At 39.6% G+C, this 53,090-nt stretch overlaps 4 protein-coding genes across 4 annotated transcripts; 2 read left to right on the top strand and 2 right to left on the bottom strand.

The window, feature by feature from the left end:
* Positions 1-18,537: 18,537 nt before the first annotated feature.
* On the bottom strand, positions 18,538-21,799 carry LOC145072411 (transmembrane protein, putative (DUF288)). Its single transcript, XM_079018831.1, has 3 exons — positions 19,899-21,799; positions 19,349-19,475; positions 18,538-19,239 (listed from the first exon to the last, which is right to left on the bottom strand). The coding sequence occupies exons 1-3, from the start codon at positions 21,614-21,616 to the stop codon at positions 18,766-18,768; spliced, it is 2,319 nt and encodes a 772-aa protein (XP_078874957.1). The 5' UTR covers positions 21,617-21,799; the 3' UTR covers positions 18,538-18,765.
* A 16,704-nt stretch (positions 21,800-38,503) lies between these two features.
* Positions 38,504-42,455, top strand: LOC145072505 (putative disease resistance protein At5g66900). The gene is made up of 5 exons (XM_079018945.1): positions 38,504-39,608; positions 39,679-40,076; positions 40,168-40,532; positions 40,613-40,809; positions 41,485-42,455. Exons 1-5 carry the CDS (start codon positions 38,987-38,989, stop codon positions 42,309-42,311), a joined length of 2,409 nt encoding a protein of 802 aa, XP_078875071.1. The 5' UTR covers positions 38,504-38,986; the 3' UTR covers positions 42,312-42,455.
* A 65-nt stretch (positions 42,456-42,520) lies between these two features.
* On the top strand, positions 42,521-48,939 carry LOC145072506 (DTW domain-containing protein). The gene is made up of 2 exons (XM_079018946.1): positions 42,521-42,944; positions 43,278-48,939. The coding sequence occupies exons 1-2, from the start codon at positions 42,605-42,607 to the stop codon at positions 43,709-43,711; spliced, it is 774 nt and encodes a 257-aa protein (XP_078875072.1). The 5' UTR covers positions 42,521-42,604; the 3' UTR covers positions 43,712-48,939.
* LOC145072504 (magnesium-chelatase subunit ChlH, chloroplastic) lies at positions 44,320-49,096 on the bottom strand. The gene is made up of 3 exons (XM_079018943.1): positions 47,398-49,096; positions 45,449-47,251; positions 44,320-45,374 (listed from the first exon to the last, which is right to left on the bottom strand). The coding sequence occupies exons 1-3, from the start codon at positions 48,901-48,903 to the stop codon at positions 44,520-44,522; spliced, it is 4,164 nt and encodes a 1,387-aa protein (XP_078875069.1). The 5' UTR covers positions 48,904-49,096; the 3' UTR covers positions 44,320-44,519.
* Positions 49,097-53,090: the final 3,994 nt, after the last annotated feature.

Raw genomic sequence — 53,090 nt, 5'->3', positions numbered from 1 at the left:
CATAACACACTTAATGAAAATAAGATATATATAGGTGGGATTAAAGGTTTGGACTTACTAATGGTGTAACACCCAAAGTTTTGAAGGCCAAGAAAGGAAAGAAAACCCTAACTTTAAGGGGGGACTCGGCGAGTCCAAGCGGGATCCGGGTCGAGGAGTAAGTGACCGACTCGGCGAGTCAGCCAAGGAGACTCGACGAGTCAGGTCTATTCGAGGAAAACCCTCAATCCGGGACTTTGGGCGCTATTTAAGCTCCTTATTCTCTCCATTAGGGTTCCCTAGAGGCTCCCTCATACAGAAAACGAACCCCAAGCCCCCATTGTTGTGCATTCAAGCTTCCAAGTCATTTTTTTGGGTGAATTGAAGGAAGAAGAAAGAGGGAAATCATTGAAGCCTCAAGGATTGGCTGGAGTTTGTGGAACCTCTCTGAGTTATTGAAGGTATTAAGTCGTTTCTTTCCTTTAGATCTTCTATGGTTGTGAGATTTGGGGCTTTTTAAGCCATGGATAGTCATCCATTTGAGTTAGAAACCGGATCTGGAGTTGCTACTTCAGATCCAAGCATATTATGGTCTTGAGAAGCATAAAGTTTCAGCCCTTGAGTTGATTATGGAGCCTCCTTGCCTTAAACCCTAGTTTATGGTGTATTTTGCCTAGGTCTCCTTCTCTACACGTAAAGTTTGCAACTTTACGTGAGGAATAGGCTTGGGAAGGGTGGATCTACAGTTTGGAGTCCATGCATGACTCAAAAGTCCTCTGCATGTATAGAGATCTGAATGGACTCGGCGAGTCCTTTGAGTGGACTCGGCGAGTAGCATGAAGATGAGGAGGAACTCGACGAGTGGGATGAACAGCTCGTCGAGTCAGATAAAGTTGGGTAGGAACTTGACGAGTTGGATGAACAACTCGGTGAGTCTGTTGAAGGTTGTCTTCGACTCGGCGAGTCTGTTCTTGGACTCGGCGAGTCAAGTCGCGAAACCCCCAAACCCTTCGAGTTGAGACTCGAATCAGTGAGTCGAGTGGACACTCGGTGAGTTGGACAGGTCAGGACTCGAAAATCGGTAGACTCGGCGAGTCATGGACTGACTCGGCGAGTCGAGACGCGAATGGAAGAACTCTCAACATATGAACTCGGCGAGTCAATAGGGTGACTCGGCGAGTAGGGTTGACCTAAAAGGTTGACTTTGACCAGGACTTTGACTTTGACCAGAGTTGACTTGGTTGTCTTTCGGGGGTCAGTTAGACTCAGTGTTGCATTGATTTTGGTAGCTCGGAGAGCGAGTGGAGCAGGAGTTCAGAGAGTTGTCGGGCAGCAGCTAGTGGGTTCATCAGCCAGTTCAGCCAGTGCAGGTGAGTTTCCCTTTGTATGAATGGGTCTACGGCCACAACGCCGGTCCATGTAGTTATGAGTAGAAGACCCGGGGGTTAGCCCTAGGCACAGTATGCTAGTATGATATTCAGGACGAGGTCCAATAATAGAGGGCGGTGCCCAAGGAATGGTTTATATGATAGTTTATACTTGTTTTCTGTGTGATAATTGTATATGCCTGGTAGGGAGGTGGGTGTGGGCGAGGTCCCATATCTCACCAATAGCAGAGTGTAGGTGGTGTTCCATATCTCAGTAGCAGCAGATCATGGGCGTGGCCCAAGTTAGGGAAAGAGTGAGGATGGGCTGGGCCCGTACCTCACTATCAGCAGGAGTATGGACGGGGTTTCATGACTCATCAGTAGCAGGACAGGGGCGGGGCCCAAAGATAGGCGAGGCCTTAGGACAAGATTCGTTAGTATGTGTTTAGCTTATGTGATGTGATGTGATATGTTTATGTGCTATTATATGTTAGTGGGCGAGCCCCTGTGACAGGCGAGGCCTAAGTGAAACAGATCTATATCCGAGCGGGGCTCGAAGCCAGGCGGGGCCTAGAGCAGCGTGGCCGTTGTAACGGGCGAGGCCCGAGGTAGGGGGCGAGGCCCAGAATAGCGGGCGTGGCCCAGTATGTGCAGTATGTGGTTATGCATGGTATGTGGTAGGGTGGGGAACTCACTAAGCTTCATGCTTACGGTTTTCAGTTTTTGTTTCAGGTACTTCCGGTAGCGGAGGGAAGAGCTCGGGGTGATCGCATGGCACACACCATAGATTAGACAACCTGGGAATGTTTGCTCTGATAACGAACATGTATTTTGGAAACTAATACTCTGTTTATGTTTTGAAATGATGAATTTGCTTAAAGTAATGTTTTATCAAAAGAAATTTTTAGTCATAAATTTTGGGACGTTCCAAGTTGGTATCAGAGCCTTGGTTTGAGGGATTCGGACATGCTATTGGGTGTGTCTGAACTCAAACTGAGGAATTGGTATAGAAGTTTTCAAAATGAAAAGACAGTTTTGTAAAAGGAGAGTTTTGGGAAATAAAACAGTTTTAGAAAAGCAAAAATAATTCAAAAAGAAAAGAACTTTGAAAAGAGAAAAAGGGTGTGGTGCATGCAATCAACCGAGCTCAAGTAAGTACCCCAAAATACCCATACAAGTTTATGATTTGATTATCAGTTGATAGAACAACATGCTAGATTAGGACTAAGGATCTAGGGATGACGCCTTATGTGCCTATTATATGTGTTTTGAGCTGCATGATAGTGCTGATTAGACAGTAGTAGGATAGCCTGTTTAGGTTATGCCTGAGTTTATGAGTTTGTGTGGGTCTATGAGTTTGTGTTGCATGCTAGTTCAGATTCTTGCTATTTGGATATGATTGCTTGAGTATGTTGTGGTTAGATTTTCCCTAGTCTGAATGTTGTTTGCTTTGTGCAATATGGGATTCCGAGTGATGGGAGTTAGCCATTAGGTGGATACGTCACGTCACATGTGATCAGGGTTGAATAATCTCAGAGTGATGGATTTGGCCCTATTGCGCAGCTCTTGTTTGAGTCCAACCGTTGTAGGGACGAGTCTTTTACTTGAAGGATTATCTGAGCCTCGTCACATGTGATGGTACCCAGGTGATGACTAATTGGCATCACAAGGAGACCTTCAGCAGCTGAGGAATGGTTTGAGTTGAGTCAGAGGTTTCCCTAGGGTAAGCCTAGGATGAGATAGTTCTGGGAGCAGTAGTAATGGATAAGGGACCTGGTGGAGTCAAAGCAATTCCTGAGGAAAGTACGGATAGATGTGGAAGGTAGTATGGGCCCATACTTGTAACACCCAAGATTTTGAAAGCCAAGAAAGTAAAGGAAACCCTAAATTTAAGAGGGACTCGGCGAGTCCAAGGAAGGACTCGGCGAGTCGGAGCGGGATCCGGGCCGAGGAGTAAGTGACCAACTCGACGAGTCGGCCAAGTGGACTCGGCGAGTCTGGTCTATGCGAGGAAAACCCTAAATCCGGGGCTTGGAGCCTATTTAAGCGTCTCAATCTTCTTCCTAGGGCTCCTTTACAGCCTCTCACACCCAGAACGCCGCACCTTAAGCCTCCATTGTGTTCATTCAAGCTTTTAGCCATTTTTGAGTGATTTAGAAGAAGAAGAAGAAGAAGAAGAAGAAGAAGAAGTGGGAATCTTTGAAGCATCAAGGAGTGGTTTTGGATCTGAAGTTTGGGGAGCATTTCAGAGCATTGGAAGGTATCAATTCGTTTCCCTCCTTTAGATCTTCTTTGGATATGAGTTTTGGGGCTTTTAAGCCATGTTTAAGGTCAATCTCGAGTTTGAAGTCCAGATCTGAGGTTGCTACCTCAGATCCATGCTTGTTGTGGTCTAGAATCCCGAAAAGTATCAGCCATTGGGTGGGTTATGGAGCCTCTTGGTCTCAAACCCTAGTTATTGGTGCATTTTGCCTAGATCTACCTCTCTACACGTAAAGTTTGCAACTTTACGTGGGGAATAGGTTTGGGAAGGGTAGATCTACAGTTTGGAGTTCATGCATGACTCGGAAGTCCTCTGCATGTAAGTGGATCTTATTGGACTCGGCGAGTCCTTCGAGTGGACTCGGCGAGTAGCTTGAAGATGAGGAGGAACTCGACGAGTGGGATGAACAGCTCGTCGAGTCGGATGAAGATAGGTGTGAACTCGGCGAGTTGGATGAACAACTCGGCGAGTTGGATGAAGATTGTCGTGTGCTCGGCGAGTCTGTTCTTAGACTTGGCGAGTCAAGTCGCGTGGTCCCAAACCCTTCGAGTTAAGTCTCGAGTCAGCGAGTCGAGACAGGACTCAGTGAGTTGGACAGGACAGGAATCGGGAATCAGTAGACTCGGCGAGTCAGGGGCTGACTCGGCGAGTAGAGTCGCGAGTGGGAGGACTCTGGAATTATGAACTCGGCGAGTCAGTAGGGTGACTCGACGAGTAGGGTTGACCTGGAAGGTTGACTTTGACTAGGACGTTGACTTTGACCAGAGTTGACTTGGTTGACCTTTGAAGGTCAGTTAGACTAAGTGTTATGTTGATATTGGTAGCTCGGGGAGCTAGCGGAGCAGCAGTTCGGAGTCAGTGGTCAGGTAGCGGTCAAAGGGGTTAGCAGCAACAGTTCAACAGTATCAGGTGAGTTTCCCTTTGTATGAATGGGTCTACGGCCACAAAGCCGGCCCATGTAGATATGAGTAGAAGACCCGTGGGTTAGCCCTAGGAACAGTATGCTAGTATGATATTCGGACGAGGTCCAATGATAGAGGGCGGGTGCCCAAGGAGCGGTTTATGTGATAGTTTATACTTGTTGTCTGTGTGATACTTGTATGTGCTTGGTAGGGGGTGAGTGTGGGCGAGGTCCCGTATCTCACCAACAGCAGAGTGTGGATGGTGTTCCACATCTCAGTAGCAGAAGAGCAGGAGCGAGGCCCCAGTTAGGAAGGGAGTGAGGGTGGGCTGGGCCCGTATCTCACTATTAGCAGGAGTATGGACGAGGTCCCATGACTCATCAGTAGCGGGACACGGGCGGGGCCCAGAGATAGGCGAGGCCTTAGAGCAAGAGTTGTTAGTATATGTTTAGGTTATGTAATGTTATGTGATATGTTTATGTGCTATTATATGTTAGTGGGCGAGGCCCTGTGACAGGCGAGGCCTAAGTGAAACAGATCTGTATCCGAGTGGGGCTCGAAGCCAAGCGGGGCCTGGAGCGGCGGGGCCGTTGTAGCGGGTGAGGCCCGAAGTAGGGGGCGAGGCCCCGGATAGCGGGCATGGCCCAGTATGTGTAGCATGTGGTTATGTATGGTATGTGGTAAGGTGGGGAACTCACTAAGCTTCATGCTTACGGTTTCCATTTTTGTTTTCAGGTACTTCCGGTAGCGGAGGGAGGAGCTCGGGGTGATCGCATGGCACACACCATAGATTAGTCAGCCTGGGAACGTTTGCTCTGATAATAAACATGTGTCTTGAAAACTTATACTCAGATTATGTTTTGGAATGATGTCTTTGATTAAAGTACTGTTTTATTAAAAAGAAATTTTTGGTCTTGAATTTTGGGATGTTACAGTACTACTGGAAGCAGAGGATCCTTACTCGATTCAGGAAAGTCCGAGACAAGACCGGGAACCTGGTAGGGTGTGTTTGGTCTCGCATCAGTGATGAGTATTCTGATAGTGGTTGTGGTATATTTTCAGTATGGTGACGTTGCGAGAGAGACCAGCGGGTGGATCAGGCGCCGGAGAGGGATCAGGCTCGGGTTCAGGGGCCGAGCAGCTCGAGGAGCGAATGAGGGAGTTGATATCCGTCGAGGTTACGCACAGTATTTTGGATCAGACTCCTGTGATCTTTGGCACGGTCAAGGAGGGTATATTGGAGATTTTGGATGAAAGGCTGGGAGCCTTTCGTACTGAGATGATGGCTTTGATGGGAGCGCGTACCTTGACATTTCGGGAGTTCAGGGCTTGCGGGGCGCCAGATTATCATGGGGCTAGGGACCCCATCGCTAGCAGCAGATGGTTGGCTGATGTTGCCAACTCATTCCGTACGAGTCGGTGTCCTGAGGGGGACAAGGTCAGACTCGCTTCCTGTCTTCTGAAGGATAGAGCGAGGGATTGGTGGGAGGAGATTTGTCATGCTTTGGGAGATGATGTCGCGTTGGACGCAATGACTTGGAGCGATTTTTCGGCCAGGTTCAGGGCGGAGTTTTCGCTGATTATTGAGGTGCAGCAGTTGACACGGGAGTTTCAGGATTTGACGCAGACCACTGAGACTGTGGCGGAGATCACCGCCAAGTTCAGGGAGAGGGCTCTTCTTATACCGCAGTATGTCACGGATGAGGAGATGAAGAAGGCCCAATACCATGAGATGTTGAGGGATGACATCAGGGAGTTCGTGAGCAGATCCAGCTGTAAGACGTTGGAAGATATGATCTCCCAGGCTAGAGAGAGGGAAATTGATTTGGAGCGGATCCGGAAGAGGAAGCCGGATGAGGTTCAGGTAGCTGTAGGTTCGGGCAAAAGGCCCAAGGGATCGGATTCGAGATCGAGGGATTATCAGGACCGCAGTCGGTGCGGGAAGTGTGGCAGGGCGCACGGGGGCGCGTGCAAGAGTGGTAGCGGTGGTGAGTCTGGCTGTTTCAAGTGCGGTCGGACTGGTCATTTCAGCAGGGATTGTACTGTTACCACCGCACAGGGATCATACTTGTTATGTTTTCATTGCCATCAGCGGGGCCACAAGAAGCCCAAATGCCCCAATTTGTTTTCAGCAGGACGGGTGATGGCACCTGCCCCTGCAACTTTAAGGATCACAGACGGTCGTCAGGGTCGTGCAGAGGCGCCTGCGGTAGGAGGCAGAGCTCTTCAGATGACTACCTTGGAGGCGCGATTAGCACCGGACGTTGCAGGTCTGCGATTTCTGTTTTCAGTTCTTTTATTTGTGCATGATTATATTTTTATGGTTCTGCATCATTATCAGTATGAGTGTTTTATTTTTTTGAACGGCTGATTGTGATCGAGTTATATGCCATCTGCATACCTTGGATATTCGAATGGTAGTGAGGGGATGTGCCCTATTGGAGTGGGTTACATAGGATGCAGTAACTGTAGCATGCTTGGGAGGGACTTGGTATGTCTCGCTAGGTCGGAGTTGTATAGTGTTAGAAATGGATTGGTTAGGTCCCTAGCTATGGTAAGCTTGGGTTCCTCAGCAGATTGATTATGGAATGGTAGCAAGGATTTCTTTTGAGTATTGAGCAACATGGGGTAAGCAGGATCGAAGTGGGGGAGAATCCTACGAGTGTGCAAAGGTGGGAGCACACAGACCCAGAATGAGCGCGCGACCTCCGAGAAGAAAAAGAAGTGGTTCAGCGTTTGATGGATTGAGGATTTCAGGGTTGGGAGTTTGAGAAACTCCCCATCAGCTAGTGCGTGGGATGGTAATTGTTAGTATGTGGTTAGGAATTCAGGTTGTGGATCGCCCGTAGGACTCGAGGGAGTCAGAATGAGGATCTTGAGAGCTAATGGCACATGGGTGCCTTCTTAGTAGAAGTCAGTGGTAGAAAGTGATGTAAGACTACGGGGCAGCCGTAGCATTCACTAGCAGTCAGCAATGGATGGTGATGTAAGACTACGGGTAAGCCATAGCATTCCTTAGTATCTTCGATAGCGGAGTTGGGGTGAGGCCCTTACCTCCTAGTGATCGGTCAGGGATCAGGAATGGGTAGTGGATGAGAATGATAGGGAGTTTGCCCATATAGCCCTAGAGAGGTGAGACCTTGGGAGAGGCCGCTCCAGGATATGGTTGGGTGAGACCCGTGGGCGAGGCCCGAGCGAGAGTGATTAGACTAGTGGGACTAGAAGGATAGAGGCGGGTGGGACCGTGGGCGAGGCCCGTGAGTTTTAGCAGCGCAGGTGGGACCTGGTAGGGACCTTAGTGTCAAGCTAGTGGATCGGGGATCCCAGGTTTGTAGTGCCTGAATGGCAGGATAGATTTAGCAGTTATAGGTGGTCGAAATTTCTTCGGAAGTCGGTGGGAGCGACTAGTGGTGGTGTTGGGTCTAGCTACCGGTGGGAGCCGGTAATCCAGACATTGATAGGTTGGTAGAGATCATGGTGGTCTCAGTTCATCCGGAAGGCAGGCAAGGAATAGCCGAATTTTTCAGTCAGTAGTACCGCGGGTAAGCAGTGTATAGTGGAATTCAATTAGTTGAATCGAGGGGTGCTCGACACCAAGTTTTGGCAGAGAAGAGTGTCAGTGGTTACTGGCGGTGATGACCCGTAATGGAAGTAGCAGGAATGATGGATTGGTGAAGATAGGATCTTCACAGTGACAGGGGAAATAGTTGGATATGGAGCATCGCCTTAGGAAGGCAAGGGAATCGCGTAAGGAAAGAAGGGGTCAACCCCTATGAGTTCAAGTGCAGTACTCGAAGAGTACCAGAAGGATTGTCGGTTGAGTAAGTTGTGTTTCTAAGTTGTTCAGGGTCAGGTTTGACCCGAGGTTTTTGTTGGATTAGTGTCTAAGTCCATAACTATTTTGGTATGTACTTGACCCGATGGTGCATGGTCCTTTTGGGTTGCCTTCACCAAAGCAACTTGATTGGAGAAATAAATAGAGAGAGAGGTTATTATGATTTATTAATATGTTATAAGAATAATATATTAAAGGAGAAATCGTATTTGTTTAATTAATATTGGTCAATAATTAATTAAGAATTAATTTTGTGATCAAATGTAATTAATTAAACTAGAGGGGCTGAATTGTAATTATGTGATAGTTACAAAAAATAAGGTAAGGATTATCTTAAGGATAGGTTGGACGAATTTGAGGTGTCAAGGACCTTAGAATTCGACTATGATAAGGATTCAAGGCTTATCTTATGGGTTGCTTGGTAAGCAAGCAACTAGATAAGGATAAGGACTGAAACCCTATCTCTACACCTATATAAACCCCCTTTGGCTCTTGATTTCATCTAGACCTTCCCAAGGTAGGGACGAAATCTTATACCTCTCCTCTCTCTTTATCTTCTCCATTTGCTCTTGGTGTTTGTAAGCCATTAGAGGAGTGACACTTGTGACTCTAAGCCTTCCAAAGTCAATTCAAGGAAGAATTGGGATTGTTATTGCAACATAACAATCAAGATAACATCTTAAACATAATTATATGTTAATATCGATTCCCATATGCTAGAATTAGGGTTTATAGTCTTGGATAACTTGCATGTACAATAGAGAAACCTAGATCCAAGCATTAGGGTTTGTATGAGCACATAGGATGTTCTTAGGACCAAAACCCTTCAGTGGTATCAGAGCCTAGACTGGTTTCAATTGTATTGATGCATTACATGTTCAAAAAATTCGATTTTTGATGTTCTGGAGGCTGGACTCGCCGAGTCCATAGCTGAACTCGCCGAGTCCATGCTGACTCGACGAGTCCAAGCTTGACTCGACGAGTCAACTCGTCAGATGGAGTATATCTCGGGATTTCTTGCTGTTTTTGCTTTGGGATAGTTACCTTATCATATTAGATCAATATAAATCCGATTTTATGATATATTTGACTATATTCTTGATCTAATTGAAGATATTCATCAATTAATAAGATAATTGTTTCCTTATGTGATAATTGATTAATTATTTTGACTAAATTGATGAATTGTTTTGCAAGAAATCATTAAATAAATCAAATATGGATAATTATGTGTTTAATTGTTAATTTAGATTATTTGTTATTTGATCCTTGTTGGTATGAAAAGTTTCACATATTCCCCTTAGGTTTTATAGTTTAAATTTGAACCCAAAAGTTTTGTTGTTTTGAAATTTAAATAGTTAAAACCCTAAATGTTTTGAAAAAGGTTTCAAAACTTACCCTCAAGTTTTGGAATTAAAATTTTGATTAAATGGTTTAATTTTGATTTATATTTAAATTCAAAACCCTAATGTGTTGAAATGTTTCAAAACTTGCCCTCAAGTTTTGGAATTTAAAAGTTGATTAAAAGTTTAATTAAGAATGTTAAATTCTAAAACTCTAGTATAGTTTTGAAAAAGTTCAAATCACACCCTTATGGATTTATTAATTAATTAAGGTGTATAATTAAAAGAGGTTTAATAAATCCATAAAAGTTTAGGTTTACAATTAAAAGTATAATTGTTAAATTTGACCACCTAATATTTTAAAAGTGTAAAATACACCCTATACTATATATATATATATATATATATATATATATATATATATATATATATATATATAGCATTAAAAGTCTAACATTATATATAAGTATGAGTAAAAGTCAGTCTTACCGTTAGTAGGCCTCATTCACGAAGCTGGTCTATAAGGGATGTTTAAGGAAATTGCCTATAAAATGGCGATTGAATGGGTATCCACTCTTACCCACCGCACTCTTGACTAGTGGAGGGTCGTTAGCCGAACGGGTAGGATAGGACAAAACCTTCCATTATAAGTATAATGAATTACAAAAGTAACTAAATGTTTTACAAATTCCCAATCTTAGTTACTTAGGCAAAAGTGAATTGATGCAATTCCATGAAATTACACTTTGTGCCCTTGCGAAGACGTTAGTGGAGCGTGTGTGGTTTACCGGCACACTAAATGGGTCTAAGCAAAGGTAGCAAAGGGTGACTCAATGTTTGTCATAGTTCGGTGGAGCGTGTGTGGTTTACCGGCACATCGAATAGATGACTGTAACATGTGAGGGCACCATGTAAGTTTGCATGGTTATTCACACCCGCTTTGTGATCCTCGGCATCCCAGTCACAAACAAGATGGGCATATCGAGATTTAAACATGCCATTGAAAGTTCAATGAATCTCAAAGGATCTAGGAGTTTTCATAGATTTAAAACTTAAATTTCTTTTTCGTTTTTCATGGTGGAAAATTAGTGAATCGTCATTCACTTACCTTCAAATGTTCTGCAATTTGGGTTACGGCATCCCTCTCCCGAGTTGTAGTTTGGATGATTTACTAAGGATTCAATCAATCAACTAACTTGAATTCGTTTTTCTCCCGTTTTGTAGATGTCAAAGTTCGACAACTATGGTCTTCCCAAATCCCGTGGAACAAGATTTCCACATGAAGATGATATTCCACGATTCGATCGAGGAACAAGAGATCATACTTCACTTCCTCCTCCTCCTCCAATTATTCTCCCTAACCCACAAGTTTAAAGACTTGAAAAGTTCAAGATCACTCAAGCCCTTTTGGCAAGTAAACATAAAGAAGGAAAGTCGGTGTGTGCACTCGTCCTAGGGATGAAGTCACACATTGATAGGTTAAGAATGTTGGGATCCGTCGTCTGTGAGGAAATGGCTGTTGATTGGGTTCTTCAGTCACTTCCTAACTCATATAGTGAGTTTGTAAGAGAGTCCTATATGATGAACCGCGACGTGACCCTTATAGATCTCACCTATATGCTTATTGCTGCTGAATTAGCAATGGTTTGGCGCAATAGAAAAGCAAAGTTGATTGGTGAATCTGCCTTCAAGACCTTTATGGATATAGACAATGGCAACGAAAGACATGCTATGATCGAAAAGTTTGATCATGAGAGAAAGGAAATATCTGAAGTAGTTCCATGTCATGTTCCAAAGGAGTCAATTTGCTTTTATTGCCAAGAGAAAGGGCATTGGAGACGAAGTTGCCCCATTTACCTAAGAGATCTAAGAGATGGGAGAGTCGAAACGAATGGCTCTAATATAGGTAAAATCCATTAACTAACTCTTTTAAGCTTCTATTCTAGATTCTTAATACATAATGTGATAAGATTGCAATTGATGTTTTGTAGGATCGAAGAAAAGAAAGGAAGCTTAAGGGAAGAAGTGAGCAGAATCTAACCGTGAAGGAATGGATTTCGATCGCATTTCTCGAAGATTAGATTCTTGAGCTACTACTTAGAGTTAGAATTAGATTGCTAAGAAGGATGTATTAGCATAGTTTTTCAATGAATTGCATTGTAAGGACAAAATTTTTCCGCAATAAAATAAATTTTGATTTTATATTATTTATTTATCCTTGCAATGGCGTATATGAAAAATTGATGTTTGAATGTTTCTATTATTAGCAATAATGGATTTGGTTCTTATTATGTTATTTATGGAAAGTCGAGAGTTTACCAAATAGGGAGATTTTCTCATCGCCCAAGTTTCAATTGGACAAAAACTTGGAATCATGCAACTTGGTTGCACGATGAATGAGAAATTTCATATTTGGAAATTAGACTAATTCATTGACAAAGTTTCAAGTGAAGGACTAGGAGATCGAGCACACAAAGTTGCGTGTTGATCAAGTCCATCATAAGAGTAACAAAGATATTCGTCATGTTTTACTAAAAGTTTAGTAAATGTGATTCTACTTACAAGATTAAGTGTAATTATGAATTGATTGAAAAGGTTTAAATCAATAGCAAAACGAATAAGAAGAATCATGTAGGCAAAAAGATAAAAGTTTCTCCATTCTAAGAAGAAGGGAGAGTAGCTTTTATGCTTTATGATAGGACTTAACGATTAAGAACCATATCTCAATTGATCCTCTAAGTGAGTCTTAGTACAATTGTATGTATAAGAAGAGGAATCAAGAATTGAAGAAATGGTTAAATCAAGAAGTCAATCACACTTCGTTCCAAAACAACTCTTAGAGTTAAGATTGTGACATTGAGTGGAAAAGTATTAAGAAGGTTTATAACATTCATCAAATGTGGAAAGTTGTGATGTCTTGGATAAGACAAAGACCAACTAGGACCAATTTATGAAGAGTTTTGATAAAAGCTACACTAATTCTTGAATATTTGTTTGTCAAGAAATGTTTTGACAAGAGAATATTATATGTCAAGGAGCCAGTGGGAGTATTAAGGGTCTTGAAAGGTTTCAAGAACAAATCAAAATAAACCTTATCGATCATCACTAGCACACGAGTTGAGGTTTACAACCTATCGTGTTGACATTATTTTGTTTCTGTGCCGCTCCGATTAAGTTAATTATGCATGTGAGTTATATAAGTTCTCATTTGAATGCATAAAAGGCAAGGACCTTAATCAATGAAAGGTACATTGATAGGAAAGGGTGAGCTGCTTAACTACTTGGAAGACATGGTGGGCAGCTGTGCTACCATAAGGCAAGAAATCAAGATTAAGAAAGTTCGATCCATATGAGTTTGAATTTGTCGTAAACTTTGGTTTTGACAAATTCAAATGGATAGGAACAAATACACTGTTTAAATCTAAGTGTCATAAGATTTCCTCCTTCATGAAAATGATTGTGAGGAAATGCTTTCACTAAGAAAGATTTTAAGAAGATAGTGATTGTAAAATTGCATTCTCGAATTCGATTATGGTTACGGTATCCCTTTCCATAATTTGAAATTGTGAGGTTTGACAATTAGTCTTAATTGTTTAGACATGCATATGAACTATCTAAGGCAAAGGTGTATAAGTTCAAGAAGCCTTGACAAAAGATTATCAAAGCATTAAGTATTAGAAACATGGACTTAAGAAATTCAATAGGTATTGTTTTTCTGAAAGTTAAGATGTTTATGAATACATGTCGAAGCTAGTGGGAGCGTAAGTGTTATGTTTTATAGTAATCATCATGATAGTGGGAGCATAAAAGTTATGATTGTATGATTATTATGGAAAGTATTGCAAGTTGGCAATATTAATTATAGAAAACAAGAGTTATACCTTGCAAAGTCGTAAGGGTTGTAAAGTTGTTTTGCTATAATTAAGGGAGAGAATATTATTCTTCATTTCAAATCTAAAGGATTAGGTTGAGAAATGTTAATAAATTTAGTCAAGGGTACATAGTGTGTTCTTAAAATTTCGATTATGATTACGGCATTCCTCTTCACAATTCGAATTTTGAGAACATAGCAAATAAAACATTATGCGTCGTGTCCCATACGCTTCGAGTATAGGATCGATTGCAAATGCTTTAATATTTGACCATTCTAAAATTTTCCAAATGTCTAGCGCATTTAGAGGGAAAAGGGAATAGAATTGGTTTTGACTAAAATAATTAAACAACTATCAAAGGACAATCCAAAGTTCGACGATGATTGGTTGCTTGTGAGTAGTTGGAAGCATGGTATTGAATGGACCATATCGACATTATTATGAATAGAAAAGATTCTATTAAGAATGAGTTGTCATATGGAAAATATAGAAATGTTTCCATATTGGATGGACCATATCGACATCATTACGAATAGATGAGATTCTATTAAGAATGAGTTGTCATATGGAAAATATGGAAATGTATCCATATTGGGAATTGAATATTGAAAATCTATGACTAGATTAGAAACTTTTATGCAAAAGGATGTTCAAAGGAATGTACTTTGAGTGAGAGACATCATATCTAAGGAATTCTCTTGTAACAATCTCCGATAGAGGACTTTGTAATATCATTGGCTATAGTCTTTGTGACTTTGGTGCAGTGACATTACGAAAGTATCATTGCATAGAATGTTAGAATCTAGCATATTATATAAGTAGCAAGAATTTGATATTCTTTCACTTATGAAAAAGGATTTGGAGTTGTGAAATGAGAATGATTGGAAATGTGTTCAATTTGATATATTTCATAAAGTAAGAACCATAGGTAAACATTGTGTGCATGCTAAGAGCATGGGACAAGTGTAATAATTCAAGTAAGAATTTGATTACCCGAAATGACAAATAATGAGTAATCGATATGGTGATAAATAAAAGGTGTTTTATTTATGCTCAAAGGTTTGAGGCCATATGGGATTAGTATTATTCTTGTGTTTCACTTTGCATGTTTTGACTTCTAGAATAATTGAGTTTATTAAGAATAATCGAATTATTCAAATGGGCCACAGTCATTCATACGTTGGAAGTAGGTATGAATAAAGACTGTCGTGAATTGGTGTGTGGATTGTCTAAAAGAGTATTAGACATAAGCAAATGTTTGCTGCAACGTTCATGAGTGCTTATGAATATGATTTGAGCATTGGATTAAACCCACGCTCACTTGGATCACTCCATGAATTGTATCACGAGTGATTGGTGAGACGATAACATCTTATATTCTTGAAACCGAGATGTGTGAGTTGTATCTTGCGAATCGGTTGCACATTGATAATATGTAAACGCACTAGTAACTTGGTGTTATAAAACATATTGTTGTGTGTGATTCGGTGAGTGAGTGCGAGCAATCATTGTATCAAAGTTTATCCGTTCCTTTTATCCAAAGTAGGATAAAAGCGATATCTTTGGGCCCCTCGATGGTTTAGTGATGACAAACGTAAATGCTCGGCCGAGCTAGGGCTAATTTGATTTGTTCAATTGGTCAGTCGTCATAAATCGGGAATCGAGATATAGTACAAAGAGAATGATTTGAAATCATATCTCATATGATATCTAGAATGGAGGAATATATGATCCCTTATCTTAAGGACACGCGTATCTGATAAGATCAGAGTTGACAACGGCTTTGGAAAGCTACGATTGCAGATCAGGATCTAAAGTCATACGCATAATAGTTATTAGACTTATCCAAGTGGGAGACTGTTGGATTAGTGTCTAAGTCCATAACTATTTTGGTATTTACTTGACCCGATGGTGCATGGTCCTTTTGGGTTGCCTTCACCAAAGCAACTTGATTGGAGAAATAAATAGAGAGAGAGGTTATTATGATTTATTAATATGTTATAAGAATAATATATTAAAGGAGAAATCATATTTGTTTAATTAATATTGGTCAATAATTAATTAAGAATTAATTTTGTGATCAAATGTAATTAATTAAACTAGAGGGGCTGAATTGTAATTATGTGATAGTTACAAAAAATAAGGTAAGGATTATCTTAAGGATAGGTTGGACGAATTTGAGGTGTCAAGGACCTTAGAATTCGACTATGATAAGGATCCAAGGCTTATCTTATGGGTTGCTTGGTAAGCAAGCAACTAGATAAGGATAAGGACTGAAACCCTATCTCTACACCTATATAAACCCCCTTTGGCTCTTGATTTCGTCTAAACCTTCCCAAGGCTTCTTAGGGACGAAATCTTATACCTCTACTCTCTCTTTATACCTTCTCCATTTGCTCTTGGTGTTTGTAAGCCATTAGAGGAGTGACACTTGTAACTCTAAGCCTTCCAAAGTCAATTCAAGGAAGAATTGGGATTGTTATTGCAACATAACAATCAAGGTAACATCTTAAACATAATTATATGTTAATATCGATTCCCATATGCTAGAATTAGGGTTTATAGTCTTGGATAACTTGCATGTACAATAGAGAAACCTAGATCCAAGCATTAGGGTTTGTATGAGCACATAGGATGTTCTTAGGACCAAAACCCTTCAGTTTTATCCGCGAGGATCATGTTAGTCAGAATGACCAGGTGGAAGACCAGCGAAGGTAGGCAGCTGGTGTTGGGAGAATTGGTGGGTTTTGGAAGCAGATCGCAGGCGGTGGACCATGGCAAACTTCGAGGACGAAGTTTAGTTTAAGTGGGGGAGAGTTGTAACACCCAAAGTTTTGAAGGCCAAGAAAGGAAAGAAACCCCTAACTTTAAGGGGGGGACTCGGTGAGTCCAAGGAGGAACTCGGCGAGTCCAAGCGGGATCCGGGTCGAGGAGTAAGTGACCGACTCGGCGAGTCAGCCAAGGAGACTCGGCGAGTCAGGTCTGTTCGAGGAAAACCCTAAATCCGGGACTTTGGGCGCTATTAAAGCTCCTTATTCTCTCCATTAGGGTTCCTTAGAGCCTCCCTCATACAGAAAACAAACCCCAAGCCCCCATTGTTGTGCATTCAAGCTTCCAAGTCATTTTTTTGGGTGAATTGAAGGAAGAAGAAAGAGGGAAATCATTGAAGCCTCAAGGATTGGCTGGAGTTTGTGGAACCTCTCTGAGTTATTGAAGGTATTAAGTCGTTTCTTTCCTTTAGATCTTCTATGGTTGTGAGATTTGGGGCTTTTTAAGCCATGGATAGTCATCCATTTGAGTTAGAAACCGGATCTGGAGTTGCTACTTCAGATCCAAGCATATTATGGTCTTGAGAAGCATAAAGTTTCAGCCCTTGAGTTGATTATGGAGCCTCCTTGCCTTAAACCCTAGTTTATGGTGTATTTTGCCTAGGTCTCCTTCTCTACACGTAAAGTTTGCAACTTTACGTGAGGAATAGGCCTGGGAAGGGTGGATCTACAGTTTGGAGTCCATGCATGACTCAAAAGTCCTCTGCATGTATAGAGATCTGAATGGACTCGGCGAGTCCTTTGAGTGGACTCGGCGAGTAGCATGAAGATGAGGAGGAACTCGACGAGTGGGATGAACAGCTCGTCGAGTCAGATGAAGTTGGGTAGGAACTCGGCGAGTTGGATGAACAACTCGGCGAGTCTGTTGAAGGTTGTCTTGGACTCGGCGAGTCTATTCTTGGACTCGGCGAGTCAGGTCGCGAAACCCCCAAACCCTTCGAGTTGAGACTCGAATCAGTGAGTCGAGTGGACACTCGGTGAGTTGGACAGGTCAGGACTCGGAAATCGGTAGACTCGGCGAGTCATGGACTGGCTCGGCGAGTCGAGACGCGAATGGAAGAACTCTGAACATATGAACTCGGCGAGTCAATAGGGTGACTCGGCGAGTAGGGTTGACCTGAAAGGTTGACTTTGACCAGGACTTTGACTTTGACCAGAGTTGACTTGGTTGTCTTTCGGGGGTCAGTTAGACTCAGTGTTGCATTGATTAGTGAGTTGTTGCCTAACCTTGGTCACTGAACTTGATCATTGAAAGATTTTTTCGAGTCAAACTAATAAAATAACTGCTTATCCTTCTTAAAAGGATCCATCTTCTTATGCTCCTTAATCAAGAAAAAGACTCTAAGGCTAAGAAAAGCTTAAACAATAAAAAAAAAAAAGGGGGGGGGGGGTGCATGACATAACAAATCATTCCGTGTGTATGACAAAGAAGTAGGAGATGTGAGGCAAAAAGGAGATGTGACAGACAAAAGGAAGTGGCAAAGATGACACCACTCTTCCAAATGTATGTACGGAAAAACATGGTTTTATGAGCATGTGGGTATGCGTATGCGTATGAGTGTTGGTATAGGTGTATGTGTGGGGTAGGGTGGGTGTTGGTATTGGTATGAGTGTAGGTATGAGGGTGGGGGTAGGATGGGTATTTGTGGATATATGGGATGAGGGTGGGTGGGTGGTGTGGGGGTTGGGGTTAGGGTTGGGATGGGTAGGAGTGGGCATTGGCATGTAGGTGTCGATGTGGTTGTGGGTTAGTGTGTATGTGGGTTGGGTGGGATGTGGAAGAGATGATTATAATTTGTTTTATTTGTTGAATTATAACTTGAACAAATAGTAGTTGGAAGGGATTTTTTTCATTTTAATAAAATCTAAAATCTTTCCTTCAAGCGCATAATTTAATGGAATTTAAAAAATTCAAATTCTTTTGATTTTGTCAACCAAACACAATTTTTACTAGAATTTACATTCCAATTCTTTCAAATTCCTTTAAAACCCATGAACCAAACGCGCCTTTAAATCCAACACAGTTCGAGCGGGCACCAAACCGAAACAAAGTGTTTGACTAATGCTGTTCACAAGCAGTAGGAAACAAGTTGTAGATTTTTTTACTTAACCTGTATGAATAGTTGAATACCAATGTACAAATTAGGCTTGCCTTAAACAATCTGTACTAAATTCAGGAAGAAATGAAACAAGAAACAAAATCTTGGGACATCAAGATTTTACTTCTTTTTTCCACCTCCTCCTTCCACCCTATAAATTTTACACAAAATCTCCAACAGTCCACATCAAGAAAATCTACAAAAGGTTCACATTCATCTATGGAAAGAATGATACAAAAAATGCAGCCATTTCCAACAGGGGTATTAAAAGTTCTCTTTAAACCAACTCCATTAATAAAGGGTCACCTGCTGCCATTATTCTGATGAGCTTTATAAATTCTTGCTCACTTGACACACTCCATGGATGAACAGCAGCTGCTTCAGGAGAATAATAACTCAAAGAAGTGTTTGAAGGTACTTCTTGCTTATACACCATTGTGCTAAACACAGAGTCAAAATTCTCAGTGGAATCCATTGCTAAAAAGAACATGGGAATAGCAACCTTCTGATGAATATCAAGATTTCCCACAAGATTTACAAGATCTTTGAAGTCATTGACTAGTCTTCGGGGAACATAAAACACCTCAGAGCTGCAAATTGTGAGGCTTGAATCATGGCTACTCATATGTTTCTTGTAACTAACTTGGAAATGAACAGGCATCGAGCTCACAACTTTCTTCACCATTTCTCCTTGTTTTCCATACCAATCTTGGTTACCATTGAATGAAACAGTGCTCCAAGATTTTGAAACCTAAAAAGGTGTAATAAAAGAGAAATGGAAGTAAGATACTATAATAAACAAATAAATAAAAGTATGCTTTGTTATGAAGAAACATGACACTTTAAAGTTTAAATCATACCTTGTCTGTTATCCAGAGCTTAGTCTTATCTGCTTGGAGTAAGTTCCAGTAATTAAGAACCGTATTATCCTGGAGAAACAAAAATCCTTCTGCACTTGAAAACCTATCAAACAATTTTGGAAGATGCCTGCGATAAAAAAAAGAAAATTTTAGAAAAAAGGAAATTTATTATTATCATATTTAATATGTTTATTATTTATGAAATTAAAGAAAGGGTGGTGGGCCAACCTGCCTGTAGGAAGTTTTAATTAAAGAAAAGGAATATGAACAGTCACATCAATAAGTTACAGAAAAGATGGTCCAACAAATGTTCAATTATCTATGAATGCATCAAGGCAACCACTTTGAATACAGTGGATGATTGAAATTGAGATCACACCTACCGATATCACCAATAATTGAATACTTGAAAACAAATTCTTTTTTATGATTTTTGTCATTCTACACAAAGTTATGATTTCTATTTTCCAATAAAAATGAAAATACAATTTGGTGAATGTTTTATTTTTTGAATAAAAATAAAAGATGAATAGTTAAGAAGAATTCGTACTTGTATTGGTGATCTAAGTGGCCTTGTTCAACAGCAAGTTGAGGGTTCTTGTTTTCTGACAAGATAACCACAGCCTTGAATATCCTTCCATACAGCAATCTCCATTCAAGTGCAGTTCTTTCAACAGGTCCATTACAGAACATAATAAGAACAACATTTCCAAAATTCTTTCTCCATTTAATCAGATTCCCTATTTCATAATTCACTGTTCCAGTTTCCTCAACTCCAAGATGAACAGATGGCAGCTTTTGAGGTACAAAATCCTTTCGATCTCCATGACCAATGGATGCTCTTGGCCTATGCAGTTCAAGTGTCATTAACCGTGGCTGCAAATACCCTACACCAATCAAATCTTGAATCCAAGCAGCTGTGAACTTTAAATCTTTTTCAGTCCAAAATCCTTCTTCAGCCATGGCGTAACTCAATTCCATTATCTTTTCAAACAATCTGTGTTTATCTGATTTCCAGGATACTAAGAACTTAATCAAACGACCCACGTTTACATGAAGATCTTTCTCTTCTGCAAATGGGTATGCTTCAATTCTATCGTATCTATGTACAGTTGGAGGGTAGACAACAACATACCCACCAATTTCCCATAATAGTCTCTGTGCCCAGTAACCTCTTAACACATCAGAAGCCATTGAACTTATGGAAACAGGGAGCATTAACCCCCAAAAGGCTGAATAATGGTGTAAAGTGTTGAAAGAATTCATGGGTACCATTGTTCCTTGAGGGAATGCGACCTTTGGGGCATGCTCATCGAATCGAATATCAAAAGGCTCAAGATTGGGTTTCCTAGTAAAGTAGAAAACTGAATCAACATCAGGTAAGCCATTGGAAATACCTTGTTGGATAAACTGCTTCCCACCAAAGACTTCAGTGTAATACTCTTCACGTTCAATTTCACCTACATTCTCTAATGGCAATCCCCTAGGCCAAACAGATCTTTGACCGAAATGAATGTAAGGATTGACAACAGTTCTATTCGGGTTTTCATGAGTGTATTGTAAGATAACCTCTTGTCTAGCACTCTCACCCACTAATTCGACATCAAAATGCTTACCAATGTCGTCATCAATCACTTCCCCTCTATCATCAGCATCAAATATCTTCTTTGCACCATGTTGGATCGCGAACAAATAGCCAACATTTTTTCTAACATATGAATCGTAAGGCAAAAAATCAACAATTCTAAACCCTAATTTAGCTTGATCTTCAAGTGACAAATAAATAGCACCTTTAAGATTCCAATCACTTGGAGTCTTGGAGTTTCCCACAGCCAGAACTTGCCATCCTTTGATCTTCAACAGCTTCTTAAACGAATCCGTGGGATAATCCGATACCGAAACAACAATCCATTGCTCTGATCTGAAGTTTGAGTAAGGGGTAGTCTTATCAGGGATGGGTGAAATTGAATTGTAATTGATTTGAGGGAAATGGATGGTTTCGAGTTGTTGAGTTTGTGACTGGAAGCAGAGGAGAGCGGCGGAGTCCCCGACGTTACGGAGGAAGAAGAGAGCAGCGACGGTTGAGATTAGGAGGCCAATTGTGACGATTTTGTAAAGATTTTCGGAGAACCATGTGGAGAAATCAAGGGATTTGGATGGAGAGAATCGATTTGGGCGAATGGTTGTTGGTAGTGAAGATGATTTGGGGTTTTGGGGTTTGGAGTCGCGCTCTTTCTGGACCAACATTGGATCAAATCCGACGCCCATACACTCGCCAAGTCGAATTGAAAGATGAGAGTTGAATTCAGAAGTGTCTCATTTATGATTTGGGAATCACACAGCAGTGTGTGTATATGAGCAAAAGAGGGAGGGAGGAAGGAGCAGGTGAGCTAGGCTAGTTGCAACCGACAGCTGATGTTTGATTTCTTTACTAAAATTCTTCAATGTAACTTCAAGTTAACGGCTGCTATTTTGGTGGATTTGGTGACAGTGGGGTCAAAATTACTAGCAATAACACGTGGAAACTCTAAATATCATAAAAAAAATCTTTTTGAATCTGAATCATTTTTGGTCCCAAATGATTTCATAAGGTTTTGGTTCCAAATGGATTTTGGTTATATATAGAAATAAATTTAAATAGTATTTCCATCGAAATAAAAGGTAACAGCCAAAAAGTTGGGTGGTTAACTTTATTTAAAAAAAAAAAACAAAAAACCTTTATTAAAACTAGAAAACCCTAAATTAATTTTATTAGACTGATCGGTACGGGCCCGTTAAGTGCGTTTTAGCCGATGTGGAGACACCTTAACAGTGTTGTAACGCCCCTCGACACCGCCCTCGACCCGTCTAACGATGATGATGATGATGATATTTTCGTCACTATGATGTACGAGTATTGCACGTGCTACTACAACCAAATCCAAATCATCTACTAACAAGACGTGCGATGTTAAACATAAATCGCGAAGAACACCAACATCTAGTTCGGGATTATTTTGTGGATAACTATGTCTACCAGCCAAACGATTTCAAAAGAAGGTTTCGTTTGCGAAAAAATGTGTTTATACGGATAGTCAACACCTTGGAAAGCAGATATCGTTTTTTTTTTCATTTTTTGTATTTTTTAAATGTAGGTTTTAGATAAAATAAATAAATTTTTTTACCTATTAAATATATGTTTAGGTATGATGTTTTTCAAATGAGATATGATCCTAGAGGTAGACGTTGATTCACATGGTTGCAGAAATGTGTTGCGGCAATTAAGTTGATGGCTATGAGGGAGTTGTCTGATTCTATTGACGATTATATGAGAATGTCTAATATAACTACAAAAGAAAGTTTGTATAGATTGGCAAGATGTGTTGTTGAAACATTTGGTGACATTTATTTGCAGAAACATTCGTTGAATGGTATGCAACAACTATATGCGATATTTAAGGATATACCTTGATATCATTGCCTTATCTTACTCTCCTTGATTATTGGATTCATTGATTCATCTATTCAATGCATTCCATATTTCCATGTATGCCTTCTAGATTGGTGCATATTCCTGGGTATATATCAAGTATTTATATGCCGACTTGTAACTCTAATACACAATAAGAATTGTTACATTTATATGGTATTAGAGCCCCCACTCTAACGAGTCCCTTTGAGTTCCATGTATGCCTTTTTCAGGTTAGTTTACTAAATTGGATTGGAGTTGAGTATGCTATTAGAACTCTTCAGGTCTGAATTTCCTTCTTTTTCCTGTTGATTTATATTTTGAACTTAAAAACCTACGATGCGATGAACGTTTCTACTAATATATCGACTAATTAGGAATTACTCATGTCTGATAATCCATGTCAAGTATCTAAAGTGTCCAATCCAATTTTGCACACCAAGTGTTTGATAGAATGCGTAGGGGTGTTATGAGTTCATTTTTCACCAAGATTTGACTAAATGACATGAAAGCAGGTTGATGGAAAGACAGTAAAGGCACAAATTTGGGACACGGCAGGGCAAGAAAGTTACAGAGCGATAACCAATGCATACTTCAGAGGTGCAGTTGGAGCTCTTCTGGTGTATGACATAACCAAGAGCCAAACCTTTGATAACATTCAAAGATGGTTGCATGAGTTAAGAGACCACGTAGACTCCAACATTGTGATAATGATGGCCGAAAACAAATCTGATCTGAATCATCTCTAAGCCACTAGCAGTGGCTGAACAAGATGACCAATCTCTCACTGAAAAAGAAGGGCTTTCATTTCTTGAAACATCAGCACTTGAAGCACATAATGTTGAGAAAGCATTTCAAACTGTTTTGACAGATATATTCATATCGTTAACAAGAAAGCATTAGCAGCTTAAGAAGCATCAGGTCATACTCCTTTACCTGGTCAAGGAACCACCATTAATGTTATGTTACTGATTCATCTGGGAATAATAATACAAAGAGAGGTTGCTATTCAACTTGAGTTGAAACATATTTGACGAGGTAAAGCTAAAGATTTTTTTTGTTTTCTTTTTGTAATCAAGAAACACCTTATTTTGACCTTGTAGAATACTATCAGATTGCCCAAGGGTAAAAAGGTAATCGGAATCATTTGAGTGGACTGGGAATATGTGATCTTGGCTTGCTTTCTGAAGTTGTGGTTTTTGATAATTGGCATCATTTAGTTTTTAATCTTTCTTTTATTCCTCCTAAAATCTTATTTTTTATAATTATTTTGTTTGTGATGAAATATTGCAGTGTCATCTTATATGCGGGCATTATTTGCTTCACTCCAATAAAGTTTTATGATATGGTTGTGCTTTTTGTTAATCATATGTATATGCTCATTTAATTGAAAAAGGAAGATAAAATGTTGGCTTCCAAGGTTAATTTAACTTAACCTACTGATAGGTGCATTTTATGCACCTATTTTGCATGTTTATTTCTGTCTTTTTATAACATTCTACTTCATAATTCTTGCATTTAGTTGATTATTAGGGTAGTTGCATATTTCGTTAAGAATGTCTGGTACTTCATTATTTTTGATTTATTTTGCAGGCATTATGGAGCATGGAACGTGGAGCTTGGACGCATGGATGCATGGAGCTTGGATTCTTGGAGCTTTGGAGCATGCAGAGAAGATGAACCGGTCATTCCATGGAGGAAAGCATGAAGACATAACCCGAGTCGTTGTTGCATTATCATCATAGCGAAGGATTACGTTTGAAACGCGGTTCTTGTCACTTTGACACGGGTCGTGTTTGTCATTTATCATCTCATATTTGAGCAACATGACGCATGGTGAAGTTGGACTGAAGATGGAGCCAACACTGAAGACTTTTTGGAATTTTAACAAAAAGCATGGGCCATGCCAAAAACACATGGTCAAGACAAATGGCCATGCCAAAAACACATGGGCAAAAGGCATGGTGTGACATCCCCAAAATATCGGCCAGAAAAGACCGATTTTCATTTATGCTTTTAAATATTTTCAGAGTAAATCCTTTTGATTTGAAAGAGTTGCGGAATTTGTTCCCAAAAACAAAACATGATAAAACAATGTTTACCGAAGCATTTCATAAAAGAAATGTATTTTCATTATAATCAAAACTCGGGGTGTCATGTTCCGATACAGACCAATGAGCATAAACGAATACATTACAAGTCATATAACAAATATAAACATATGCAGACTTGTAAACAAAACAACTTGATGGTTCATCCATCTCATGCCCTTCCGCCACTTCCTGTAATACAATTTAAAACTGAGTGGGTCAGGCTTGGGAGCCTGGTGAGCATATAGAGTTTTCAACCCACAATAAATATCATATTTAATTTTCACCAACCAACAATAACCCAATTACACATTCCCGTTATTCTCACTTTAATGTCCCTAAAACAACTAACATAAGGGACCTAGTCTAAGAATATTTCATCGGGGCGACAACACATGCTTCGGGGGTACCTCAGCAATATAAGTCAAATAAGGCAACCATGAGGGGGATGGAGTACAGCGAATGAACACCCAAGTTCATTAACACCTACAGGTGGCGAACCTGCTAATGTTTCCACAAGACTATCTAGAAAAGTATGTGGTCGTCATCTAAACTCCGCTAGATGACTAGATCAAACAACAACGAGGCCTCTCATCTATTTACTACACACCAACTATCTACCCATGTTCTACCCAACATATTAGTAGATAAAAATATACATTTTTATACATAGTTAAAAACCTGTATAACATGCTTTAATCAACACATATTTCACATAACAGATGAGGCACACACACACATAACACATATCTCATAGAGAATAAATCATATCTATGAGTTAGAAGAAAGTGAATACACATTCACACACATAACCACAAAATTATACACATAATACGTATTCCGTATAAAATACTTCATAATTATGCATTAGAAGAAAGTAACTACACACTCACTTGATCAGAAGATGATCAGACAACACTACGACTTGCAAAAGTAGTAATCCTCAGCAGATCTGGAAGATCTCTTCAAAAATCGAACTTCTCGTGGGCAGAGCTTCGGCTTGGGAACCGCATTTCTCGGGATCTTCGGGATCTCGGGACTTGCCTCGGGGCTCGGGAATATTACCGGGGCTTCGGGATATTTCTGGCACGCAAAACGATGCAAAACGGGAGAGAGAAGAGAGAAAATAGCAACCCTAAACGGCTGGCCCTTCAAATCTATTTATAGGGCAAATTTGGCCCTTTCCACGTCATGGCAACCTTTTTCCACGTCGTGGGTTTGGTCTTGCCACGTCGTGGCACTGCTTGCCACGTCGTGGTCTCTGACAGTTTTGGGGTTTCGCGCCCCGAACTTCAGAAATTCATAACTTTCGCATACGAACTCCGTTTTCGACGTTCTTTATATTGCCGCGAAGGTGAGATTATGCTCTACAACTCTCTTTTAGACTCCATTGGCTAATTTTGACTTTATTTTTAATATATTATAAGTATATTACTTATATATTATCTTTAGTAGGCCGGGACAGGAAAACTCCGTTCGAAATTCATAACTCCTTCATCTGAACTCCGATTCCGTCCGTCTTTCCGTCGTTGCACTACTATCAATGAGATCTTCAATTCTCATTTAGATCACTAAGGATAGATATCTATCTACCTTAAATTCACTATTTACGTCGCGCTGGGTCGCGCTGGGTCGTGCCGGTTTTGTCGCGAAACTTCGACAGGTCATAACTTCTTCGTTATAACTCGGATTTCGGCATTCCTTATATCTCCGGAATCCTTGTTTCGACCACTACAACTTTATGAAAAGATATCGGGCTTATCTCACACTTTAATTTTGACGCTTATTTTTATTCTTAATTAATCAAACCACATAATTAAGCAATTAAGCACAAAACACATAATACTCAAATAATATAATCTTATTATTTCAAAACGGGTTACAAAGGTTAACCTAGAATATTACATTGCTAAAAATGGCAAGCCCGGAAACACAGGCGTTACACATGGCCATGCTAAAAACGCATGGCCTTATGGCAAGTCACGTGAACTTTAATAAAAGAGGAGGAGATGTCATTTTAAAGGACAGAACGGTTTTGGGAGCAGTTTGGGCGATCTAGGGCAATTTTGGGAGAATTCTTGGAGCTTTTGAGAAGACTTAATCATTGCAAACATTTTGGTTTCATTTTTGTAAGCATTAAACATTTCAATTCCATCACTTTTCTTGTTTGATTTGTTCTTAGCCATGTGTGGCTAAGAAACCCTAGTTTCTAGTTCTTGTTCAAAACATGTTGATTGCTTGACTTGAGGCATATGATTTGATGCTTGATTTGTGATTCTATTCTAGTGATTATGTTTTTGTTTAAACTAGAATCCTTGAATTTGATTTGTGTTTGATTGGCCACTTTCATGAATTGAATTTTTGTGCAGTTAATTAACTTTTAGGGCACCTAATCGTTCTATTAAGTTAATAATTGGTAACAAGCAATAATTTTTCTTATTGTAAAACATATATCACATGTTTTCACACTTCCGAGCGTATGAGAAGAAATGAACATTGTTGGGAAGCTTGTACAAAACTTAATGCAGTTTTTCAATACAATCTAAGAGCGTGTTTAGGTTGAATTAGTAAAGCTAGGTCTAATCAAAGAGCGTGTTTTGGTTAGATAATTTGGCAAGCGAGAGGTATTAGAGCGTGTTAATATCTTTCGGTACCAACATAGAATAGCAATCTTGAATTACATCAAGTCATAATCAAGTTGAACAACAACATTGAGAACTAGAACTAGAACCATTCAATCAATTTGTTTACAAATCTATTTCATTTTGTGCATGCTTTTAAAGTAGATTACTATTTAGTTATTTATTTTTGCAAACAAACCCCCCTTTTGTGACCAAAGTACCTTGTGCAAAAAGGTATAGACTTTTGTCCCGTGTCTCTGTGGTTCGACCCTGCTTGCCTTGTACTACTTTTTAGTGCATTAAAACAGTGTATTTGGAGTCTATTGTACCCCTTAATCTGTTGGGCTTGACGCGCCTAACAAATTGGCGCCGTTGCCGGGGACACGGTGTTACTAATTGTTTATGCCTAGATCTTTTCGTACAGGTACACCACTGCCAATTGACTCGGAGATAGAGAAGACTGCAAAGAAGTTAAGGAAGCAAGCCAAGCTTCGTAAGAGGCAATCGGTTTCCGGTACTTCTTCATCATCCAATCCCCCCGGTCATTAACATTTGGGAGGATATTACCCTCTCAAGTGTGTCCACATCCGAAACAGAAAGTCCGTCGCCTTCACCTCAACCATCCTCATCCAGAAATACCACCCCACCCTCTTCACCTACTCATTACAGCCCAAACACTACACCCACAGAAACTTCAACCACTACTCATACCATGGGAGACAACCATGGAGGGAATCCGCCTCCAAATCCACCACCCGAACAAACCCTTCGCCAATGGGCGAGGCAAGAGGTTACTCAACAACCTCTTTGCATCACCTATCCGGCAGCCACAAACCTTGAATTGAAATCCGGTCTCATTCACTTACTCCTAACCTTTAGAGGCTTAGAAACTGAAGATCCCCACAAGTTCCTCACGGAGTTCCATGTTGTGTGTGTTGGCATGAAACTGCACAATGTCACTGAAGACCAAATCAAGCTTAGGGCATTCCCCTTTGTAGTGCAAGACTCAGCAAAAGATTGACTTTATGACCTTCCACCGGGGACGGTCAACACATGGGTAGATCTTGCACGCCTCTTCTTAGACAAATACTTCCCAAAAATGAAAGCCTCAGCCCTAAGAAGAGAGATAATTGGGATCAAACAACACAAAAGAGAAGCCTTTCATACATATTGGGAGAGGTCCAAAAAGCTTTGTGCCCGTTGCCCAAAGCATGGTATTAGTGAGTATCAAATCCTTCAATACTTCATTGAAGGCATGACTCCTTGGGAAAGAAGACTTCTTAATGCTTCAAGTGGAGGATCTTTGACTGACAAGACCCCAACGGAGATTCGGGATCTCATAAAAAACACGGCGGATGATTCAAAGCATACTAGTCAAGATGAAGATTGGTACACAGATGCACCTCGAGGTGTAAAAGAGGTGCACACTCCTCAAATTGAAGCTCAACTATCTGAGTTGACTAAGGTGGTAATGATATTTGCTAAGGACAAAGGTGTGCAATCCACACCCTGTCCCTGTGGCATTTGCACTCAAGTGGGACACCCGACTGATATGTGTCCTCAATTGCAAAAAAGAAGAATATGAAGAAGCAAATGTTATAGGAGGCTATTCCAGGCATAATCAAAGAACTTATGATCAGCCCCGAGGCAATCAAGGGTGGAACAACAACCAAAACATGAGTTATCAACAAAGACCCCCACCCCATTACCAAGCAAGGCCTCCATTCCCACAACAAAGTTACCAACCGAGGCAACTACAACCTCCTCCTCAACAAGCCGGATCCTCAAGTATGTCCTTAGAAGACATAGTCAAAAGCCTTGCCACCAGCACCCAAAATTTTCAGCAAGAGACCAAGGCAAGCATCAAGAATCTTGAGCAACAAATGGCACAACTTGCTCAATCGGTGAGTAAAATGGAGAATCAAGGAAAGCTACCTCCTCAAACTGAAAAGAACCCAAAGCACAATGCTTGTGCAATTAGCTCGAGGAGTAGAAAGAAATATGACGGCCCGAAGATGCTCGAAGAAGAAGAAGAGGAGTTGGTGATAGAAGAACCACCAAAGAAGGATGAAAAGAAAGAAGAAATGGTAGAGAAAAAGAAGCCGGAAGAGAAAGAAGCAAAGATCACACCACCACCTTTTCCATCAAGATTGAGCAGCAACAAAAACGAGAGAGAAGATAGTGAAATCATGGCAATGTTTCGGAAAGTTGAAGTCAACATCCCTCTCTTAGATGCGATCAAACAGGTACCTAGATATGCTAAGTTCCTTAAGGAACTTTGCACATCTAAAAAGAAGCTGCGAGGTAATGAGACAGTGAAGGTAAGTGAAAATGTGTCTGCAGTTTTGCAGAAAAGGATGCCCCCAAAGTGCAAGGATCCAGGTGTTTTTACCGTTCCTTGCAAATTGGGAAACTTGTATGTCCCCCGTGCTATGTTAGATTTATGAGCTTCAATTAATGTTTTACCATATTTTGTTTATAAATCTATTGGCATAGGCACTTTAACAAAAACAGGGGTAATCATCCAACTTGCAGATCGTTCTATAGTACACCCAAAAGGTGTATTAGAGGATGTTTTGGTGCAAGTTAATGAGCTTGTCTTTCCTGCAGATTTTTATGTGCTTGATATGGGAGATGATGACCATCCATCCTCGAGTTCCATACTTTTAGGTAGACCATTCTTGAAAACAGCAAGAACAAAAATTGATGTCTACAATGGTACATTGTCCATGGAATTCGATGGGGAGGTCATCAACTTCAATATCTATGAAGCAATGAGGTACCCAAGTGATGTTCATTGCATAAATTTTGTTGATATAATCCAACCTTTGACTGAAAAGTGTTTTGAGTTGACTAACCATGATTTGTTGGAGTTAGTTTTGAGCAGGAATTTTGATAGCAATTCAGTCAAAGAGATTGCAGAAAATTTCAAGTTAGATGAAGAGTTGCTGGAAATTATGGAGAGCATGGAAGAAAAGAAGAAAATAAGGTATGCTAATAGCAATGTGAAATTGCCCATTTCTGACACAAAACTTCTTCCTTCCGTTGTACAGGCACCTAAGCTAGAATTGAAGACTCTTCTAGATCATTTGAAGTATGCGTACCTTGGGGAAGAGAAGACTTTGCCTGTCATTATCTCCAATAAGCTGTCCATTGTAGAAGAAGATGAGTTGGTGACTTTGCTAAAAAAGTATAAGAAAGCTATTGGGTGGACAATTGCTGACATAAAAGGGTTGAGCCCTTCCTTGTGCATGCATAAGATCCTCATGGAGGAGGACTTCAAACCAACTCGAGAGGCACAGAGAAGACTGAATCCACCCATGATGGAGGTGGTAAAGAAAGAAATCATGAAGCTTTTGGATGCAGGTATGATTTACCCTATCTCAGATAGTAAATGGGTGAGCCCCGTTCAGGTAGTCCCGAAAAAAGCAGGGGTCACAGTTGTCAAGAATTCTGAGGGAGATTTGGTGCCAACTCGTGTGCAAAACGGGTGGAGGGTTTGTATTGACTATAGAAAGTTGAATGCCTCAACGAGAAAAGACCATTTTCCCTTGCCATTTATTGACCAAATGCTAGAAAGATTGGCGGGTAAATCTCATTACTGTTGCTTGGATGGTTTCTCGAGTTTTCATCAAATTCCGATAGCCCCGGAAGACCAAGAGAAAACCACCTTCACTTGTCCCTTTGGCACATTTGCTTATAGTCGTATGCCTTTTGGTCTATGCAATGCACCTGCAACATTTCAGAGATGCATGATGAGCATTTTTTCTGAATATGTTGAAAACATCATTGAAGTTTTCATGGATGACTTCACAGTCTATGGAAACTCCTTTGATGAATGTTTGAGCAATCTAACAAAAATTTTGCAAAGGTGCATTGACACAGATCTTGTGCTTAACTATGAAAAATGCCATTTCATGGTGGACAAAGGATTGATTCTAGGTCATATTGTGTCCCGAAAAGGCTTGGAAGTTGACAAAGCCAAGATAGATGTTATCAAAAGTCTTCCTTACCCGACAAATGTTCGGGAAGTTCGTTCATTTCTTGGCCATGCAGGTTTCTATCGGCGGTTCATTAAAGATTTTTCAAAGATTACAGTGCCGATGTGTCAACTACTCCCAAAAGATGTTGAATTTGAGTTCACTCAGCCATGTAAGGATGCCTTCGATCGTTTGAAGGATTTACTCACCTCTGCTCCAATCATCCAACCACCTAATTGGGATCTCCCGTTTGAGATCATGTGTGACACGAGCAACACGGCTGTATGGGCAGTATTGGGTCAAAAGGTGGGTCGAGCACACCATGTAATCTACTATGCATCAAAGACCCTTGATAGTGCACAATGCAACTACACCACAACAGAAAAAGAGTTGCTCGCTATTGTTTTTGCACTAGAGAAGTTCCGGCAATACCTCCTTGGAACTAAAGTGATCATATACTCGAACCATGAAGCCATAAAGCACTTACTTACCAAGAAAGATTCGAAGCCGAGGTTAATACGGTGGATGCTGCTTTTGCAAGAGTTTGATATTGAGATCAAAGATAAGAGCGGGAAAAAGAACCTAGTCGCCGACCATTTGAGCCGAATAGTTCAACCCGAAGATGCGATTCCCATCAATGACACATTCCCGGACGAGCATTTGTTTGCTATCCAAACACCACCTTGGTATGCGGATATATGCAACTTCATGGGCACGGGAAAGTTCCCACCCGAGCTCACGAGGTCACAAAGAGATAAGATCAAGAAATATGTGAGAAGGTACATTTGGGATGAACCGTACCTTTGGAAACATTGTGCAGATCAGGTAATAAGAAGATGTGTTGAAGAACATGAGGTACAATCTATTCTCAACTTTTGTCATAGTTATGCTTGTGGAGGGCATTTTGGTCCTCAAAGAACTGCCAGGAAAATTTTAGACTGTGGATTTTATTGGCCCCGACTTTTTCATGACTCTTACACTTTTGGTAAAAGTTGTGAGAGATGTCAAATGACCGGTTCTTTGAGTTCCCGAAACCAAATTCCCTTGACCCCCATCTTGGTTTGTGAAATATTTTGATATATGGGGTATTGACTTTATGGGTCCTTTTCCTTCATCCTTTGTGAATTTATACATCCTTTTGGCTGTTGACTATGTTTCCAAATGGGTAGAAGCAAAGGCAACAAGAACTGACGATGCAAAAGTTGTTGTAGATTTTGTCAAGGCTAACATTTTATGTAGGTTTGGAACTCCAAAAGCCTTGATCAGTGACAGGGGCACACACTTCTGCAACAAAACTCTTGGATCAGTTCTCAAGAAGTATGGAGTCCAACATCAGGTATCCATAGCTTATCACCCGCAAACAAATGGACAAGCTGAAGTGTCAAACAGAGAAATCAAGTCCATACTTGAGAAAACAGTGAACACAAACCGCAAAGATTGGAGTTTGAGATTAGAAGATGCTCTTTGGGCATACCGAACTGCATATAAAACTCCAATTGGGATGTCACCTTGTAGACTTGTGTTTGGCAAAGCTTGCCACCTCCCTGTTGAACTAGAAAACAAAGCTTTATGGGCTGTCAAAAAGCTAAACATGAAGATTGATGAAGCGGGTGTTCATCGAAAGTTAGAGATCCAAGAGTTGGAGGAGATAAGAAATGAAGCATTCGAGAGTTCAGGAATCTACAAAGACAAGACCAAAGCATTCCATGATAAGTACCTCTCCCGTAAGACCTTTGAGATTGGTCAAAAGTTGAGATTAAGAGTAACAAAACTGGAAAAGTGTTCAAAGTTAATGGACACAGATTAAAGGTTTTCTATGAAGGTTTCCAAGAGAAAGACATGGAGGTTGATAGCTTGGAACGCTCGGACTACATTGAGTGAACCTAAAAGGCAAAGTCGAGCCAAAGACTTGAAACAAGGGCGGCTAACCGAGAGGCAACTCGGGAGTATTTCTTTCTATTTTCTTTATTTTGATTTATTTCATCCATTTTGCAAGTTTTTACGTATTTTCAAGGGTCCCTCACAATTAATTTTCCTATGTAATGCTCAAAGAAAATTTGGTTAAAAAAAAATTCAGTCTAAAGAAACCTAATCTTCTTGAATAAGCTGAAGTGGTAAATTAGTCGTGGCTTGAGATTAGAACTTGTTCGTTTTTCATTAAAAATCTTGAAGCAACCTAATCTCACACGAACACGTCTCCCGAAGCTACTCGTGCAAAACAAAAAATGATAAGGTTATCAACACCGAATCATGAAGACAGATATAGTTTAGCCCTTGGAACACACGATCGATCTTATGAGTTATTGCTCATTCATATCCAAACTCCAATTTCAAAGAGTCATAAAATGAATATAAAATTTCAGTGACTCGAATTCTCCAGCGCTCTAAAAAGTCTTTTCTACCTATTCCCTTCTAAATACCCTGCTTGGGGACATTGTTTCCGACTCTACTTACGGGTCTTTGCGCGTTTACATTAGTCCCCCTAAAAGAAAAATAAAAAAAATAAAATAAAAAAAAATAATAAAAAAAAATAAAAAATAAATAATAATAAAAAAAAAAATAAAAATATTATTAAGTTAATCTATGACCTTTGGGATTCGAACAAGTAAACTCCGAGGGGTATTTTACACCTAATCGCCTAAAGCAAAATTGTTTGGGACTGATTGGGTTGAAAGTTCGCTACACGGGTTCCATAGAAAGTCATGAACTTAATAATAACAAATAAAGCTAATCTGTGGCCTTTGAGGTTCGGGCAAGTAAACCCGAGGGATCTCTTTAAATCTAGCACACTAAGGTCATCTGATTTGGATGTGTTGGTTGGAAGCCCGTTACACGGATTTCAAAGGAAGCCATGAACTTTATTTGCAGAAAAATATAATTAGATAGTTTGTATATATTTATGCTTATAGTTTAATTGAATAATGTGTTTGAAAAATGTTTGGTTGTAAACATTGGGACTGACTGTAAACTACTTTGACTGGTGTAAGTGGTTTGAAACATGTAACTAATCTGGGTAAATATTAGGGAATTTTTAGAAAAGTTTTTTTAGAAAAAGATTGTTGTTAGTCAACAAATAGCTGGAGTCGGTCATTGTTATGTTTTGAAAAATGAAAATGAGCATATTTTGCATCACATGTTTTCACAAGAGTAAGACCATAATTTGTTCCATGTGCTAACCCAATACCTGTAAAAGTGAACACATATTGTAACTTTTAATTTTGTTGAGTTGCGTTAGGGAATGGCTAAAAACCTTGTTTTACATGTTATATATCTTTGCGAGGTTAATGTTAACTTATCTCAAGGCCCGACAGGTACACCTTCAACTGTATGACATAATGAGGTTAATTGGATTGAATATGTTCATTTTATTTTGTTTATTGCATTAATGTTTGAAAAAAAAATCATTTTGTACATATGTTATTTTCATTAGTTCTTCTTTTACTGCATGCATGCACTCTTAATTCCATTTAGTCATTTTCGTTCCTTCCATTCTTTTTATCTTAGTTTCTTTTTAGTCGCCTATCGTCTTCTCTAGGTTGATTCTCAATTTTGTTCTTTCTTGAGGACAAGAAAGGTCTAAGCTTGGGGAGGTTTGATAGGTGCATTTTATGCACCTATTTTGCATGTTTATTTCCGTCTTTTTATAGCATTCTACTTCATAATTCTTGCATTTAGTTGATTATTAGGGTAGTTGCATATTTCATTAAGAATGTCTGGTACTTCACTATTTTTGATTTATTTTGCAGGCATTATGGAGCATGGAACGTGGAGCTTGGATGCATGGATGCATGGAGCTTGGATTCTTGGAGCTTTGGAGCATGCAGAGAAGATGAACCGGTCATTCCATGGAGGAAAGCATGAAGACATAACCCGAGTCGTTGTTGCATTATCATCATAGCGAAGGATTACGTTTGAAACGCGGTTCTTGTCACTTTGACACGGGTCGTGTTTGTCATTTATCATCTCATATTTGAGCAACATGACGCATGGTGAAGCTGGACTGAAGATGGAGCCAACACTGAAGACTTTTTGGAATTTTAACAAAAAGCATGGGCCATGCCAAAAACACATGGTCAAGACAAATGGTCATGCCAAAAACACATGGGCAAAAGGCATGGCCATGCTAAAAACGCATGGCCTTATGGCAAGTCACGCGAACTTTAATAAAAGAGGAGGAGACGTCATTTTGAAGGACAAAACGGTTTTGGGAGCAGTTTGGGCGATCTAGGGCAATTTTGGGAGAATTCTTGGAGCTTTTGAGAAGACTTAATCATTGCAAACATTTTGGTTTCATTTTTGTAAGCATTAAACATTTCAATTCCATCACTTTTCTTGTTTGATTTGTTCTTAGCCATGTGTGGCTAAGAAACCCTAGTTTCTAGTTCTTGTTCAAAACATGTTGATTGCTTGACTTGAGGCATATGATTTGATGCTTGATTTGTGATTCTATTCTAGTGATTATGTTTTTGTTTAAACTAGAATCCTTGAATTTGATTTGTGTTTGATTGGCCACTTTCATGAATTGAATTTTTGTGCAGTTAATTAACTTTTAGGGCACCTAATCGTTCTATTAAGTTAATAATTGGTAACAAGCAATAAGTTTTCTTATTGTAAAACATATATCACATGTTTTCACACTTCCGAGCGTATGAGAAGAAATGAACATTGTTGGGAAGCTTGTACAAAACTTAATGCGGTTTTTCAATACAATCTAAGAGCGTGTTTAGGTTGAATTAGTAAAGCTAGGTCTAATCAAAGAGCGTGTTTTGGTTAGATAATTTGGCAAGCGAGAGGTATTAGAGCGTGTTAATATCTTTCAGTACCAACATAGAATAGCAATCTTGAATTACATCAAGTCATAATCAAGTTGAACAACAACATTGAGAACTAGAACTAGAACCATTCAATCAATTTGTTTACAAATCTATTTCATTTTGTGCATGCTTTTAAAGTAGATTGCTATTTAGTTATTTATTTTTGCAAACAAACCCCCCTTTTGTGACCAAAGTACCTTGTGCAAAAAGGTATAGACTTTTGTCCCGTGTCTCTGTGGTTCGACCCTGCTTGCCTTGTACTACTTTTTAGTGCATTAAAACAGTGTATTTGGAGTCTATTGTACCCCTTTATCTGTTGGGCTTGACACGCCTAACACATACCAACTTCCTATTAACCATTTCATGTGTCGGTTTCCTTGATTGTTTTATAGAATAAACTAATTTTTCGACGTTAAAATGCATAAGGTTCTTTGATTACTCCCAGTTATAACAATGTACTTTCTAAGTACAATGCTATAAATGACATCACTTGGTTGTTAATTTTTTTTTATTTTTGTAAAAAAAAAATATTTTTTAAAATTCTTTTGTTTGTGACAAAAATGTTGCACATAGACCATTTCTTAAAAGTTTCTCTTACATTGTAGCGGTGAATTATTATTTTTTTATTTTTTATTTTTTATTATTTTTTTTGTGTATGTGATGAAAATGTTCTACGGTGATTAAATTATTTTTACAAAGTAAAGCTACATAGCTTGGGCCTTGAGTTTTTCTTTGTTGCTGTTGAGTTTCATTCTCTGTGCCTATTCATTAATATCGAAATTGCCTTATAAACCTTCCATCTTTAAAAATGGACAAAACTGACATTATTTATGCTTAGCTAATACTATTAAAATTGCCTTTTGATATGTGTGTAAGCACAAATAAGCCTTTTGAAACAAACCAGTTTCATTTTTTTTTAAACAGGGACAACTGAGTTTCATTTTCAAATAGTCATGATTTTCAAGTTCTCACGAGTAAACACAAGGAACATTCAAATATTGAAGCTTATAACTACCATCTGCAAGAAGAATAGTGTGTATGTATGTGATTGTGTTCATGTCTCCTTAGTATTTAGTATGTATTTTAATCAAACCGATACGGTTGCATCATTTTTTTTTTTGCTAATTTTAATTAATTATACCAATGTGGGTTTATGTCAATAGATTTGTGGTTCTCTTTTTCTCCACATTCAAGACCTAGCATATAATTCTATCAATTAAATTTATAATTTAATTTTATAGGTTCTTGCCCTAAGGTGGAAATGGATGCCATAATTGTTATTTTGCACATGAGAGTTTGCTTTGACACTTACTTACCATATGTTTTTTTTTTTTTTTTTTTTTTTTTTTTTTTTTTTGTGTGTGTGTGTGGGGTAGGTGTTTATAGGAGTTTCTTTGTCTTTTTTTTTTATTAATAAAGAGCTATTTGTAGTTATATTGATATGTGTTAGTGCTTTTAATAAAGCATGAGTAATAGATAAGTATGATGAAGTTTTTTATATAATCAGAAATAATAATGCACTACATTTATATTTAATTTTTTAGTTTTCATAAAATCATGCATTCAACATTAGACAAATGATATTATGTTGCTATTTCTTTAACTTTTATTTCTAAATCTAAGTTATGTTAATTTATCACCCGTGTAACACACCGGTTTTAACCTAGTATATATATATATATATATATATATATATATATATATATATATATATATATATATATATATATATATATATATATATATATATATATATATATATATATATATATTATGTTAGATGGCCCACCACCAACATTTTGCAAGGCTCACCGCAGATGCAAGAAATTGATGACTTGGCTTTTATTACATGGCCACACCGATGTGAGTGCTTGTAGAATGAGATCCCGTATCCTCTCAAATGAAACAATAAGTACATATATATTTATGATCATTTACATCTTATGGTTAAGAATAGACACCACACAAGTTTGGTTGTCCCTTAAGTTTGTATCTATCATACTACCAATTTAGTAAGTAAAAAGACCTATTTTTGTTATTATGGCAATTATGGTATACAACATAATTATGCCCTATGTATGTAATTTATTACATAATTAGTCTATAGGCCACTACCAAGTACTAGCGAGATTTAATCCAACATAAACAACACAGAATAAGAAATATCTGTTGAATGATAAGCTTTTATATTGCAATACAATCACAGAAAGGAAATATGCAAGTATGCAACTCGTCATAAACCGACTACCAAATATATGGAAACTATTCATATAACAAATTAAAAAGATCGGATATCGTAATTTTGTGACTGTCAGCGTTCGTCTCAAGCAAACCATAAGCCGCCGTCGCCTCATCCGCGCCGCCTATGCTCTAAAATTTGCATGTGCTATCGTCTCAGCAGATCATCGTCGTTCCCGTTGACCGTTTTTGACCCCTATGAACTGTTGTTGCTGTAGAGTCGGACAAATATGTCTCTAAAATGTAGGATAAGAAGACGATGTCGTTTAGCTGCTGTAGGAAAGCAACGATTATTTCCCGAAATGTAATTAAAACGAGGGAACTTTCTCCCCTGATTCTTCTTCAAACGCGTTCTTGATTGCTCATACACCACCGCTGGGAAGGCATTTTCTGATCACAATTCAAATCATAAAGTTCATCAAGAATTCAACTTCTTCCGCATCATCAATGGATCCTGCAGACCTAGTAGGAGCTGGGCTAGGGGACGCTGTTTCTAAATTATCAGATGCCATCATACACGTAATAAAGAAAACCTCGCAGTTTAAACCCAATCTCATTCAATTACAAAACACCATAACAAGAAACAAGCCCATCTTCGATGAAATCGAAAAACTAATTGAAGTATTGGATCGACCGAAAAAGGAAAAGGAGATGTTCATCGCTCAAATGGAAGGCGCTGAAGCTCTCGTTCTCAAATGCGAGCGTATCAAATGGAATTTCTACAAGAAATACACTCACGCGTTGAAGCTGGATGACCTAAATGCATCGTTGCTTAGATTTTGTCAGATTGATCTTCAGTTGCTGAATACTAGGGGTATACTGGATCTGCTGGTGGCGAAAAATGTGCAAATGAGAATGATGAAAGGGGATGCAGGTCGTTGGTCGTCTCGCGCTCCATTGCTGAAAGACGTTGTTATTGGATTTGACGATCGAGTTAGGGATTTGAAGGCGATGGTCCTCAAAGATTCTGCTGGTGGTGATGAATGTTCAGTTGTAGTTGTTTCCGCTGCCGGAGGTTCAGGGAAGACTACTTTGGTAACAATGCTCTGCCACGATCCCGCTATTCAAGGTATTCAAATCTTTTCCATTCTTTTTATCAAATCTTTCCATTATTTACGAATGTATTCTCATTTGAACAGAAAAATTTGGTAGAAACATCTACTTTGCTACCATCTCGGAGACCCCCAACTTGAAGATGGCTGTACAAAATTTACTTCAGTCGAACCAAGCAGGCCAGAAGCTTGATTTTATCAATGATGATGACGCAATCAACCAATGGGGGCGCTTTTTGGGTGAAAATAAATCTGAAACACTATTGGTACTCGATGATGTATGGTCTGATTCCATTATCAAGCGCTTCAAGTTCAAGTTCCGTGGATACAAGATTCTTGCTACATCTAGGTTCACCTTTAAACAATTCAACACATATCACTTGCAACTTTTGAGCCACCAAGATGCAACTGCTCTGTTTCGTCACTCTGCATTTTCAGAATGTGAAAGTGATGATGCTGATATACCAGATGATCTTGTTGACAAGGTAGAACGAAACCTCTTTTCAGTTGGAATCAACTTTTCTTTTCCCATTATATAACATAGTTTTAGCCTTTTTTTTTTGTTGCTTTGTGTAGTTGGTGAAGTGTTGCAAGCAACATCCACTGGCCCTTAGTGTGATCGGTGGTTTGTTAAAAGGGACAGACATTACAAGCTGGCTTGGCATGTTGAAAAATCTGTCTGATGGAAAGCAAACTGTTTTGGATTTGGAAGAGTCTATACCACTTTGTCTAGCACGAAGTTTAGATGTATTCAAAGAAGAATCAGTAATCAAGCAATGTTACTTGGACTTGGGGTTATTTCCTGAAGATCAGAGGATAGCGGCTACAATGCTTATGGACATGTGGGTCCATCTATACAATGATGATGAAGAGGGATTAGCCACAATGAACCACCTCTTTGAACTCTCCTACAAAAACCTTGCAACTCTGTTGCCAATAAGGTACTTGTCTTCTGATTTCAATACCACCCTTATGCACAAACAAAGAATCATTTCGTCATACACTTTTTATTTGATTGCAGGAAACATTCGCCTGTGATTAGCAACTATTGTGAGGACAAAGCTCTTGTGCAACACGATTTGATGAGAACACTAGCTATTCGTTTAAGCAACCAAGAACCAATAGAGCATAGAAAGAGATTAATCATACATGCAAATGGACAAGATCTTCCCAAATTACCAAAGACTGTCGATGCCCATCTATTCTCCATTTCCACAGGTTTGTTTCCCCAATTTTAAAAGAAGGAATCTATTCATAAATGTGTTTTTAAAAAATGGTAAACCGCATCATCTGAGCAGCTCATGTGAGAGGTCAATCACTGAACTTTGAAAAATCCACCCAATCACAACATTTTACTTTCAATATTTTTCTTATTTGGACGTTATCCACCCAATTATAGTAGCGAAAACAATGTTGTAATTGGGTAGATTTCTCAAAAAAATTGTTCTATCGGCAAGAAAGAAATTAGGATGCTTTAATAAACAAGTCAATAGACGTACAAAGCTATTTCTTGCATTTAACTGTAATCGTAAGAAATAGCAACATGCTTTCATTTATTTGTGAACTATAACATCCTACTTTCATTGCTTTCTATTACTTATTAGTGCAGTATACTTTCATTTTTTTCTTATCAAGACATTTTACTTTGAAAAATCTACCTAATTGTATCATTGTACTTTCAATATTTTTCTTATCTAGACTTTACATTTATAAAATTTTACCAATTGTTTTGTATTCGATGGTATTGCTATAATTTGTGTAGATTTTTCATAATACCATGATATAATAGGAAGAAATGAAAGTAAGATGTCACGATAAACAGTCCAAGAAAGTACGTTGCCTTTTCCTGCATTTAACCCTTCTTTTAATCCTACTATCCATGCTTGATGACAGATGAAAGATTCTCTTTGAAATGGAACGACATTCAAGCCCCCAAAGTGGAAGTTTTGGTGTTGAACTTCATGTCAAAGACATATCCCTTGCCACAGTTTATGCAAAGCATGGAGAGCTTAAAGATTATAATTTTCACAAACTACGGCTATCACTTCTCAGAGCTTCAAAACTTTCCCTCACCACAATATTTATCCGGTCTAACCACCATTAGATTAGAACACGTTTCAATATCTTCAATCAGTACATCAATTCTGGAGTTACCACACTTGCAGAAGCTATCCTTGATCATGTGCAAAATCGGGAACAGTTTCACCGAATACACACCCAACAAATTACAAAGCCTTTTGGAGATCGACATCGAATCTTGTGATGATTTAATCACATTTCCCACCATGTTATGCAATCTAGTCAATCTTAGAAAACTCAACATTACTAATTGCCTCGAATTGAGTTCGCTTTCTGAAGAATTTGGAAAAAACTTATCAAATTTGGAAGTTTTGCGGCTTGCGTCATGCTCAAATCTTGTAACGTTACCCAAATGGATTAGAAACATGCAGAAGTTAAGTGTGATTGATCTGACAGACTGTTTAAATCTGCTAGAGTTGCCAGGGGAAATAGGTGAATTGGGTAGTCTGAGAATGATTCATATGAGAGGATGCACAGGGCTGCGTGAGCTGCCATTGTCAGTCAAGGGTTTATGCCCTCTGGAAGTTGTTTGTGATGAAGAAATTTCGTTGCTATGGAGCCATCTCACGTGTGTCAAAGTAAAGTTGGTAGAAGAAGATAGATTCAGTACCTTTTTGAATATCACTCAAGATTATATCTAAGTTATCATTGAAGGATTAATACGAAGAATGTTATGTACTTAAAACCATGTATGAATTACAAAACATAGTGTGATTATGCTCATGTATAATTGTATAGTTTGGTGTAAAACTTGTTTGTTGTGTATATAATATAAATTTCTTTTATGATGGAACTTTTATGAAGTATACTCTTTTGATTTGGAATTATAAAATGGTGTATAATAGGTGAACTTAGAAAATTGGAGCAATTAGACCTTGCAACTATTTCTTCGCATAACAAATAAACCGAAAATTGGAGTCCATGCTTTGACCTTATGATGTCGGATTTTATGCACGACGACAACCAATTCAACCACCCAAATGCACGGCGGAGAATCTGCAATGTCTGCGAAAGGCCGGCGACCGTGTGTCTATGTGACTCAATTCCGGCTGAACCATTCTCCACGAGCACGCAAATCATAATCCTGCAACATCCACACGAACGGCGCCACCCACTCGCTACAGTGCCGGTGCTTAACAAATGCCTCCGCAGCTGCCAAACCCTAATTGGCCGTCGATTACGACGGGGTGGGTCGGCTCTTCTTGACTCTCTCCATGATGCTGCCACCGAAGAAAACCCTAAACAATGTCTACATGTGGCTTTTCTCTTTCCTGGTATGATTCTGACTTTGCTAGATACTTTGTTTATATTCTGCTAATGGTGTTCTTGTTAATATAATTCATGAAAAAGATGCTCTGGAAATGAATTTGTCTGGGTATCACCAACAATGAGGAATTCAACCTTTTCATTGCGGATTACTTTGATTCGACAAAACACACTCCAATGTTGAAAATCGATAAACAATAAAACTCAATTCCATTAGATAATTCATGGTAATCAAATTCAGGACACCTTGTGAGGGCTTCTGGAATTCAAGTGAATGTAGTCTTGTCCTGCATTGTTTTACAGGTACAGACTGCTGAGTGCTGACCTGTTTCACTTTATAGGTACGGATCTTACTCCTTCGATGGAGATTAACCAGTGGAAGTCTTCATTTGGGGATGATGATTCAAACAAATTTGTTCTGATTGCTTTTGATGGGACATGGAAGCACGCAAAGGAGATGGTATGCTCTAGCTTTCCATTTTTGTCAAAGTTTGCAACTCAAGTATGTTTGAATTATGATGTTAATGTTGATGGCGGAACAATATACAACTCTGAGTTAATACTCAGGAAGGAACCTTTTGGTGGTTGCATGAGTACAATGGAGGCGGTTGCACGGTGTTTACGAGTTCTTGAACCAAATGGGGTAGATATTGAGTCTAAGTTGATTAGTGTTTTGAGAACAATGGTCAGTTTTCAGGCTTCCTTCTTAAAACCCTTAAAGCCAAGGCCCAAGTTGTTGAAAACACGTAAAGATGATGAGAAAAAGATAAGTTGAGAAATTAACTGTTCGGGTGATTATATTTGTATTGTCATATCCATTATTATCTATTGACATAATGTTCAATCTCTCCATTGATATCGCAATTCATCAACTCTTGTGTCATGAAAATTCTATGGATTTTGCATTCCGAATCATGCTAAAGTAAGGCGAGAAATAGAAACACGCGAGCTGATTTTTTACTCCTTTTGACCTAATTAAAAGTTTGATTTTCAAGAAACACGTTAAATTGTAAACAGTGAGCCAATATTTGACATATCAAGATTCCCAGTGACAGAGTTCAAGAGTTTTGCTCACCCACAGACGACTGCAAGTTTCTCAGAAGCATCAATAACAGTATTTGTTGGCATAAAATGACCACAGCAATGGCATTCTATTTTTTTGGCTTTTTAAGTATGGTAATGTAATGTTAGAAACTGCTTCAATGATTCTACAATTTCGTTTGTGATTTGATAAATTGAAATTATAATCATGTTATCATGTCTGATGCCTGCCTCTCTCTGCCTGCACCTGTTTCATTTTTGCTTCCATGGGTGTTCTTACTCAAACACAAAGCAAACAGAAGCACTATCAATTTCTAAGGCAAATGGTATTACTCAGTCATATAAGATAGATTATGATGGGACCTTCACTCTATCTGTTGTTTCACAATGTGAAACTTATTGAATTTACATTAAATTTTGGTGAATCAGAATCTTGAAACTATAGAATACAATGAGAGTAGTCCCCATGAACGATCAAAATGTTTACAGTTTTGGGGAAAAGGAAACAGATGACAAGGTTATAAATATGACATAACTATAAATTACCGATCAACGCCCTCAATCTTATCTTCGACCTCTGAGTACAACTGCTTTAGCTTCTCAATATTATCCTCCGTAGTGTCCCAGTAGCCTCTCCCATTGGCCTCCAAGAAGGTCTGCACCAACTTCCTGAAGGAGTTAGGGTTTGTGTTCATGAGCCTGTTCAACATCTCCTCATCTTGAATGAAGGTGGTGTTAGCCTCTTCATACACCCAGTTATCCACCTGCCCAGAAGTCGCACTCCACCCCACCGTGTTGGTGAGCCGCTTCTCAATCTCACGAACACCCTCATAACCACTCGACAGCATCCCTTCGTACCATTTCGGGTTCAACAGCTTTGTCCTTGCGTCCAAACGGACCGTCTCTGAGAGGGTCCGCACCTGAGCGTTAGCCGTGGTGGTGTCTGCAATGTACGCGTTTGGTTTCTTCCCGTCCTTCCGTAGGCTCCCAACAAGGTTGGTGGGGTCGGAGTCAAAGTAATGACTGACATCTGTCAGAGATATCTCAGATGAGTCCAGGTTTTGGAATGTTGCTTCGGCCGTACTCAATGCCATCTCAAACACTTTTCGTTTCTCTTCCATTCCAGCACCAGGAGTGTCGCTGTCAAATGCAAACGACTTTCTGCTCAAATACATGTCTTGAAGCTGCTTCTCATCATTCCATGATGAGTTCTCAACTGCAAGATTTACATTTGATGAGTAGGATCCGGATGCATTTGAGAAGATACGAGTCGCAGCTTCTCTCACATCCACCCCAAGAGCCTCCGCCTGTTCCAGTGCGTGTTTCCGTACATAGTTTTGGTCCAGCGGCTCATCCAGCTCAGCCACCATCTTCACCGCCCTGTCCAGCAGGTTCATCTGTAACAACAAATACTGTCAGAGAAAAACCTGGAAAATTGAAAAAAAGCATTTGAAAGAAATCGATTTGTTACCTGGTTGATGAACAGATCCCTGAAGACTCCCGAGCAGTTGACAACAACATCGATTCTTGGCCTTCCGAGCTCTTCAAGGCTCACTGGCTCAACCCGATTGACTCGTCCCAGTGAGTCTGCAACGGGTCTACAACCGATCATCCATAGCACCTGACCAAGAGACTCCCCGTAAGTCTTGATGTTGTCTGTTCCCCACAACACCAATGCAACCGTCTCCGGATACTTTCCTCCGTTGTCCGCCTTCTGCCTCTCCAGCAGCCTGTCCACCACCACCATTGCACTCTGCATGGCTGCTGTTGTCGGGATTGCTTGTGGGTCCAACGCATGGATGTTCTTTCCCGTGGGTAAAACTTTCGGGTTCCGAATCGGGTCGCCTCCTGGACCCGGCTCCACATACCTCCCTTCCAAAGCCTGTTTCAAGCTGCCTAATTCGTTGTCAGCCACAATGAGTTTCAAACAATCTCCCAAAAACTGGAACAAAACCCTGAGCTTGTCCCTGTCGGCTCTGTAGAATTTGGTTTCAGACAAAAACTGAATCCAAGGCTCATTCAGACCAAACCCAAGGAATGTACTTAATTTACCAGACACATCAACCACCTGACCCTTGCTGTTGGTGCTCCGCTGCACAAAAGCATCAACAGCCCCACGTGACACCTCTGTGATCTGCTTCAACAACTCCACATCTTTCAAGATTCCTTTATCACTGCTTCTGTAAATATCTTCTATCTCTCTGCCAACCGTCTCCGCCAGTATCGATGGAAGAGAGGAGATCCCTTCTTCCGGTCGGTCCAAGGCGGCAATGTTGACCAGAGTGGCAACAGCCTCCATGGCTGTCGGAGGCTCACCGATCACATGAAGCCCACATGGCAACAGTCTCGACTCGATCTCCATGATCTTGGAGTACACCTTTCCAACAACAAGATCGCGTTCCTTGCTTGAAATCTCCACACCTTCTTCAGGAAGATCAACATCTTTGTCAAGATTGCATTGCTTGGCTGTACTGATGATGGAGCTCACGATCTGCTGACCACGACCCGTGTCTTTGAGAGACTGATACGATGCAATCAACTCACTCAGCTGCTTCAGACCCTTGTAAAGACCAGCATTCTCAGCAGGTGGAGTCAGGTAGCTTATGGTGTTGGCATAGCTTCTTCTCTTGGCAATGGTGGCTTCTGAAGGATTGTTAGCTGCATAATAGTAGACATTCGGGATGTTCCCTATAAGACTGTCGGGAAAACAAGCATCACTCATCCCGACCTGTTTCCCAGGCATGAACTCTAAGGATCCGTGGGTTCCAAAATGAAGAACAGCATCAGCTTTGAAGATCTTCTCAACATAAGTGTAATAAGCTGCAAATCCGTGATGTGGGCTTGCTGATTTTGAGAAAAGCAGCCTCATGGGATCACCCTCGTACCCAAAAGTGGGCTGGACCCCGATGAATATGTTTCCGTATGCTTTCCCATAAACCAAGAGATTCTCCCCATCAGAGTTCAAGTTCCCTGGAGGCTTTCCCCAGTTCTCTTCCAAGGCAGTGGCATAAGGAGTCAACTGCTGATACTCTCTCACTCCCATTTTGTATGCAACATTCAGATTTGGACTGCTGAACTGAGCCTCTTTGTCATGAAGAATCTCTTCAATCAACTCTTGAGAAGTCTCTGGAAGGCCTTCCACATTGTAACCATCTTTTTTCAGGTCTTGAAGCACCGAGAAAATGGACGCAAACACATTCAGGTATGCAGCAGATCCCACATTGCCTTTGTCTGGTGGGAAGCTGAACACCGTGATCGCCACCCTCTTCTCAGTCTGCATTCAAGTTTTACATCAAAATATATTCAAAATTCACTTGAATTCATTCATAGTTTTTCCTCATTTCTCTGCTTACTTTTTAAAAAAAAAAAAAAAAAGCAGCATAAGGCATATGTGATGTGAGAGAGAGAAAAAGTAAGTACCTTTGTTTTCCTCTTCAGTTCTGCCCATCTGACTGCTCTGGTGCAGAGCTGCTCCACCCTCTTGTGAAGGGCATGGGATTTACCGGTTCTTGGGTCTCGTCCTGAGAAAACAATCGGCTCCATTCCTCCATCAAGTTCTGGAAGCGCAACCTGCAAAGCCACCTGAATCGGGTGAAGACCCAAAGTGCTGTTCAGCCATTCCTCAGTCGTCTGGAACACAAGAGGCAACGCCACAATGTACGGCACATCCAGCTTCATCAGCACCTCGATTGCCCTTGGATGATCTTGCTTTGCGGGCCCTCCCACCAATGCAAACCCAGTCAGCGACACCACCGAGTTCACAAACGGCTTTTTTGTGATCGGGTCAATCAGATACTTCTCGATGGGACCCGAGAAGTCAAGCCCACCCGCGAAAAGAGGAATCACCTTTGCACCTTTCGCTTCCAGTTCCATGATGACAGCCACATAATGGCTGTCGTCTCCTGTCACGATATGACTCCTTTGCAAAACCAATCCAACCACAGGAGCATTCGGGTTCTTTAGCTTCTCATTTGTATCCCTTCTTGTATCATACCAATTCAAATACTCCTTCACATCTTCATACATACATGGAGCCAATGGATGCCAGATTCCGCTGTCCAAGAACATTACCGGATCCGAATACCCAATCTTCATCCCTTTCAATGCCGGAACGTAAGACCCTGAAATCATCTTCACAAAATTCACCAAATTATCAGGGGACCCACCAAGCCAAAACTGCAGACTCAGGATATAAAGCCTCGCGTCCTGAGCTTTATCACTCGGCAGATACTTCAACACCTTTGGCAACGTCCTCACCAGCTTCAACATCTGATCAGAAAACCCGGCCGATGACTTCTTCTTGTTCTTGAAAAGCTGGAAGAACGGGCTTTTTGATTGCCCCAGTTGAGACATACTGAACGATCCCAATTTGTTCAGCCTCATAACCTCCGGCATCGAAGGGAACACCAGCACCGCATCCATCCTGTCCCTCTGTTTCTCCACCGCATCCTTCACTTTCAACGCCAATTCCTCCACAAAAATCAACGACCCGATGAAGATGTTTGCATCTTCAAGGTCTAAACAGAAGCTCTTGTAGTTATTTTCGTCTCTAAGCTCTTCCACCAGGTACCCCACCACCTCATACGAAGCAAACTTGTTGCTGCTGTTCAGAGTCCTGACTGCAGCTGAAAGTGACGACTGGTACTGGGCTTCCAACACCACATACACGATTTTAACTGTCGGGAGGCCTTGCTTGTTTTCAGGTACGATCCGACGAACTTCCTGTGTCGTTTGGGTGAAAAGGCCGTTCCCGACAACAGCACATTTCACACCCAAACTGTGTGGTGTTCTCGAATTGGGTAAATGCGGTGAAGATTTTTTTGGTAGAAACGAGTGGAGAAAGTAGTGTTTTTGAGAGATTGAAGATAATTGATCGGCTTTGGTTGTGGGTAATGTAAATGGTGTTGAAATCAAAGATGATGCCATTTATATACAGCAAACCGCTCTGTAAATTGAAGAGAACTTCCGCTATTTTTTTGAAAACAGATAAAATGATATGTCAAGTGGGGTTGGATGTATGAATTAAGCTCTATAATTGAGCTTTTGAAGCTCAATAACAATGGCAGAAGGTTTCTTGTTGTATCCGTGCCCTTCTCTCTGTTTCTCTTGAAGTTCCGATATATATTTGAGTGAAATGAAAAAATCTGAGTTGTAGGATTAATGGTGTGAGAAAATGACACGTAGAAAGAGAGGAAGACAACAAAAGGCGAAAGGAGTGTAGGCATGAGGTTGAGGTTTGCTTGGAGAGTGTGTGTACTTTGAGTGGAATGAAACGAGGGTTTATCTGAGAACGGGTTATGAAGATGAATTTTGATGGATTCTGATTGGTTGTTTGGGATTCTCAGAGAAAACCAAGTGGGTAATTGGGCGCTGGGGGTGTTGATGATGAGAGAGAAGGTTTCTTTTTTTGTATTTTCTACATATTTTATTTTGATCGGGACATTGAATGTAATACGAAGGTGAGTTATTTACTTATTTATCACAAAGATTACAGACAATGCAGTTAAAAATGTGGTAGTTGTGCATTCATATTACACTTTTTATATTTTAATTTTTTTAAACTTTTTGATTATGTATGATGATAGACATATAACATTGAGTAAATTACAAATTTCGGCATTCTATTTTAATAAACATACAGGCCGAGTCCCTTGAAAAAAATTAACTTTCCTCCCTTAAAAATTGTCCTCGAGTTTGACGTCGGTAAAGTTGTCACAAAGTTTGACAAAATGACAAATTTGTTCATGTATTAGACTAAATTACAAAAATGGTTAATCTGGTATAGTGAAAATGGCACTTCTCGTCCAAGTCACCAACAATTTTTATGACTAGCATCACATTTTAATGCAAGTTTAATGTATGTAAAATGACTAAACTGCTCCTCTATTTTTTTCCTTTTTGTTTATATTATTTTTATTTGACAAAATTGTAAAAATGATCCTCCATTTTTTTCAGAAAAATGTCAAAAAACCATTAAAATTTGGATGAATGGTTCTTTTCAACCAATTTGTTTGCAGTAGTTCTCGTCTCTATCCAAGCTAAAAAGTCTCTTTTACCTTCATATATTTATTTTTCATTTTTCATTTTTTTTTTCTTTCAAATTATATTAAATACAAAATGAACCATAAACTATCTTTTTCTCACACATACACACATATCAATACATCAGTAAAGAAAAAATACCTGACCCCAATTAGGTTGTGTGCACAAGCTTTTGACATTGATGCCGCTTGTTTTACAAATACGATCATAGAACTCTACACATCCATCTGCTTAACCGCTTCATCATCTTCATACTCTACACAACCATCTAGTTTAGTTCATTTTCTCTTTGGCATTTTAGCTTAGTTCATCTCACCGGGTTTTGGAGGTTTTTGCCCGATGTTGGGGCCGTTTTGTATCCGATTTTTAGCAAATCTGGTTTACTGGTATCAAATCCGATTTTACCCTTAGGATTAGGATCCAGTTATAATCCGTTGGATTAGATTCGATACAATCCTGCTTTGACCAAAACCGGTTTCAAATCGGGGATCTGCTTTTTGTGCGCATCTCTACCTGCATGAACAAGTCAGTTGGAATGCCTGGTTAGTTCCTGCATGGCTGCATTTTTGTTTCATATCTCTTGTTCTAGAAAGTTAGGCGAATCATAAGCATTCCACGATGTGCATGTATGCTAGGGTAGTTTACCAACAATTAGGGTTTCATTATAAATAAATGTACTGCATCTTTTCATTGGGGATATACATAATAATTGCTCCATCCCCTCTCTCGTTTGTGTGCTCTATTTAGAGTCTAGTGTACTCGAATTGGCTGGCTATGGTTTGCCAATCTAGAATGCGTTTTGGAGCTGTGGGAACAAAAAATGGTTGCGGAAGTTCAATATCACCCAAACAAATACCATCATGGTTGCTTACTGAACCGGGCATAAAAGATTGTTGATGTGCATGAGGTTCTTAAATTGGGATTGGATTGATTAATTATCAAGGGAACTGCAAGCTGAAACGGTTTCCACGAATCATATAGATTACTTGCATATATATTGCCATAAAGAAAAAGCCTCCATTCAAAATGTAGGGGGAAATGAGCTTGGAAAAAAGGTATGCAAGGGACATTGTTGATAGTTTGAAGCATACACTTAGAGTTAGATTTCTTGTTTTGTTAGGAACGTATACGGACAAAAAGTATAAATGAATAGCATTGTTAGCAAAAAAAAAATGGAATTTGAGTTGTCAAATTCCCCCTGTTGTCACGTTGAAGCTATTTAATGGTGTATTTGAATTGATTTTTGACATCTGTGAAGAATTTAGTAAAATTAGTAAACACATATAATTTATGTCTAATTGGAAACGCCCGACAAGAAATGAGCATGAGAGTCAACAAAAATAACATAGTATTTGAAACCACTAGTACTTGGAATTGGAGTTGTCCAAAATCAAAATGAATGACATTAAATAACGAACTAGCATTTGAAAATGACAAACCAATCCAGTATCTTTTCCAAGTTGACATGCATGACACATTACATGAGACAAGACTTTAGAACAATATATAAAATTAAAGGAAATTAAAGACTGAAGGACTTGATCACCAAGGTAACCAAGATTTTGATGCCAAATAGATGAATATGATTACACAAAAGCTTAAGGTAAGGATGACGTCATTAGATAAAGATCACCGACAGTCCACAGAAAAACCTAAACTCATCAAACTCAATCAAATTTGATTGATTTCGTAATTTTCGACCAAATATTAGATTTTTAATAATATTTAGGGTGATAAGGACATTGTGAAGGTGTAAGGGTAGGTATGGATGGATATAGTGGTGTGATCGGTTCGTATCACAGGAATAGAGAACCTACTATCGACAAAAATAGATTGGAAATAATCATTGTTTGAAATGGATGATAATATACATGTGTCACTGTGGAGATGAGAGGTTGTGCGAGTGCATGTACCACCTATTATCACCATGATTTACAATCTCATAGTACTAACAAGCTATGCAAAGAAGAGAAATGGGCTCATCCGATCAGTAGGAGGTGCAACTCAGAGCTGCTAGTCGGTAGCACCGTGATAGGACGAGGCATCGCAAAACCTCTCTTCGGTATCTGCTAACGGTCTCCATTGTTTGTTGGTTGTCACTTGTCAGTGATTGTTTCCACCACAATTTATTTAATTCGCCTCTACAATAATTGTAGAATACCCTGATTTCGTTACCAAAACAGATGGAGATGATGAATGATCAAAATGTATCTGATAAAATTGTATTTAATTTAAAATTTTCATTTATTATACTCTTACAGTCTTTACCCCTCAAACCTATGTTATATTTTTATTGAATTTGCATGTAATATATAACAAAAAGATGCACTTGATAAAAAAAATAACACATATCTTGCTTTGGGGCTAGATCTAAGGCCACCGACCACTTAGTCGGGAGTTGGTGCAGATTTAAAGAATTAAAGAAAGAAAAGAAAAACACATATGTGCTTTTGTGTGTACATGTGCATGTGCTTTTGTGTGTACATGTGCATGGGTGTGTGGGTTTAGGTGTGAGCATATATGTGTAGGTATAAGTTTGGGGGTAAGGTGGCGTACAATGGGTGATTGGTGTAGGCTTGTGGGTATTGGCGAATGTATGTAGATGTAGGGGAGGGTGGTGGAAATGGGAGTGGGGGAAGTTAGGGTATGTTTGTGTGGGATGTCGACATAGGTGTAGACTTGTGGGTGTAGGTGTAGGTGGTAGTGGGATGGACATTGTGGCGTTGAGAGTGGGATGAGGGTAGGTAGAGGTGTGTGGGTATGGGATAGGGTGGGTAGGGTAGGTGGCAGTAAGGGTGTGAGACGAGGAATGGGTGGTTGTGGGTTTAGATGGGGTGGGTGGGTGTAGGTGGTGTGGTTGTTCATTGGGTGTGGTTGAAATGATAATATGTTTTCATTTTCTGAATGAGTGATAAATAAAGAGGAGGTGGGAGGAGATTTTTGTCTTTTTATTAATAAAATGTGAAGAAGAGGTGGTTGTGGTGGAACAATTCTGATATGAGGAGGAGGAGGTTTTGGTGTTGGTGCTCATAGCAGAGCAAGAACGGAAGCGAAAGGAGTAGGAGGAGGTC

Source organism: Lactuca serriola, chromosome 9 (genome assembly GCF_051521515.1).
Source record: "Lactuca serriola cultivar US96UC23 chromosome 9, Lser_US96UC23_V15, whole genome shotgun sequence".
In the NCBI taxonomy this organism is placed as follows: domain Eukaryota; kingdom Viridiplantae; phylum Streptophyta; class Magnoliopsida; order Asterales; family Asteraceae; genus Lactuca; species Lactuca serriola.
The sequence above is the reverse complement of the archived record's forward strand: the minus strand, read 5'-3'. Positions and strand labels throughout refer to the sequence as shown.

Coding starts and splice junctions, on each gene's coding strand:
- LOC145072411 (XM_079018831.1), bottom strand. CDS start 21,616: ATGGGCGTCGGATTTGATCCAATGTTGGTCCAGAAAGAGCGCGACTCC. Junction 19,476..19,898: donor CACTTAGATCACCAATACAA/GTACGAATTCTT, acceptor TTTTTATCGCAG/GCATCTTCCAAAATTGTTTG. Junction 19,240..19,348: donor AGCTCTGGATAACAGACAAG/GTATGATTTAAA, acceptor ACACCTTTTTAG/GTTTCAAAATCTTGGAGCAC.
- LOC145072505 (XM_079018945.1), top strand. CDS start 38,987: ATGGATCCTGCAGACCTAGTAGGAGCTGGGCTAGGGGACGCTGTTTCT. Junction 39,609..39,678: donor CCACGATCCCGCTATTCAAG/GTATTCAAATCT, acceptor TCATTTGAACAG/AAAAATTTGGTAGAAACATC. Junction 40,533..40,612: donor GCAACTCTGTTGCCAATAAG/GTACTTGTCTTC, acceptor ATTTGATTGCAG/GAAACATTCGCCTGTGATTA.
- LOC145072506 (XM_079018946.1), top strand. CDS start 42,605: ATGATGTCGGATTTTATGCACGACGACAACCAATTCAACCACCCAAAT. Junction 42,945..43,277: donor TGTGGCTTTTCTCTTTCCTG/GTATGATTCTGA, acceptor TTCACTTTATAG/GTACGGATCTTACTCCTTCG.
- LOC145072504 (XM_079018943.1), bottom strand. CDS start 48,903: ATGGCATCATCTTTGATTTCAACACCATTTACATTACCCACAACCAAA. Junction 47,252..47,397: donor AACTGAAGAGGAAAACAAAG/GTACTTACTTTT, acceptor ACTTGAATGCAG/ACTGAGAAGAGGGTGGCGAT. Junction 45,375..45,448: donor GGGATCTGTTCATCAACCAG/GTAACAAATCGA, acceptor TTGTTGTTACAG/ATGAACCTGCTGGACAGGGC.